The 67,674-nt window shown below is 53.4% G+C and overlaps 5 protein-coding genes across 7 annotated transcripts in view; 1 reads left to right on the forward strand and 4 right to left on the reverse strand.

Annotated features, from left to right (window-relative positions):
- Window positions 1–1,077: 1,077 nt before the first annotated feature.
- Window positions 1,078–6,051, reverse strand: NGRN (neugrin, neurite outgrowth associated). The gene is made up of 3 exons (XM_004577924.3): window positions 5,854–6,051; window positions 5,367–5,477; window positions 1,078–1,702 (listed from the first exon to the last, which is right to left on the reverse strand). The coding sequence occupies exons 1-3, from the start codon at window positions 6,015–6,017 to the stop codon at window positions 1,135–1,137; spliced, it is 843 nt and encodes a 280-aa protein (XP_004577981.2). The 5' UTR covers window positions 6,018–6,051; the 3' UTR covers window positions 1,078–1,134.
- A 171-nt stretch (window positions 6,052–6,222) lies between these two features.
- Window positions 6,223–39,310, reverse strand: TTLL13 (tubulin tyrosine ligase like 13). Of its 2 annotated transcripts, none has more exons than XM_058665579.1 (15): window positions 39,172–39,310; window positions 16,396–16,645; window positions 16,075–16,115; window positions 15,071–15,189; window positions 13,966–14,096; window positions 13,568–13,724; window positions 13,108–13,251; window positions 12,788–12,873; window positions 12,294–12,525; window positions 11,620–11,804; window positions 8,971–9,156; window positions 8,582–8,762; window positions 8,118–8,297; window positions 7,268–7,586; window positions 6,223–6,903 (listed from the first exon to the last, which is right to left on the reverse strand). In XM_058665579.1, exons 2-15 carry the CDS (start codon window positions 16,632–16,634, stop codon window positions 6,653–6,655), a joined length of 2,451 nt encoding a protein of 816 aa, XP_058521562.1. In that variant the 5' UTR covers window positions 16,635–16,645; window positions 39,172–39,310; the 3' UTR covers window positions 6,223–6,652. The 2 variants fall into 2 exon arrangements, with proteins under 2 accessions (XP_058521562.1, XP_012783194.2); XM_012927740.2 differs by lacking the exon at window positions 39,172–39,310 and adding an exon at window positions 16,980–17,357.
- GDPGP1 (GDP-D-glucose phosphorylase 1) lies at window positions 25,765–39,279 on the reverse strand. Of its 2 annotated transcripts, XM_058665580.1 has the most exons (3): window positions 39,172–39,279; window positions 28,032–28,182; window positions 25,765–27,100 (listed from the first exon to the last, which is right to left on the reverse strand). In XM_058665580.1, exon 3 carries the CDS (start codon window positions 27,089–27,091, stop codon window positions 25,931–25,933), a length of 1,161 nt encoding a protein of 386 aa, XP_058521563.1. In that variant the 5' UTR covers window positions 27,092–27,100; window positions 28,032–28,182; window positions 39,172–39,279; the 3' UTR covers window positions 25,765–25,930. The 2 variants fall into 2 exon arrangements, with proteins under 2 accessions (XP_058521563.1, XP_004577982.2); XM_004577925.2 differs by lacking the exon at window positions 28,032–28,182.
- A 425-nt stretch (window positions 39,311–39,735) lies between the features above and the next one.
- On the forward strand, window positions 39,736–42,854 carry CIB1 (calcium and integrin binding 1). The gene is made up of 7 exons (XM_004577926.4): window positions 39,736–39,904; window positions 40,015–40,049; window positions 40,826–40,934; window positions 41,818–41,968; window positions 42,068–42,186; window positions 42,264–42,352; window positions 42,601–42,854. The coding sequence occupies exons 1-7, from the start codon at window positions 39,854–39,856 to the stop codon at window positions 42,620–42,622; spliced, it is 576 nt and encodes a 191-aa protein (XP_004577983.1). The 5' UTR covers window positions 39,736–39,853; the 3' UTR covers window positions 42,623–42,854.
- Window positions 42,855–46,071: 3,217 nt separating this feature from the next.
- Window positions 46,072–67,674, reverse strand: part of SEMA4B (semaphorin 4B) — a 31,970-nt gene continuing 10,367 nt past the window's right edge. The window contains exons 2-15 of the mRNA XM_058665581.1: window positions 67,664–67,674; window positions 54,623–54,786; window positions 54,468–54,530; window positions 53,112–53,210; window positions 52,113–52,224; window positions 51,758–51,871; window positions 51,476–51,627; window positions 50,534–50,715; window positions 50,274–50,424; window positions 49,401–49,611; window positions 49,195–49,310; window positions 48,862–49,028; window positions 47,455–47,531; window positions 46,072–47,287 (exon numbers count right to left, since the gene is read on the reverse strand). The exon at window positions 67,664–67,674 is cut by the window's right edge and continues 255 nt beyond it. Coding sequence (XP_058521564.1) covers window positions 46,548–47,287; window positions 47,455–47,531; window positions 48,862–49,028; window positions 49,195–49,310; window positions 49,401–49,611; window positions 50,274–50,424; window positions 50,534–50,715; window positions 51,476–51,627; window positions 51,758–51,871; window positions 52,113–52,224; window positions 53,112–53,210; window positions 54,468–54,530; window positions 54,623–54,786; window positions 67,664–67,674 — 2,359 coding nt within the window. The 3' untranslated portion in view covers window positions 46,072–46,547. The remainder of the gene's footprint in view (window positions 47,288–47,454; window positions 47,532–48,861; window positions 49,029–49,194; window positions 49,311–49,400; window positions 49,612–50,273; window positions 50,425–50,533; window positions 50,716–51,475; window positions 51,628–51,757; window positions 51,872–52,112; window positions 52,225–53,111; window positions 53,211–54,467; window positions 54,531–54,622; window positions 54,787–67,663) is intronic.

Consider the following 67,674-nt stretch of genomic DNA (forward strand, 5'->3'; position numbering starts at 1 on the left):
TCTAGTGGGTAAAGCACCGCCTATTACGGCACGAACATCCCATGAAAGCACCAATTCCAATCCCAGTGGCTCCACTTCCAATCCAGCTCCCTACTAGTAGCCTGGGAAAGCTGCTGAAGATGGACCAAGTGCTTGGGCCCCTGCACCCACCCACCATGGGAGACCTGCAAGAAGCTCCTGGCTTCAGTCTGACCCAAGAAATCTTATATAAATTACTAAATTAGAAGGGTGTGCACTGTGGCATAAGGGGCTAAGTCACCACTTTTGATGTCAGCATCACACATGGAAGTGCAGTTTAAGTCCTGGCTTTTGCGTTTCTGATTCAGCTTCCTGCTATTGTGCCTGGAGGTTAACACATGATGAAGTACTTGTGCTCTGCCACTCACTTGGGAGGCACAGATGAAACTCTTGGCTGTGGCCTGGTCCAGCCCTGGCCATTGCAACTACTTCAGGTGCTCACATGTGGCCGGTTCAAGTCCTAGTTACTCAGTTTCTGACCCAGCTTCCTGCTGATGTGGCAGCAAGGTAGCAGATAATGATTCAAGTACTTGGGTTTCTGTTACTCATGTGGGAGACCCAAAAGGAGCTCTGGTCTCCTGGCTTCAGCCTGGCCCAGCCCCGCTTGGTAGTGGATAATCTTACTTTCAAAGAAATCTTAAACACCAAGTAGAATGCTCTACACAGCGCTCTGCTGGGGATCCCACATTCCATCTTGTTTAATTCTCCAAGGTTCACACACCACCATACCCTGGAGACCAGCACGCAACGGAGACTGCATTTTGCTTTATTTTTCTACACATGAGGAAATAACCAGTTTACTAGGCAATTCCAGAACTACTAGTGTTCACTGATCAAGAAGGAAATGTGGCCAGGAGGTAAACTATTCACTTCCCCTCGGATACATATTGCACAAGTATCACAGAAACATCCACGACATGCAACCTTGAGCCTGCACAGGGAGGGTGGCCGGGGCAATGCACAGGGGTCAGACTGGGAGCAGGGCTTTGGAAAAGCTCCAATCCACCCACACAGCATTCCTGGCACCTCCTTCACTCCAAGGCGGCCAATCCACATGCATTTCCAGACAGCCTTGTCCACCGTGTTCCATAGCTGTTTCCATGGGCTGGCCCCTGCTCAAACTCTGTACAGGAAGTTTCCATTGCTGTCATAGAACTCCTGCCCTCTCTGCACCACTTTGCTGCTAAAGTTCTCACTGTGAACCTCCCCTCCTTCCAGCTCTTCTGGCACCTTGCTGCTGGACAGCTGACTATCACGCATGGAGGACTTTGGGAGCTCTCTCTGCCGACCCAAGGCTGCAGCACCAGGCACCAAGCTCTCCTGCTGGTCCCGGTCGCTTTGACTCCGCCTCTTCTGTCTCCTCGGGGCACCTGTATCAGGCAGGTTTGCCTCTACCACCCTCAAAACTGTGCCCGGACCCTGACCTGTGGCTGAGGTTTCATCTCCTGGCACCAGGCTAGGGCTGGCCAAGAGTGACTTTACTGCGTCCGCAGGGCCCTGGAGCTGCAGTACCGACTGCACCAGCCTGGCTTTCTGAAGGACTTTCTGATCCTGCTTCAGCTTCTGCTCCAACGAGGGTACAAACTTGCTTTTTAAAACCCTTCGGATCACATCGGGGCTGACACCGAAGCCTTCAGCCAACCTGGGAACTGACCAGCACTCTGTAAATTCTTCATGTAAATACCTGTGGGGAAAAAAAAAAATAGGTGCTTAAGTTGCCAAGTCTCCTATCAGAACATCTACTGATAACACTGGTGATAAGCAAGAGGATGGTTCAGGAGCACTGGGGACGAACCCCCATCTGTGCCCATTATACAGCCATGTTCCATTCCTGTGTACCATCAGCAACATTGGCCCTCACCTAGTGGCGGTGGGAACACATCCCACTGCAGTCTAACACCTGTCATGGGTCCTGGGAAAGAAGGAGTGACCTTCCAGAGCACAAAAGAGAACAGTCACCCTGGGATGACTGTCAGACCAGGATGCAGTGAGAGCCCCAAAAGGGAAATACAGGGATGGGCAACCGAGTCACTCATCGCCTGGAGTGAGGGAAGTCCCTGCTCAAGCAAGCAGGGGCGGCCACTTGGCCTGTGGTGCATGGAGAACGCGTGCCTGGGAACAGGAGCCTGCTTCATGGGCCCCAGGTATATTAACCACCAGAACAGAGGGGATGGGCTAAACAGAAAGGCTGGAAAAGCTGTGGCTCCTGTCATCAGACAGCTGCCTGCAGGACCAGGAGGGGCTCCAGGCTCATAGATTCCTTTACCCTCCGCCTCAAGTCAGCCATGCTGATGAAAATGGAAAGCGGGTCAGACAGGCATCTTGAGATCCAGCAACTCTACTTCTGTGAGCAGCAGAGATGCGGGAAGACACACACACACAAAGATCTCTCATGCGGAACTGCAGGAATGAACCATCACAAACAACCCAGGAACCATCACAAACCCCAGGAAAACACACTCTGGGTGACCATGCATGGATGAGAAGGAACCCAGCAGTTTTCTAAAATGGAAACAAATGATCTACTGAAATCCAGGAAAAAGATTTCTCGTCTGTTCCTTTCTTATGATTCAGATGATGAAAATTAAAATTTAGATTCTCACTTGCTTGTATATGTGTATGGACACCTGAAACACTCAAAAACTGAAAAAAACAAAACTGTAGCCATAGGCTTGTGAGCCTTCGGGAACCAACATGAAGATAGGATGGAGAAAACGGGTTCCTGGCACATATTCTCCAGGTGTCTGAGAAAACACACCCTTGTTCCTTTAACCACATCCACACCTGTCTGGGTGACAATAATGTGGACATGATGGAGTGGCCCCAAAATGTTACCGTGGCAACACTGGAAGCATCTGCAGTGCAGCACGCTGCTGGCTTTGCTGTGAACCAAAAAGTTCAGGAGAAGACTCCTGCCACAAGAAGTTCAGTGTGTGCAGAAAGGTGAGACAGTCTTCCGAAATGTGGGAAGGAAAAGGATCACAGAGGAGGTGCAGGAGAAACCCACTTTGTCAGGACCCGTGGGTAGAAGCTGAGCTGCTGGGACCCATCCCCTCAGAATTCAGGCATACTAAGTGTACAGCAAAAATCTCTGCATTAAAAAAAAAAAAAAAAAAAAAAAAAAAAAACCTGTACCCACAGAAATTCAGTGGGACAAATAATCATCAATGTGTTGCAGACAACACATCACGGCCTGGTGCAGTAGCTTAATGACTAACGTCCTCGCCTTGCACGCGCCAGGATCCCATATGGGCGCCGGTTCTTATCCTGGCAACCTTGCTTCCCATCCAGCTCCCTGCTTGTGGCCCGGGAAAACAGTTGAGGATAGCCCAAAGTCTGCACCCGTGTGGGAGACCTGGAAGAGCTCCTGGCTTCGGATTGTCACAGTTCTGGCTGTTGTAGCCACCTGGGAAGTGAATCAACAGGCAGAAGCTCTTCCTGTCTCTTCTCTATATTTGGCTTTCCAATAAAAATAAATGTTTAAAAAACAAACAACACATCACAATTTTTTAAATTTAATCTTTAAAGATTTATTTGTTTGGGCCCGGCACAGTAGCCAAATGGCTAAAGTCCTTGCCTTGCACATGCCAGGATCATATATGAGCACTGGCTTGCATCCTGGCTGCCCTACTGCCCTTCCAGCTCCTGCTTGTCGCCTGGGAGGGCGGTTGAGGATGGACAAAAGCCATCCAAAAAATATTTGTTTTTCAAGATTTTATTTATTCTTATTGAAAAACCAGATTACAAAGAAGAGAGACAGAGAGGAAAAATCTTCCATCCACGGATTCTTTCCCCAAGTGGCAGCAATAGCTGGGGCTGTGCTGATCCGAAGCCAGGAGCAAGAGCCTCTTCCGGGTCTCCCATGCAAGTGCAGGATCCCAACTGCTTTCCCAGACCACAGGCAGGGAGCCGTATGAAAAGCGGAGAAGCCAGGATACGAACCGGGCCCATATGGGATCCCAGCAGATGCAAGGTGAGGATTTACCACTAGGCTAATGAACCAGGTCTAACACATTACAATTTTTTAAAAATATTTTTATTGGAAAGTCAGATATATAGGAGAGACAGAGAAGAAGATCTTCCGTCTGTTGATTCATTCCCCAAGTAGCCGCAATGGCCGGAGCTGCGTCCATCTGAAGCCAGGAGCCTCTTCCAGGTCTCCCAAGTGAGTACAGGGTCCCAAGGCATTGGGCCATCCTTGACTGCTTTCCCAGGCCACAAACAGGGAGCTGGATGGGAAACAGGGCCACTGGGATAGAACTAGCGCCCATATGGGATCCCAGCACGTGCAAGGGAAGGACCTTAGCCACTAGACCATCACACCAAGCCCCACATCACAATTTTAAAGTGACTCCTGTTTAGGGTTTTCCAAGATACAGAACCTTTCTTCAGAAAAATGCACAGAGGCACAGAACCAGAACTGGAAGCCCTAACTCTGGGCCATCATGTGGGTAAAGCTGCTGCCTGCAATGCCAGTATCCCATATGGGCGCTGCTTTGTGTCCCAGCTGCTCCACTTACCATCCTGCTCCCTGATAATGTGCCAGGAAAAGCAGAAGAGGATGGTCCAAGTGTATGGGTCCCTGCACCCACATGGGAGACCCTGGCACAGCTCCTGGCCTCAGCCTGGCCCAGCACCAGCCATTGCACCCTTTGGGGAGTGAGCCAGCAAAGAGAAGGACTCTTCCTTTCTTTTTTTCTATGCAACTCTTTCAAATAAAATCTTTTTAAAAAGTAAACAAAAAATGCAATTACCAAAAAACAGACAAAAAAAAGAGAGAAACAGTGTGATGACATAGCATTCAGAAATTAAATGTTGATGTCTTTGCAATCTGTGATTTTAGGATTTAAGCAAAAATTAACCAATTGCAACATATTAAACACTACTAAATTTGGATGCCAGGTTTATGGAAACCTAACCTACTACTCTTGTTCTATCAGAAGATTTCAATGATTTTAAGTGTGAGACAGACACTGGCTTGCAGGCCCTGCGTGGGCTCCGTTCACACCACGGGTTCCATGTCTGCTGCTGGGCTTTCGTCAGTGTCCTCCGACAACCAGCACCAAGCATGCAAAGTGAGGTTCCCAGCATCTTCCTGGGGGTGCTGCCTCCCATCTGGCCCAGCCATGGTCGTTGTGGGCATTTGGGGGAAGTGAAAGAGCAGCTGAAAGCTATCTCCCTGTCATTCTGCCTTTTAACTATGTGAAAATAAACACATTTTCCCCCAAAATTTATTTTGCAAAAATACAAAAATTTAAAAAAAAAACAACAAAAAAACGCTACCAGGTGTACTAGATCCTACTAACCTGCATCTGTTCTCACAATGTGGGCCCTCCCCCCAGTCTTACCGGATCTGATCCATGGCTTCCCATGTCAGGGTCCTGGGCGGGGCACCAGGTGCCTCCATCTGCCTCCGAAGTCTCTGGAACCGGATGGCCTTTTTCTGTCGTTTCAGGGTGCTGGGAGAGAAAACCAACGGCAGAAGCCATACGTGGAAGCCAGGTGGGGTTTTGCTTTTTGAAGAGCCTGCCTGGAGCCGAACTTAGCACAGCGGGCGTCCACAAGGACCGAGGGGAGCCGCGCTGTGCATCCCTGGAATGGAACACCTGCCCGCGAGCACGCCCAGTCTACACAAAAAAATGATGCGCTGAGTGACCAGGGAGGCCACCTGCGGTCCCCAGCAGGCCCAACAACCCCCACCCCTCCTCTGCGCTCTGACTCGGGGGGACAAGACACGGGGGACGGCTGCGGAGGCCCCGACGGGTCAGCGGCCTGGGATGTCGGGGCCGCCAGCGCCGGCTTCAGGCCGAGCGCCCGAGGACGAGGCGCTGGTACCTCTCCAGCTCCTGCAGCTCCCGTTCCTCAGGCTCCCAGTCGGAATCGGGGTCCGGCTCGCGGCCGACGGGGCCCGGGCCCGTCACCACCCGGGTCGCGAACCCGCAGCGAGACAGGGCCGCGAGTCCGCGCCGGCCCAGCAGGGTATTCAGCGCAGCCGCCATGTCGACGCGCCCTGAGCTTGTGCTGCTCCGGAAGCCAGCGGGCGGGTCCGGAAGCGGAGGGCCACGTCGCGCGTCGGGCGGGCGGGCTCTCGGGGTTGGAGGACTGGGTGGTACCTGCTTGTTTGCTCTCTGCGCTCTCTGGCGCTAACTGTACGGCGAGGGGAGGGAGAGGAGAGATTACCAAATGAGGTACAGGACGCGCCTGGAAAACGACATAAACTTTAATAAAAAGATTCAGCTGCCCAAAGCCGTCTCGCCTGCCCCAGACCTGATGGTTCCCAGCACCGCGGCGGGGAGGGCGTCCCCTCGGCCTTCTCCCGACGACCGCGGCCCGGTGCGCACTCGCCCCACGCCGCCCCCACGGTCCAGAGCCATCACCCAGCGAGGAAACAGCAAGCCAGGGGGCAGAGATGGAGCGCATGGCCGGCCGCGGCTCCTCTTATTCGCCCTTCCCGAAACCATCTTAGGGCGTTGATTTCGTTTCTTGGTGTCTTTGTGTCGGGAGCCTGACCCAGGGCTCTTCAGCTGAAGGCCGGTGGCAATGGTTCATTGCCTCTGGTCGGGGAGCCTCTCCTGCGGGTGTGCTTCCTCCAGGACAGGTTGACTTGATGGGTCGTCTCTCTCAGCCTGCTGTTTCACCAGTGCTGGCTGATGCGGAAGAGGGCGCTGGAACGCTGCTGCATCGGGGCAGAGGCGCGATAGAGGCTGAGCGTTGTGGTGGCCAAGGGTTCAGAGCTTAGCATGGAGGGCAAAGTGTGTCCAGTCCACGATTCGCATGCCAGTCTCTCCGGGTGCAAGAAGTAGCCTTGCTTGGGGGTTAAACTGGGTGGCACTGACCCAGCCAAGGCACGGTTTATGGCTTCTAGCCTTCTGCTGGCGTGGCCTTCTGTGTTGGAAACATGGATGGATCCCTCTGAGTGGGTACTGGAGGAACTGGGGTCACCTCTTTCCCACCTATTCCCCACACAAAAGGCAGGACGTCCCATGCCACCCACTGCCACCAGCTCTACCACATCACACGGGGATCCATAGTTGCGTTGTTTGCTTGTGGGTTACCCAGGGCTATAACCCTGCTCTCCCCTGCCCCCAACTCCCTTTGGGGCTGTGGTGCATAGAAAGGAGTTAGCGGAACAAGTCCCCACTGCATCCCCATCCTGGTCCATCAGTTCCTGCTGTAAGTGCCGGTATTATGTCTTGGGGGCATCCCATCTGGAGAGTCAGGAGGCTCGAAGCCACTTGTAGATACTTACTGCTGGTAAGTCGCATTCGGGTGCTGGAAACACAGTGCCTCCCGAGTTGCTTCATTGGCAGTGAGCAGGGGCTGATGCCTGCTGGGTCTGCTAGCCAGCTGAAGTTCTTGGACTGCAGGTGGTAGCGGGGCTGGTGTGGGATGGTGGTGTTCACATTCGACAGTGGCCCTAAGATCCTGGGGGTCAGTTCGTGGGGCCGAACTGGATGCAGGAGGTGAGGAGGGACCTGCTTTGCGATGGCTCCTGTCAGGAGCACCAGTGGGACCAGGTTCACAGTTTGCAGTTCCTGACCGCCTGGCCCGTCCTGGTGGGATCTAGGCTAGAGGAGAAGAGTGGCCATTTAACCACACCACACACATGCATGCATGGGCATGGGAGGTTGGGAGGAGTGCGTTGGCAGAGAAGGGGACCTGAAAGGTCTTGTCTAGGCCACAGCCATTCCACAGCCAAGAGGACACAACAGGTCTGCTACCAGCCCAGAGAACAGTGAACACAGCAAGACTGATGACCTAAGACTGTTTACTCATCTCCCGTTAGATCCAGGACACGGGCAGTACTCAGGAGAAAATTGACACAGCAGCCACTGAGGTGGGGAGGTGACAGGTGGCCTTACTATGTGTCAGTCTTGAGTCTGAGGTGACAGACACAAATATAAAGAGCAAATCTCTGGTAATTGGCAGGGTCAGAAACTGCATTTTGGTGGTTGTCAACGCCAAAGAAGAGGGCTCTCCCGGGCTCCACGGACAGATAAACGTCATATCAACCTGCTTTGGTGTGACTATCACCACATGCTCTCCCAACAGCCCTGGTGCTTGAGCTGGGAGGGTGGAGGCTCGGCAGGGACCCTCACCCGGTACTCATGCAGCCTTCTCTGGCTCTGGTGGCTGGAGTGCAGCATGCGGGTGAGCTGCTGGACCACACCCATGCTCCGGATAAGGGTCTCCCTTTGCATAAGGGCCTTCATGCGCTCTAACTCCTCCTCTTCCACAATTTCTTGGGGTTGCATAGTGTCCAGGTATACAGGAACCAGCTATGAGGGACACAAGTGTGAACTGCAGGTTCTCCAAGAATGCATCACAGACCCATAGCTGGGGGAGTCACTGGGCATTCGCACGCTCACACACACACACACCTGCCACACAGGCTGCCTTTGCTGTTCATTCTCCCACCTCCAGTTCCAAAAGGTCAGATGCCATTACTGATTAGGCACTCCTCTCCCATGTGCGAGGGGAGGTAGGGACAGCAGAGTCCCATCCCTAGTAGTGCCCACCCTTTGGCCTGCAGGAAGGGAACAAGCCACCAAAGCCCTGACACCTCTTTCTCCTGGATCCGTTTCCTGTAAGCCAGATGGGTGGCAAGGCCCCGAGGGCCCGGCTTGGCTCGGCTCTTCTCCCCAGCGGATTCCCCTTGGTTCTGCTCCCTGCTTTCCTTTCGCCTTCTAGTGCCCAAGGGGTCATGCTGTTCCTGTTTAAGGCGGATCTCTTCCAGCTGCTGCCTGATAAGACAGGGCGGCTTCAGACATGGGAGAGAGCGTGCTAGGGGCCAAGGGAAGACCAGGGGTCAGGCAGCGGAGGGGTTGGGGAAGAAGTTAGAATCTGTGCTGGACACTCAGCAGCCAGGGTCATCAAGCTTCTCTCTCACTGCTGTGGGCTTGAGGGCTCCCTGCCTACTCCAGGTATAGAGGAGCACACAGGGCAATGTACCTGGCACACTCCTCCCTGGCCTTGGAGGCGGCTGTCTCCTGGAAGAGGGAACCATTGTGCTTGAAGAAGGGTGCATACTTCTCTGTGTCAGGCCCAGGGTAGATCCTCCGGTACCCCCCGAGGTGAGAGTCCTCGTATTGCTGCTGGTCCAGCATGACAGAATGGGATGACTCGACGTGTTCTCGCCTATAGAGATCAAGTGCAGAGGAGGCTGCAGGAGCCTCCCCCTCGGACCATGAGAGCAAGGCTTCTGGGCCAGGCCAGAGCCTGCCCCACTGCATGTGTGATTTGTCAGGTTTCTGGTTAACGGGTCTCACAGGGGCCATTGTCATGTGAACACTGGCTAGGGTCTGGGTACCCTGCCTCTGATCCAGCTTCCTGACTCTGTGCCTGGGAAAGCAGCAGCAGACAGCCTCAGTGCCTCAGCTCCTGCCTCTCTACTTGGGAGTCCCAGATGGAGCTCCTGGCTCCAATCTGGCCCAGCTGCAGCCAACTGTAGCTATCCGGGGCAGTGAACCAGAGAATAGAAGGTCTCCCTCTATCTGTGTGCGTGCGTGTGTTTGTAACTCTGACATACAAATAAATAAAATCTTTTATTTATGTGGGGGAAGGCAGATGTATTGAAAGAAGGAGATACAGAGAGAAAGATCTTCCATCTGTTGATTCACTCCCCAAGTGGCCGCAACAGCTTGTGCTGAGCCAACCTGAAGCCAGGAGCTTCTTCCAGGTCTCCCATGCAGGAGCAGGGTCCCAAGGTTTTGGGCTGTCCCCGACTGCTTTCCCAGGCCATAGGCAGGGAGCTGGATGGAAGTGGAGCAACTGGAGCACGAATCATACGGGATCCAGGTGGATACAACAAGATGACTTTTTTTTTTAAGGAGTAATACATATTTACTACAGAAAACTGTAGTAAATATTTACAGTAGTAAATATTTACAGAAAACTGTAGTAAATATGCAACTGTAGTAAATATTGCAACCTCCTGTGACTTTACCGCATATGGTGCATTGTCCGTGAGCACAGCATCTAGGGCTGGACCTCCTGTGTTGAAATCCTGGCTTTGCCTCTCACTAGCAACATGCCCACTATCACTCTTGCTCTCCTTCAGAAATGCAGCCACATGGCAGTACTTTGAAACGGCTGCCTCATGTACAATTATCCCTGTGTTTGTTTAGTCCACTAGTTCCCAACCACTTGTCCTCCTTGAAAGATGCGGTCCATAATATGCAGAGGTGAGGCAGACAAGACAGTCCAATCTCATGAGGGTACACAGAGAATCAACAGTGGTCCTTGAGCTCCATTCATCACACACACCTGCCAGGCCCAGAAACCCTCAGGGGGAACATGGGCAGGGCAGTGCCAGGAAGTTCTAGGAATCACCATGAATCTATTCCAGTTCATTTGTATGTGTCACTCACAAGGTCTGACTTTTGTATTGGAAACATGATCATGTTTATGAGCCAATTATGAAAGTGAAACAACCATGGGTGACCAATGATGACTTATACAATTCCCCTATTGTTTAACAACTAAACTTGTTTTCTAGATCTCATTAGTAAAGTTTCCCAGGAGACAGTTTGTAGAGGAACTTTGTTTAAAAAAAAATTCATAGGGCCCGGCGCGATAGCGTAGTGGTTAAAGTCCTCGCCTTGCACGTCAGGGATCCCATATGGTCATCAGTTCTAATCCCGGCGGCCCTGCTTCCCATCCAGCTCCCTGCTTGTGGCCTGGGAAAGCAGTCAAGGATATCCCAAAGCCTTGGGACCCTGCACCCATGTGGGAGACCGGGAAGAGCTCCTGACTCCTGGCTTCGGATTGGCTCAGCTCCAGCCATTGCGGTCACTTGGGGAGTGAACCATGCGACGGAAGATCTTCCTCTCTGTCTCTCCTCCTCTGTATATCCGCCTTTCAATAAAAATACATAAATCTTAAAAAAAATTCATAAAATCACAGTTCTTCACATGCTAATATGAGAATAACTCAAATACATGGCTAAGCAGAGGGCACACTGTGTGAAAGTCAAGTCACTTATGCCACCTGAATACCCAGACACATGAGCGTCTCAGTTCTCGGGAGCACTGATCATTTTCCAGGAGCAAAACTGGGCAGCTGGGAGAAGAGGAGGCAAAAGAATATCACCTTCCTTTTTTTCTTCCCCCTTGTTTCTCTACTTGTATTTTATTTGAGAGGCAAAGAGAGTGAAGCTCTCATCAGCAGATTCACTCCCTAGATGCCTGTCCTGAAGCCTAGAGCCGTGGAACCCCATCCCCGTCTCCCACGGGGGGAGGAGGGGATGAGGACCCAGGAGAGCCGACAGCGCTGCTTGCCAAGGTTGACATTTGCAGGCAGCTGGAGTCAGGAGTGCGGCCAGCTGGCAAACCCAGGTACTCTGCTATGGGTTGTGAGCATCTTAGCCACCAGGTCAAGTGCCTGCTCCTGGCTCTATTTTCTGCTTATGATATACGCTGTATGATTTTCTTTGCTAAAATTGGTCTAATTAGACCCCACACCATTGCATTCTCTTTCTCTTTAACTTTGGTTCTTTCCCCTCAGTTGTGTCTTTGTTGTTGTTTACACTCCCTAGGCTTACACTCTAGGGAGAGTACACACAGGGGACACACAAGGAGACAGTGCAGACAGCTGGCACACCTGGGTTCCCGTGGCAGCGGGTGGCACTGGAACAGCCGCTCCTTAACCCGCCGCTTGTCCTCCTCGATCACTTTCTTCTTGTCGCAGCCCCGGAGGTTGACAAGCGTCATGGCGTCACAGAGCAGTGCGTCCTTCACCTCGCGGTCCAGGCGAGAGTCCGTGGTGAAGCTGGGAGAGTGGTTGACCTGCCAGGTGGGGGCGCTCATCACCCACCTGCTCCAGAGACCAGGCCTGGGGAGCCATTTTTCTGCCAAGGGCTGTTTGCTGGTGCCTACCAAATGATTGGCTTGAAAATTAGCTTGCTTGAGGCTCTAAGAGTCCCACCTGTGGTTGCCTTGGCAGGGGCAGACCCGGTCACTTCGTGGCCCTTCACAGTCCATGGGTGGAATATTTCCTACCCCTGTCTAGACTGCTTGAGCAGCTGGGACTCTCTTTCCAGGCCCTTCCCTCCACGGCCTCAGCCAAGGAGCCTGACGGCAATCCCTCCAGTTGGCAAAAGCAACTGGACACTGTGGCTATGGTCCAGCTGTGGTCCAGCCAGAGGCCACATCTCACACCCACCCTACCCCCTTGGAGGGGCTCCCACATCCCCCATTCTCTATCCTCTCCCCGGTGTTCTCCGCAAGGCCCTGCCTCAGGGCCTCGGTTCTGGCCACACTCGGGAGAAGCCGCACCTCCAGCAGCCAGGGCTTCAGCTTGTGGTCCAGCAAGATGTCAAAACCCAGGATCTCAAAGCAGGCACATGTACCTCCGCTCAGGTACTGGGGGAAACAGGTGCGGTAGTTGTGGCGCAGGACCGAGTGGGCTGAGATGACGGTTTTGATGATGATGTCCTCGATGTCCCCCCACAGTTCGCGAGGCTCGTAGCTGTGCTCCCGCAGCCAGGTGTTGAGTGTCGACAGCTTCCTGTGGGGCCCAGTGCTCAGAGGCAGGCTACCCTCCAGGCCACAGCAGGCAGCAGCCTCTCTGGCATCGGCCCACAGTATGAGCCTGGCCCCCAGGCTGCTGACGGCTGCTAGAGTTAAATCCAAGGCCGGGGGCTGGGAGCTGCACTTAAGAGCTCAGGCACAGGGCAGGGGTCTGTGAAGGCAGAGTTTCCTGGAGCTGCTTCTGAGGGGCTGAGGAGGCAGGGAGGAAACAAAAAACAAAAAAGGTAGCGGGGAAGTACCTCTTACTGCCCATAGCATCATCCCGCACAAAATTCTCATTGTGTTTGTTGATGGCATAGTTGGTCAGGTGCATACAGACGTCTTCCTGTGAGGGACAGCCCTCCTGGCTCAGCCCTGGGCCCCATGGCTGTCTTTTTGCCACCCACCCCCACCTCACTCCCCACACAGGACCACTGTCCCCACCTCACCCCACCCTGCCAGGACTGTCCTCATTGCCTTGCTTTCTCCCTCTCCCAGTCTCTCTCTCTCTCATGCTTTCCTGGAATTCAAGCGCTGGTGGCAGTAGGGGAGAGAGGGGGTTGCTGCTTGGTCCCCTTACCAGATTGTTGGAGCTAGGCTCCATGTAGGGCATGGTGGCAAAGCGGGCCAGACCCTCCTCGTACATGAAGATGCGGAGGGGGTCGCATGATGTGATCAGGACGTAGACACGCATGTCAAACTTGAAACCGTCAATCAGGAAGGGCTGAGAGGAGGCACAGCCAGGGGACCGGACCGTGATTCCACAGTGGGCCTCCATCTGGCTTTAGGGGTTTCACACACCTAACCACTCATTCTCAACCAGGCTGGGCAGGGTCCATCTTGTTCTCAGGCAGCCAATAAGGGAATGGGCACAGACTAGGTAGAAGCTGGCACAAGACCACCTAGCTAAGTGAAAGAGCAGAGAGTCAAACCCAGACCTGCTTCGGTGGAGCCTAAAAAACACACTTCCTCCAGGGGTTTAGAGAGATGAGGAGGTGCCCCAGGGCTGGGAGTGGGCTGGGAGTGGGGCCTGTGGTCACCTTGGAAATGTACTGCTGACAGATCATATGTTCCCCCGGCTTGATGTCCCGAGGATTCCGAGTGATGAAGATGCCGCGTCCCTGGCAGCCACTGTCAGGCTTGCAGATGTAAGTGCGAGTTTTTCGCTGGCGACCATAGGACTGGAAGTCCCCATAGCTACGGGTAGGCAGGGGCTGCTCAGATCGTCATAGTGCAGCCCCCCTGTCCCCAGACAGGGCGGGGGCTCTGTGGCACCTTCCCGCTAGCTAGTCCAAGCTCAGCCCGGAGCCCCTGGGTTCCCACTCATGTTTCTTTTGACCAGCTGCCATGTCCTCATTGCCCACTGCCTTTCTGCTAAAGCCCAGGGGACGGAGGTAGGGAGAACTCAGATGCCAGCGGGGAGCCAGGCTCCACTCACTCGGCGGGGAGGCACCAGGTGCGGGGGAAGATGCAATACTCGGTAGGGTAGAGCTTTTGCATGCGGTTGAGGTTCCGTGCCAGCAGGTCTTTGCGGCAGATTTCCGTCATGCCAGGGAAGTGGTTGATTTTCTGAAACAGGCGCAGGTGTTTTTATTACCCTAGCTCCCCACTGCTGCCCCCAGAGCCCCAGGACTAAGCACTGTGCTCAGTTCCCTAACACAAGGGCAATGGGGGAGAACTGCAAGACTCCGGCAGCTCACAGAGAACAGACTTCTCAGCCTGTTCGACACATCCACACCAAAGTCAGGAAATGAGGGGCAGATGTGGACCTTGGGGCTACCGTCTGACTTCCCTCAGGACACCAGGACCAGTCCCTTATGCGTGAGGAAGCAGGCCAGCCCGAGGTCTGGAAGATGACATTTCTCAAAGGACAGTGGGGAAGGGAAGCCTGGGAACCAGCTGCAGACCCACATCCTCGGCGCCAAGCAGACATGGCATTGCCAGGGCACCTACTGGAAGACCTGCGGTCCCAGCCCTGTGCAATAACCCTGTGTGGCATCACAGTGGCACTTGGGTCATGACAGACCATGGATCTGGGAGGGGCCTTGCCTGAATTGAAGTCACCCCGGGACATTTCACTGCCTTAGTTCAGGTGAACCCACGGGGGCCTCCACTGCAGAACTCAGCACCTCATTCAGCTGCATGGGGACTTCTCTGTCGTCACTGAGGCAGCCACATGCCTCTGGTGGACCCCTAGCCTATCTTCCCCTACATCCTGGCAGCCAGACAGAGACCCACCTGGACCCCAGGGAAATTGCTTAGGTGGCCGGCCCATCCACTGGCCCCACCTGTTGTTAGCTTGGATGCTGCCCCTTCCCGCCCCCTTGTCTGCCCCTCAAGTTGGGCTCATTACCCGCCCCAGATGCCACAGGAGGTACACAGCAGACACTGCCTTCTGACATCAGGAGACCCTGGGTGTGTCTCTTCTGCCTACACATGGGGGCGTGGCCACAGAGAGACTGCCCTGGGTGTGGGGTGGGAGTGGCACAGAAGCCACTCTGGATCTCAGACCAGGACCAGGACCAGGAGCAGGACGTGGGTACCTGAAACCTCTTCATTTCCATGACTCGCTCGAGTGACACGGAACAGTCTGTCCAGTACACAGTCCACTCTTCCTCATCTCCCACCTCCTTCAGGCCACATGTCTGGGCTGCCCGTCGCACTGCAGAGACACAGAGGTCGGGGTACTGGCAATGGCAACACGCGGGATGTGTCAGGGATGGAGGGTAGGGCTGATGACCCCAGCTGGGGTCAGTGTTGTGGCTTAGCTACCAAGCGGCAGCCCCCATATCAGACTAGCAGGGTCCTCCCAGAACACCCACGGAGGAAAGTAGAGATAACCTCTGCTCCTGTCAGGCCTGGGGCTGGCCTGAGAACTGACCCCAAGTGGGGGGACCCTGCTGACACTTTCCACTCAGGTGGCTTCTGGCACAGATGCCAGTGGGAAAAGGAAGGGAGGCAGGAAGACTGCAGACATAACTACTGTGTGATGTGTGTGTTTATGACTGAAGTCCCTTCAAACTTCCTTAAAGGGGTCAGCATTGAGGCACAAAGGGTGACCCTGACATTCTATTTGAGTGCTGGTTCCAGGTACGAGTCCTGGCTTCTCCAGTTCTGATCCTGGAAGTGGCCCAGGAAAGCAGCAGAGGATGGCCAAGTGCTTGGGTCCCTGTGTTCATGTGGGAGACCCAGATGGTTTTCCAGGTCCTGCCCTCAACCTGGTCCAGCTCTGGTGATTATGATCATCTGCAGAGTGAATCAGTGGATAGAAGCGCGCGCGCTCTCTCTCTCTCTCTCTCTCTCTCTCTAGTTCCCTTAAAAATGATTTTAACCTTTTCTCTCCTGGAAAAGGGAGCAGTGGTGGCCATTGGCTTCCCTCATTACTAACTACGGAGGTACCCAACTTATTGCCAGTAGTAACTTGGAACAGTCAATTCCTCATTGCCGAAGGCAGAGCCTGGGGTACCTGGGAAGACCCAGAGGATGGAACCTGGTGGGGGTTCGGGCAGCACCTTGCAGTGGTGGGAGCCATGGGCTGGGTGCTTACCACTCTCGTATTTGCAGCCAGACAGATTGATAGCCAGGGGTCTGCAGTGGAGGAAGGGGACTAAATCAGGCAGACGGAGAGATGGACAGAACCCTTGGCTGGATTCAACGTACAGCCCACAGAGACTAGGGTTGTGGAGACAGGCTGATGGGTCGTGATGAAGCCAGCCCAAGAGCAGTTCTGCATTTTGCTTCCATTGCAACCAGTGTTTTTCCCGTTTTAAAGGCTCATAGGAGGCCTTGGACCCCAGCCCGCCCACTGAAGGGAGGCCAGGGCTGGCTCTCGGGAGCTGGATGGGTGAGGGGTCCAGGGACTCATTACCTGCGTTTCCGCCTTCTCCTCCTCCTCCCAGCTTCAAAGTCGTTAGGGGTTATGATTTTCTTGGCTACAATGGATAAGGGAATTCTATTCTCCAGTGCCTTATAGTTTTCTTTCAGGAGCACCTGTGGGGGAGGGTGGGGAGGGATGGGGGCTTCCACTTTGATGCATTCCTCCTCCGAGTCCTCTTCCTCAGCATAGTCTTCCTCGGATTCACTGGTCTTACAGGTGCTTGGCTCCATTCTGCTAGACTCTGGAGGAGGAGGGGCGAATGCATCATCCTAGGGGAGGGGAGTTCAGTGGGGTCCACCCCAGAGACTTTCATGAGTTCCCCAAGGGAAGGTCACTTTGACCCTTTGGAACAATTCCATCCCAGCTGGAGGAGGGGGAGCCATCCTAGGACACACTAGGTCACAGGATGGGTCACATGATTGAGGGGCATGCAAATGTGGATGGAGATGGCTTTCCCCTTTCTAAGTGGGAAGGGGCCCTGGCCAACCTTGGCTTTAAGATAGAACTGAAGACCCCAGTTCTCCTAGGCCAGCCCTCTCCCTCTCCCAAGACTTGGTTTCTCTGTTTTTACACACTGGGGCAGGGGCTGGATGGTGGAGACCCCTTGGGCTCTGAGGGCAGCGGGGAAAGCCCAGGGACGACGCTGCCCTCTCCAGCTCCCCAGGAGAGCCGAGGAGCTGCTGGGTCCACCCCTAGCAGTCTGGGTCTGGCCTCCAAGGGTCGCTCATGTCCACCCTCCGGCCGCTCCAGCTCTTCCGGAGTGCTGCCCGGAGTCCGGGACCGCCTAGCCTATTCCGCAGAACCGGCTGGCTCCTCCGATCGCGAGGGAGAGCCCGCTCCCCCTCAGGGGTCACGCGTAGCTCTGAGATCCCGGTGGCGGCGGCGGCCGCCTGTCCTTCAGCACCACAGCAGCCGCCGCCGCCACCGTCGCCATGGTCACGAGGGCGGCCCCCACGGGAGAAGCGTTGTGGGGGCGGGGCCTCCCGTCAGGTGCATCGCGCGCCACGCGGGTCTCCCGCATACCACCGACCACCCCATGCCACCCCACGCCACCCCTTCACGGGTCGGCACAGGCTGCATCAAGGTGGGCCGACCTGGCACAGCTCACTAAGGAGTGAAAAGCCTTCTGCCACGTCAGTCACTCCTTTTACCGCTGCTTCCTCCCTCCCCAAGTTTTTTTCCTCCGTTGCCACGTGGCTGTCAGATCCACAGGACACTAGACAAGAAGTGGGGCGGGAGTGAGGGAAGCTTGGCGCAGCAGCTGCGATGTAATCCCACACTCACGTGCCTGGGTTCAAGTGGTTGCCCCACACCACTTCTGGCTTCCTATGATGACTCAAGTACCTTTATCACAGACTGAGTCTGTCCCAGCACCAGCGGTTGTTGGGAATTTGGGGGGTGATTCAGTGACTGGAAGATTGGTTCTCTTTCTCCCTTTCAAATAAGTAATGTGTTTTCTAAAAGATTTATTTATTATTTTAATTGCGAAGTCATATATATATAGACAGAGAGGAGGAGAGTCAGAAAGGAAGATCTTCTGTCCGATAATTCACTCCCCAAGTGACTGAAATCGCCGGTACTGAGCCAATCCAAAGCCAGGAGCTAGGAGCTCTTCCGGATCTCCCAAGCAGGTACAGGGTCCCAAGTTGCTGTCCTCGACTGCTTTCCCAGGCCACAAGCAGGGAGCTGGATGGGAAGCAGGGCTGCCAGGATTAGAACCAGTACCTATATGGAATCCTGGCATGTTCAAACAGAGAACTTTGGCCATTAGGCCACCGTCCCGGGTCCAGTAATGTATTTTTTAAATTTATTTATTTTTATTGAAAAGGCAGTTATGCAAAGAGGAGAGACAGAGAGGAAGATCTTCCTTCCGATGTTTCATTCCCCAAGCGGCAGCAATGGCTGGAGCTGAGCTAATCTGAAGCCAGGAGCCTCTTCCAGGTCTCCCACATGGGTGCAGGGTCCCAAGGCTTTGGGCCGTCCTCGACTGCTTTCCCAGGCCACAAACAGGGAGCTGGATGGGAAGCAGGGCTGCTGGGGTTAGAACTGGCGCCCATATAGGATGCTGGCACATGCAAGGTGAGGACTTCAACCACTACGCTATTGTGCCGGGCCCAGTAATGTATTTTCTTTTAAAAGGTTTATTTTTATTGAAAAGTCAGATTTACAGAGAGATGGAGAGACAGAGAGAATGATCTTCTATCTGCTGGTGCATTCCCCAAGTGGCCGCAATGGCCAGGACTAAGCCAATCTGGAGCTAAGAATCAGGAAGTTCTTCCAGGTCTCCCACGTGGGTGCAGGGTCCCAAGCATTCAGCCATCCTCTACTGCTTTTCAGGCCACAGGCAGGGAGCTGGAAGGGAAGCTGAGCAGCCAGGACACAGACCAGCACCCATATGGGATCCTGGTGTATCCAAGGTGATGATTTAGCCACTGAGTCATTGCTCTGGGCCCAAGTAATGTATTAAAAAAAAAAAAATGCTCCTTCTTGAAATGCTTTAGTGTGCTGTGATTTCCAGGCTGTTTTTCCCACTGTGTCAACACAAACATACTCTGTGTCCCAGCTTTGCCTCAGGAGGAAGCAGAGTAGTCAGTCTCATCAGTACTGCCGACTGAGGCAGAAACCAAGCTCCTTTCATCTCCCGCTTGAACCGACTGGGAGAAAGGAGTGACCTCCAAGCAGGCCAAGCCAGAAGGCCTTCTCTGCCACAGACAGAAGTGCCTGGGCTGGAGGAGCATCAGCACGCCTCCCTCCCCACCTCCCATCAAAGCACGTTCAGATCCTGACAGGGGACTGGATTGCGGCCATGCTCAAAGCACAGGGTTCCAGTATGATAGGCACCCATACCAAAATTTGGAAAAGGCTTCATTCAGTCCACATTCTTCTTTTTACACTTTACCTTAGCCAAAAGGCTGAGAAACAAAAGGCTGAGAAACGATCACATGCTTCTTTTTAAAATTTTGTTTTGGGCCCGGAGGCGTGGCCTAGCAGCTAAAGTCCTAGCCTTGAACACGCCAGGATCCCATATGGGCACTGGTTCTAATCCCAGCAGCTCCACTTCCCATCCAGCTCCCTGCTTGTGGCCTGGGAAAACAGTTGAGGACAGTCCAAAACTTTGTGCCCCTGCACCCGTGTGGGAGATCTGGAAGAAGTTCCTGGCTCCTGGCTCCAGTTCGGCATAGCAGCAGCTGTTGCGCTCACTTGGGGAGTGAATCATCGGATGGAAGATCTTCCTCTCTGTCTCTCCTCTCTGTATATCTGACTTAGTAATAAAAATAAATAAATCTTTAAAAAAAAAAAAAAACAGAACCGGTGCCCATATGGAATCCCAGTGCATTCAAGGCGAGGACTTTAGCCGCTAGGCCACCACCACGGGTCCAAAGGATGCCTTTTATTGATATTATATAAATATGCTTTTAATTATTATTTGTTTATGGGGTTGTAAAGCCTGTAATTGTAGGGGGATTTAATATTTGAAACTTTTGTCTTGAATCTTCATTTTTTTTCCCTTGTGACATATTTTTCCCATTAAGTGATAGATAAGTTGTAGAAATAGAAATGTAGTAAGAATACATCACTGATTAGCAGGTAATCGCATGTGCCTCGGCCTTGGAGTCCTGGCTGTCACCCAATGGCTACTACTGAAGAATCAATAATGACTTGCTTTGGGCTCGGCAGCGTGGCCTAGTGGCTAAGGTCCTTGCCTTGATCCCATATGGCTGCTGGTTCTAATCCCGGCAGCTCCACTTCCTCTCTATCTCTCCTCCTCTCAGTATATCTGACTTTGTAATAAAAATAAAATAAATCTAAAAAAAAAAATAAAGACTTGCTTTGAAGAAAATGAATATAGTACTTTGCAGAATTATCTTTAAGAGCATCTGCCTAGGGCCCCTCGTAATAGTGTAGCGGCTAAAGTCCTCGCCTTGAAAGCCCTGGGATCCCATATGGGCGCCAGTTCTAATTCCGGCAGCTCCACTTCCCATCCAGCTCCCTGCTTGTGGCCTGGAAAAGCAGTTGAGGACGGCCCAAAGCTTTGGGACCTTGCGCCCACGTTGGAAACCTGGAAGAAGCTCCTGGCTCCTAGCTTCGGATTGGCTCAGTTCCAGCTGTTGTAGTCGCTTGGGGAGTGAACCATGGGACTGGGACGGAAGATCTTCCTCTCTGTCTCTCCTCCTCTCTGTATATCTGCCTTTCCAATAAAAATTTTAAAAAATTAAAAAAAAAATAGGGAGGTCCGGCGCCGTGGCCTAGTGGCTAAAGTCCTCACCTTGAACACCCCGGGATACCATATGGGTGCCGGTTCTAAGCCCGGCAGCTCCACTTCCCATCCAGCTCCCTGCTTGTGGCCTGGGAAAGCAGTCGAGGACGGCCCAAAGCTTTGGGACCCTGCACCTGCGTGGGAGACCCGGAAGAGGTTCCAGGTTCCCGGCATCGGATTGGCGCGCACCGGCTCGTTGCGGCTCACTTGGGGAGTGAATCATCGGACAGAAGATCTTTCTCTCTCTCTCCTCCTCTCTGTATATCTGACTTTGTAATAAAAATAAATCTTTAAAAATAAAAAATAAAAAATAAATAGGGCCTGGCGCCATGGCCTAGTGGCTAAAGTCCTTGCCTTGAAAGCACCGGGATCCCATGTGGGTGCTGGTTCTAATCCCCGTTAGCTCCACATCCCATCTGGCTCCCTGCTTGTGGCCTGGGAGAGCAGTTGAGGACGGCCCAAAGTCTTGGGACACTGCACCTGCGTGGGAGACCCAGAGGAGATTCCTGATTCCCGGCTTTGGATCAGCACCGCACTGGCCGTTGCAGTGAATCATCGGACAGAGGATCTTCCCCTCTGTCTCTCCTCCTCTCTGTATATCTGACTGTAATAAAAAAAATGAATAAATCTTTTTTTTTTTTTTAGAACAAAATGCTACTTTAATTCCCTTCAGTATTTACAACAGTGTACAGGACAGTATCCTATGATTTTGAGGAAACCAAGTATCCACGTTCTGATGGAAGGAATTTGTTTTTAGAATCTTAATTTCTGTACCTAAGACCTCAATGACACCAATGAAAACACCCTGTGTAGCAAAGCCTCAGTTTGAAAACTTACAGTGTCAGTTCCAGGTCCCAGTTTCCCCAGCCCATTCCTTAAAACAATAAGCATTTTAATCCAAATTTCAGCTCAAAAGTTTTACCAATAAAATAATTATCTTAGTTACAACTACTTAGGACCATTTCGTAGTCTTAAGAAACAAATACAGAAAAATTGGAAGTTGCTTAGAAAGGCACTGACATTAGCAAAAGCATTGTTACAGTTTTTCACCTTGTGTGGATGAGCCAGCTATCACTGGGCCTCGATGGCTCAGCTGTCAGTGTTGGCTGCTGCTTCAGCCCCATCTCCCGTGCCTGCAACATACTGCTAAAAATGAATAAATCTTAAAAAAAAAAAAAAAGAGCACCTGCTTAACCATGAAGTAAAACAATAGAAACAATCAAATGTCTGTGTATGCCTGATTGCTCTTGAAGTAAAAATAGAACAATTAAATGTTTGTGCAGAGGCTTGTGACGTGTCTTAGTAAACAGAAAAGGCAGTTTCTTGAGCTGTTAACTGAAGGCATCAAGTGGTCCTGTCCGTGTCTTTTCGCTGATGCCGCACGTCCTACCTGAGCTCCAAACTCGGCTGCAGCTGGCCTCCGGCACTTGGGAAACACCAAAAAGAAAATTTGGAAGCCAGCAGTTTTGTTGCAACCTAATCCTCCACTCTGACACCAGCATCCCATACTGGCATTGATTTCTCTCCAGCTGCTGCACTTCCCATTTACCTCTCTTGTTGCGGCCTGGGAAAGCAGTGGAAGATGGCCCAAGCCTTTGGGATCCTATACCGGAAGCTCCTGACTCCTGGCTTTTGATCAGCTCAGCTCCAGTCATTGTGGCCATTTGGGAAATGAACCAGAGGATGAAAGACCTTCTCTTTATTTCTCTTTCTGTCTCTGCAAAACGTATCTTTTTTTTTTTTTAAAGATTTATTTTTATTACAAAGTCAGATATACAGAGAGGAGGAGAGACAGAGAGGAAGATCTTCCGTCCGATGATTCACTCCCCAAGTGAGCCGCAACGGGCCGGTGCTGCGCCGATCCGAAGCCGGGAACCTGGAACCTCTTCCGGGTCTCCCACGTGGGTGCAGTGTCCCAATGCATTGGGCCGTCCTCGACTGCTTTCCCAGGCCACAAGCAGGGAGCTGGATGGGAAGTGGAGCTGCCGGGCTTAGAACCGGCGCCCATATGGGATCCCGGGGCGTTCAAGGTGAGGACTTTAGCTGCTAGGCCATGGCGCCGGGCCCAAAAACGTATCTTTTTTTTATTTTTTAAAGATTTATTCATTTTATTACAGCCAGATATACAGAGAGGAGGAGAGACAGAGAGGAAGATCTTCCGTCCGATAACCCACTCCCCAAGTGAGCCGCAATGGGCCAATGCGCACCGATCCGAAGCCGGGAACCTGGAACCTCTTCCAGGTCTCCCAAGTGGGTGCAGTGTCTCAATGCATTGCGCCGTCCTCAACTGCTTTCCCAGGCCACAAGCAGGGAGCTGGATGGGAAGTGGAGCTGCCGGGACTAGAACCGGCGCCCATATGGGATCCTGGGGCGTTCAAGGTGAGGACTTTAGCCACTAGGCCATGCCGCCGGGCCCCCAAAACGTATCTTTTACATAAAAAATGTTTACAAATCAAACCCCCCCCATCTCTCTCTTTTGTTTTAATAGAAATATGCATTTGGGCTGGGGAAGACTTTCCTTTGAACATCAATCCTAGAGAGAAACAGGGAAAATCCTAAGTTTTTATCTTTGATGCATAATCCACTTTGCTGTAAGGGTCATCTACATTCTCTTCTGAGAGGGACTAATGTAGATGATTGGAAATTTGCAGCTACTAAAGCTTGCCAAGAAAGGCATTCTATGTGTTGCAGTATGCCAAAATCAAGAGGGTGTAAAAAAAAAATTGCTGACATTTGGGCCTGGCACGGTGCTTTATTGGCTAAAGTCCTTGCCTAGCACATGCCAGGATCCCATATGGCCACTGGTTCTAATCCTGGCAGCCCCGATTTCCATCCAAGCTCCCTGCTTGTGGCCTGGGAAAGCAGTGGCCTTGGGAGCCTGCACCCGCATGGGAGACCCAGCAGAGCTCCTGGCTTCGGACTGGCTCAGCTCCAGCCGTTGTGGTCAGTTGGGGAGTGAACCATGGGACGGAAGATCTTCCTCTCTGTCTCTCCTCCTCTCTATATACCCACCTTTCAATAAAAATAAATAAGTCTTTAAAAAAAAAGAAATAAAGAAAAAGAGAGCCTCTACCCCATAATTTACTCCCCAGATAGCCATAGCTCAGCTGGTCAGAAACTAGGAGCCCAGAATTCCATCTGCATCTCTCACATAGGTGGCAGAGATCCAAGGACTTGGGCCATCTTTCACTGCTTTTCAAGATGCATTGGCCAGCAGCTGGAGAGCAAGTGGAACAGCTAGGATTAAACTGACACCCACATGGGATAGCAGCATTATAGGCAGAGGTTTAATGCGCTTTGCCACAACAGGCCTCTCAAACTGGTTTCTTGTAGCTTTAACATTTTACTGTCTTGTGGAATGCTGACCCTCTCCAAGTACATTATTGCAAAGGCAGTTTTTCCTGAAGCACTTCTGAAAAGTAAGCTCCAGCTGTCAAAGGTTCCAATGCCCCTGCCTGGACTAACAGTGATGTATGGGCCCAACCAGTCCAGAGGGAACCTATCAGCATTCACATTACCTTAGAATGAAATATTCTGGGCCTGGTGTGGTAGCCCAGTGGCTAAAGTCCTCACCTTGCACGTGCCGGGATCCTATATGGGTGCCAGTTCTAATCCAACTCTTAGAAAAGCAGTAGAGGACGGCCCAAAGCCTTGGGACCCTGCATCCCTGTGGGAGACCAGGAAGAAGCTCCGAACTCCTGGCTTGTGGCTGATTGGGGAGTTAATCAATGGACAGAAGATCTTTTTCTCTGTCTCTCCTCCTCTCTGTACATCTGAATTTGCAATAAAAATAAAATAAAACTTAAAAAAAAGAAGAAATCTTCTTTCCCCTGCTAGGCCACACCCCACTTCCTGTTTGGACTTGAGTGTAAAAGCCCTAGGTGCAACTTCCCTGGCCTTGAGTCTGTGCTCGACCAGTGAACCTTGCCCGGGAGTGCTCCCAATAAAGCCCGCTTTGAGCTTAACCTTCGTTCTGCGTGGATTTTTCTAAACCAGAACTTGGATTAGACATTACAAACACAAAACACAAAAGGAGGGGACCAGTGTTGTGGTATAGTGGTTTAAGCCACCACCTATGATGCTAGCATCACAAACGGGTGCCTGTTCAAGCCCTGGCTGCTCCACTTCCAACCCAGCTCCTTGCTAATCTGCTGGGAAAAGCAGGGGCAGATTGCTCAAGTGCTTGGGTCCCTGTGGCTCATTTGGGAGACTCAAATGAAACTCCTGACTTGCTTAGTCCTGGCCATTGCAGCTACTTGGGGAAGGAGTCAGGAAATAAAAATCTGTTTCTCTGACTCTTTCAAATAAATAAATATACCGTCACACAATTTTTAAGATTTATTTTTACTTGAATGACAGTGTTACAAAGAGAGAGGGAGAGATACAGAGGCTTTCCATCTGTTAGCTCATTTTCCAAATGGCCAAAACTGCCAGAGCTGAGCTGATCCAAAGCCAGAAGCCCCAGTGTGGGTTCAGAGGCCCAAGGAGTTGGGTCCCCCACTGCTGCCCCCCTTTCCTTCCTCTGGGAGTGTCAATAAGCAGCTGAATCAGAAGAGGAGCAACCAGGACTAGAATAAGCACTGCAGGCAGAGGCTCCACTCACTCAGCCACAGTGCCAGTCCATTTTAAACAAATTATTTTTAAAAAAACCAGTGGTGGGCTAACAGGTGAGAAGCGGAGTGGGACCAGAGAAAGAGCATCTCCCTGCAGCAGACTCATGCTACATTTGATCTTAGCCAAAAGGCCGAGATGTGATGCAGCAGACATAGATTGTCCTGATGTCCCAGGAGAAGCCCAAAGGCCGTGAGAGGCGTGTGTGACGTGAACACACTCCCTGTCCAAGAGAAGATGTGAGAAGAGGCAGGTGTGGGAGACCCACATCCCTGGCTTGAGTCCTGGCTGTGCTACTGATTATGTCCCCCTGGGAGGCAGCTGGTGGAGACCCAGATGGAACTCCTGGGACCTGGCTTTGGCTTGGCCCCACCCTGGATGGTTCAGACATTTAGGGAGTGAGCGAATGAATTAAAAGATCTGTTTCTGTCTCTCTGCTTCTCACTTAGGTACATTTATAAAAGAGCAGTAAGAAAGAAGTACATGCATGACTGGCTCATCCATTACATTTATTCCAAGGCTTCTCTCCTTAACTCAGTTCTTTGCCCATCTCTCAGGCTGAGGCAGGTGAGAAGAGAAGCAATGACCAAATGACCATGAGGCATAGTCTGGTGGAAAGCGGCTCATATTGGTTAGAAAATAAACGCTGTGGAAGGATCACCGTTCCTGCTGTGCCACCAGGGCCACCAGGGCTGCTTGTACTTCCTGTGCCTGGGCTGGCAGCAACAGAGAGTCCTGAATGAGGCTCACGGCCCCCATCTCAGTCAGGCTGTTGAAGTCCACAGCTGTTTTGACAGGCAGGTGCCCGGCCAGCTCACAAAGAGCAACGTTGAAAGCCTCTCCTTCTTTGATCCCAAAGCTGGACTTCCGGGGCCAGAGAATTACTCGGATCCCTGTGAGGGCTGGTGAGGGTGATGCCTTCCCAGGTGGAGCACCCCTGGTCACAAACAAGTTATGTGCAATCTCATGGTCGATCAGATAGTCAGTGGCCCGACACACTCGGCTGATCAGGCCTTCCAGGTCAGGGCCTGACCCACTGGTGTAGAAGAGGAAGCCTGGAGCTGGGAGGGCCTGCAGCAGGTGCAGCAGGCCCACAGGGTCCAAGGGTATGCTCGGTGCCACTTCCACGGGCAGTCTGTGGGCCAGGTAGTAGCCATGGAGGTGGAGGTGGTTGACGGAGGCCAGGCCACCCAGGCTGTTGAAGCCAACCCGGAAGCCCGGGTGTGCGCTCAGCAGCACGGCCTCCACGCCTGCGCGCAGTGCCCCAGGCAGCAGGCGCTGAGGGAGTTCCTGGGTGGGCTCAGGCACCAGTAGCACATGGCCCCATTCCAGGGGGCTGACATTAATCATCACAAGGATGTCTTCTTGCTGGGAAGCATCGGGGGTGGGGGGCTCCCGGCGCAAACGGAAGAGGACCTCTCCTGGCTGGATCTTGGTGAAGTTGAACTGTTCAGGGTCAAACGCCTGCCTCACGCTCTGGATGTTCTGAGGTTGCCGCCGCTGTATTCCTCGCTCCATGTTCAGCTGGGCCACGAGACCCAGGGTGCCAGGGAGGGTCTGGGTCTGCAGCTCCCCCAGGCGGTAGCGGAAGAGTCCAAGCTCAGCCCGCTGGCTCCAGGCTGACTGCAGGGCAGAGTCGAAGCGAGATGGCACCCATGGGAGTGGGACGCTTGCTGCTGCCCTGGCGGGCCACTGAATCCCCTCCACCAGCAGTTCCTGCTGCCCGTAGACAAAGTCGGGGACACCTCGCCCCTCCCAGTCCTCCCTGTTTGGAGGCAGCAGATAGGAAATGGCCTCAGAATCAGGTGCCACGGCCATGGAGCTGACCTGGAACAATCACAGGAGAGAAAACAGAACAGTGACCCAATTCCAGGGAATCTGGAATTTGAAACAACTCTTACTGTTTGTTACTCCTTTGGTAACTATTTAGCACACCCAGCAACCACTCATAGCTTCATCACTTACAGATGAACAGATGCTTTAAGCCAATTTTTTTTTAAAGATTTATTCAGTTTATTACAAAGTCAGATATACACAGAGGAGGAGAGACAGAGAGGAAGATCTTCCGTCCGATAACCCACTCCCCAAGTGAGCCGCAATGGCCGGTGCGCGCCAATCCGAAGCCGGGAACCTGGAACCTCTTCCAGGTCTCCCACGCAGGTGCAGTGTCTCAATGCATTAGGCCATCCTCAACTGCTTTCCCAGGCCACAAGCAGGGAGCTGGATGGGAAGTGGAGCTGCCGGGACTAGAACCGGCGCCCATACGGGATCCCGGGGCTTTCAAGGTGAGGACTTTAGCCGCTAGGCCATGCCGCCGGGTGCGCTTTAAGCCAATTTAAAACTTTACCTTGTGGGGGAGCTCAGATGGAATTCGGGGTTCCTGGTTTTGGCTTGGCCAAGCCCTGGCTGATGAGGGCATCTGAGAATGAACCAACGGATGGAAAACTCTGTCACTCCGCCTTACAAACAAGTCGTAGAGGTGTGTGTACAAATATATACATATACATAGAATACACACATGTGTATTTATATACACATTTATGGAGGAACAATTTATATATGAATATATATATATTCATATATATTCTCCTAATGCAGGAAAAAGCTATATCCCTTATTTTTTCATTTCCAAACTAGGAAAAAAAAATCATGATTTACTTTTTTCTAGTTTGCAAATATAGATGGATTTTGATTATTTATTTTTATTTTTGAAATTTATTTTTATTGCAAAGTCAGATATACAGAGAAGAGGAGAGACAAAGAGGAAGACCTTCCATTCGATGATTCACTCCCCAAGTGACCACAACGGCCAATGCTGTGCTGATCCGAAGCCAGGAACCAGGAATTTCCTCCAGGTCTCCCACGCAAGTGCAGGGTCCCAAGGTTTTGGGCTGTCCTCACCTGGGATCCTGGTGCATGTAAGGCGAGGACTTTAGACACTAGGCCATGGCACCAGGCCCTATTTTTATTTATTTATTTGATTTTTAAAAGATTCATTTACTTTTATTGGAAAGTCAGATATACAGAGAGGAGGTGAGACAGAGAAGAAGATTCTCCATCCGCTGATTCACTTCCCAAGTGGTTGGAACATCTGGAGCTGAGCTGATCTGAAGCCAGGAGCCAGGAGGTTCTTCTGGGTCTCCCATGCTGGTACAGGGTCACAAAGTTTTGGGCTGTCCTCAACTGCTTTCCCAGGTCACAAGCAGGGAGCTGGATGGGAAGTGGGGCCACCGGGATTAGAACAGGCACCTATAAGGGATCCCAGCACATTTAAGGCGAGGACTTTAGCCACTAGACCACGGTGCCAGGCCCCATGCTGTTTGTTTTATCCTACTGTACACAGTGCTATGCTGGACACCCATTTTTGCAGGTATCTTATTTCCCTTTAAAATAAAATCCAGGGCAGGTGTTGTGGAGCAGTGTGTTAAGCCAAGGCCTGGGACACCTGTGTTTCCATATTGGAGTTTTGCATCCCCGTTCCTCCGATTCTGATCCAACTGCGTGCTTAGGTGCCTAGGAGACAGGTGACAGTGGCTTGAGCAGTTGGCTCACTGCCACCCATGGAAGACCCTGATAAAGCTTCTGGGTCCTAGAGCCCTGGCTGCAGCTGTTTCGGTGGAGGAACCTGGCAGTGATCCAGCAGGCGCTTCACCTTTAGGTGGGCTGTTGGGACACAAATGGTTAACACTGCACCTGGTAAAACTGGATACAAGCAGAAAGAGGCTGAGGATGACACCATCACATTGGGCTGTCTGAATACTTTGTGCGGGCCTAGACACTTTGACACTGATAAACAAAGAGGGAAGACAGAAAATGTACATCACCTACTGCACCCCAGGGAGCATTCAGCCTAGTAGTTAAGACGCCTGCCTTGTGTGGCAGTTATTCCGACTCCAGGAACTGGGCTCCTGCACCCACACTGGAGGCCTGGATGAATTCCTGGTTCCTGGCTCTGGCCCAGACAATATAGGCATTGCGGAGGCTAACCAGCAGAGGAGGGCTCTGTCTCTCACATGACTTAATTAACTTTTTTTTTTTTTAACAAAAAAGTCAACCTAGGGGACTGTGTTGTTATACAGCGAGTAAAGCTGCCACCTGCAGCACTGGCATTCCAAGACCTGGGAAAGCAGATGGCTCAGGTGTGTGAGCCCCCACTGCCCATGTGGGAAGCTCAAAGAAGCTCCTGGTTTCAGGCCTGGCCCAGGCCCAACCGTGGCAGCTGTGTGGGGAGCAAACCAAAAGATGGAAGAACTTTGTCTCTTCCTATAATTCCTTCAAAAAACAAAAAACCCTTCTATTTTAAACAAGCCAAGCCAAGCTTAGTGGATATAACATTTCAGTTTTTTAAAAAATAACTTTCTGGAGGCAGGACTCGCAAGACGGCCGACATAGGAGGAAGACTGTGAGGGAGCTCACAGACAGAGAGGGCTAGAACGCGACAAAAGCGTAAGTGGAGCAGCATAGAACTACAGGGAGAAGAACGTGAAGTTCCCTGGACAGTGTGGAGCCAAAAAAATCCACACAACTCGGAAGAGCAACCAGGGAAAAACAAAACAAAGGGCAGGGAAGACGACTTTCTGCTCCTGACCTACTGAGTCACCTTTGAGTGCAGACGCTGAAAGCCGCAGTCGACCCGCAGACGCTGTGGCCGTGAGGACCTGCGGTGATTGGGACCCGCTGGCATCTGCTCACCCTGGTCACCAGGACCCGCCAGGACCTGCGCCCGCTGCGGACACCAGGACCCTGAGTCATCAGGAAGCGCCAGCAGCCGCCCACCCTGGTCACCAAGCCCCGCCGGGACCTGCACCAGCCGCAGCCTCCAGGTTCCATCCGCCTGAACCCGCCGGGACCTGCAACGGACGCAGTAGCCGGGAGACGCACCCGCGGCGAGGGTTCCCACTAGAGGAAGAGGCAGACTGCAAGAACCTGAGGTTTGAGTGAGTTGGATGGGGACAGTGGTGGGTTGGAGGCTCCGGGAGTTGGCCCCCCAGGGGCATGCACAGAGCCTGAACACCCTTGGTGCTCGTCTCCCCGCCCCTCCCCTCCAGACTCCAGCGTCTAGGGACACCGGGAGAGTGCCTTGAAACTGCCAAAACTGTGTCTGGGAGGTGAGGCACAGTGGTCCTGTGCGCTGAGGAGAAAGGCAAAAGGCACACTGAATACTCCCCCGCGCCTTTGTGGTCTGGCACTCAGCTGGGCGGTGCTATCCCACAGGAACCCAAGCACGCCTCTGGGCTGGGCAGTCCCGTGCTAGCGCTGGGGCGGTCGGTCCCCTGCAAGCGCTGGGGTGGGCGGGCCTGCATAGGAGGCGCTTCCAGAGAGCACCTGAAACACCCGACGCCCTATAGTCCCGTGCTTGGGAGACGCACCAGGAGAGCACTGCGGACCCGCGTGCAGGAGGCGTTCCCAGAGAGCACCTGGAACCTCCATGCCCTGCAGTCCCTGGCACTGGGGACACACCGAGAAAGCACCTAGAATCCTCCGAGCCCTGTGATCCCGCGCACAGGGGGCGCGCACAGAGAGTGCCTTCACTCCCCCATGCCCTGTGGTAGCATACCTGTAGGGGACGAGCTGAGAGTGCGCTTGGAATCCGCTAGGCCCTGGAAGTGGCGCCCTGAGGTCCAGTGTTCTGGAGACGCACCAAAAGTGCCTTGAAAATTCCCACACCCTGCTACTCCATGCCTGCAGACTCCGATATCTACAGGATAGTGCTTGGAGACCCCTCAGCACACTGGTGCCTAGGTCTCTCACAAAAGAAACACTAACACAATGGGAAGAAATACCAGAAAAGGTAATGATCCAGATGAGAGTGCCAACACCCTACCAATAAAGGATCAAAAGCCAATGTCTATTTCGGAGATGCGAGATGAAGACATAGAAGATCTACCAGACAAGGAATTCAAAAAAATAATGTTAAAATATGTCAGAGACAATGAGAAGAATTGGGAGGACTTCAAGGAATTCAAGAACCACATAGCCTCAGAAATACAACAAATGAAAAGTAAAATCCTTGACTTAGAGCACAAAATTGAGAGCCTAACCAACAGAACAAATACAGCAGAAGAGAGGATCTCTGAAACGGAAGACACACAAAACGAACATACCCAGTTCATTAAACAGCTGGAGACAAGTCTGAACAAAGCCAATAAGACCATACAAGAAATGAAAGACAACCTCAGAAAATCAAATATTAGGATTATTGGCCTTCCTGAAAGAGCGGAAAAAGAGTCAGGAATGCAAATGGTGCTCGACGAAATTATACAGGAAAACTTCCAAAACACTTGGAACATGAACCCAGCCCAAATCCAGGACGGTCAGAGGACTCCCAGCAGATATGACCCAAAGCGATCTTCACCCAGACATATGGTGCTCAAGTTCCACTCCAACGAAGACAAAGAAAGAATCCTAAGACAAGTATGAAGCAGAGAAAAGATCACATACCGGGGAAAACCAATCAGGATCACTGCTGACTTCTCTGAAGAGACTTTACAAGCAAGAAGAGAATGGACAAAGATCTTCCAAATCCTGAATCAGAACAACTGTCAACCAAGAATATTGTACCCAGCAAAGATCTCATTCGTATTTGAGAACGAAATCAAATACTATCACAGCAAAGAGAAATTAGAAGAATATGCCAGCACAAAACCAGCTCTACAAAATCTCCTTAGAAATGCACTAAATCCAGAAAAAAAGGAGGTGAATCATAAGCAAAGATGGCAAACAGGAAGGTCTCCCCACTAAAGTCCACACAAGGAAGGGCAATTACACAGATATCAACACCCACAAAAACAAGTATGGCAGGGCAAAATCACAACCTCTCAATTTTAACTCTTAACACAAATGGCCTGAACTCACCAATCAAAAGGCATAGATTAACAGAATGGATTATCAAACAGCACCCAACTATCTGTTGCCTACAAGAGACACATCTAACCAGAAGAGATTCAAAGAAGCTGAAAGTGAAAGGTTGGAAACAGATATTTCATGCCAATGGACGAGAAAAAAAAAGCTGGGGTAGCTGTCTTAATTTCAGATGATGTGGACTTCAATCTGACACATATCAAAAAGGACAGGGAAGGACATTATATATTGGTGAAGGGACTGATCCATCAGGAAGTAATTACCATTGTGAACATATATGCACCAAATTCAAACGCACCTAGCAACGTGAAGCAATTACTCACGGACTTAAGGGGAGACATAGATATACACACAATAATAGTGGGTGATCTTAACACCCCACTAACAACAATAGACAGATCAACAAAACAAAAACTCAACAAAGAAACAACAGAGCTCATACAAACAATAGAACAACTGGACATGATAGATATTTATAGAATTTTTTACCCTAAGGCCACAGATTATACATTTTTTTCAGCAGTGCATGGCACCTTCTCCAGGATCGACCACATGATAGGACACAAAGCAAACCTAAATAACTTCAAAAAGATAGGAATCATACCATGTACCCTCTCAGACCACCACAAAATGAAGCTGGAAATCAGCAATTCAAAATGCCCCAGGAAATACAGAAACTCTTGGAGGCTGAACAATATGCTATTAAACGAACAATGGATCAGAGAAGAAATTAAAGATGAGATCAAAAAATTTATGGAAACCAATGAAAACTCTGACACAACATTCCAAAATTTGTGGGACACTGCCAAAGCAGTGCTACGGGGTAAACTCATCGCAATTGGAGCTCATGTCAAGGCCCAAGAGAGGCGCCAAATACAGGAACTAAACACACACCTCCAGGAATTGGAAAAACAACAGCAGAAGAGCCCCACACACAATAGGAAACAAGAAATCATCAAAACAAGGGAGGAAATCAACCAGATAGAAATAAAAAAAAAACCATACACAAAATCAATGAATCAAAAAGCTGGTTTTTTGAGAAGATAAACAAGATAGACAACCCACTGGCCCGACTGACAAAGAAAAAACAAGAGAAGGCAAGAATTAACAGCATCAAAGATGCAAAAGGCAACATAACAACAGACACCACATCCATTAAGGCCATAATTAGAAATTACTACAAAGCACTGTACTCCAACAAATCAGAAGATCACCAAGAAATGGAAAAGTTCTTAGACTTCTACCACCTGCCAAAACTTAGCCCAGAGGCAACAAACGACCTGAACAAACCCATAACTGAAGTAGAGATTGAATCAGTGATTAAAGACCTCCCAACAAAGAAAAGCCCAGGCACAGACGGCTTCACTACAGAATTCTACAAAACATTCCGAACAGAACTGACCCCAATCCTCTACAAACTCTTCAAAACAATAGAAAAAGAGGCAACCCTTCCAAACTCATTCTATGAAGCCAACATTACCTTAATCCCAAAACCAGACAGAGAACTAACAGAGAAGGAAAACTAAAGACCTAACTCTTTGATGAACATTGATGCTAAGATTCTCAACAAAATCCTAGCCAACAGAATTCAAAAACACATCAGACAGATCATTCATCCAGATCAAGTAGGATTCATCCCTGGAATGCAGGGATGGTTCAACATTCGGAAATCCATAAATGTGATACACCACATCCAAAAACTGAAAAACAAGAATCACATGATAGTATCAATAGATGCAGAAAAAGCTTTAGACAAAATCCAACACCACTTCCTACTAAAAACCCTAACCAAGGTAGGCATAGATGGAAAAATCCACAACATAATTAAAGCCATATATGAAAAACCCAAAGCCAGCATCATACTGAATGGAGAAAAGCTGGAACCCTTCCCACTGAGATCTGGAACAAGACAGGGATGTCCACTTTCTCCACTACTATTCAACATAGTCCTAGAGGTACTCGCTGAGGCCATAAGACAAGAAAAAGAAATCAGAGGAATCCAAATGGGAAACGAAGAAGTCAAACTCTCACTATATGCAGATGATATGATTCTTTATGTAGAAGAGCCAAGAGACTCAATACAGAGACTGCTAGAACTTGTACGAGAGTTTGGTAGAGTGGCAGGGTACAAAATTAATGAACAAAAATCAACAGCCATAGTGTATGCGAACAGCCCCAAGATGGAAAAAGACTTAACCAGCAAGATACCATTCAAAATAACAGAGAAAAGTATGAAATATCTGGGAATAAATCTAACCAAAAATGTAGGAGACTTATTTGAAGAAAACTACAAACTACTTAAAAAAGAAATTGGACAAGACCTCAAAAGATGGAGTAACATCCCATTCTCCTGGATAGGTAAAATCAATATCATTAAAATGTCTATACTGCCAAAAGCAATATATACATTCAACGCAATCCCAATCAAATTGCCCAAAACATTCTTCATGGGACTGGAAACAATGATCCAAAGGTTCATCTGGAAGCACAAAAAACCACGGATAGCTAGAACCATCCTGAAGAACAGGAAGTTAGCAGGGGGAATCACAGTTCCGGACCTCTGGACATACTATAGGGCAGTGGTTATCAAAACAGCGTGGTACTGGCACAAAGATAGAGAGGAAGATCAATGGAGCAGAATAGAAACACCAGAAGGAAACCCACACAGATACAGCCAAATAATCTTTGACAAAAAGACAAACGACAATCCAGGCAAATGGGAAGGTCTGTTCAATAAATGCTGTTGGGACAACTGGTTAATAGCCTGCAGAAACAAAAAAATAGATCCACATCTCTCACCATACACTAAGATCAGATCTAAATGGATAACAGATCTAAACCTATATCCAGAAACCTTCAAACTTTTGGAAGAAAATGTTGGAAACACACTGGAACACTTAGGGGTAGGCCCTCACTTCCTAAAAAAGACTCCAAATGCAGTAGAAATCAAGACCAAAATAAACAATTGGGACCTCATCAAACTAAGAAGCTTCTGTACAGCTAGAGAAACAATCAACAAAGTAAAAAAGCAACCCACAGAATGGGAGAAGATCTTCGCACACGACATAGGTGATAGAGGGCTGATCTCCAGAATATACAAAGAGCTACAAAACAACCAAAATGTCAAAACAAACAAGCCACTCAAGAAATGGGCATGGGAAATGGGCAAACACTTCACAAAGGAACAAACCCAAATGGCAAATAAACAGATGAAAAAATGCTCAAGTTCCCTGGCAATAAGGGAAATCCAAATTAAAACATCAATGAGGTACCACCTAACGCCAGTAAGACTGGCCCACATCAATAAAAGCACCAACAACACTTGTTGGCGAGGTTGCGGGGAAAAGGGATCCCTACTCCACTGCTGGTGGGGCTGCAGGCTGGTACAGCCTCTATGGAAATCAGTATGGAGAATATTCAAACAACTCAAATTCAACATACCGTATGATCCAGCAATAGCACTCCTAGGAATAAATCCAGAACACTTGTTTTATGAGAAACCAACATGCACTCCTATGCTCATAGCAGCACAATCAGTAATTGCAAAAACATGGAAGCAACCAAAATGCCCATCAACAGAGGATTGGATAAGAAAGCTATGGTTCATCTACTCCATGGAATACTACTCAGCTATTAAAAAAAACAAAATGCAGTTCTTTGTGGCCAAATGGGCCAAACTGGAAACCATAATGCTAAGGGAAATGAGCCAATCCCAAAAGGTTAAATACCACATGTTTGCCTTAATTTAAGATGATATGATGTTATGTATAACATGTTATGAATGTTATATGTTGTGTATAAACTAAAATTGAAGTGTAGGTGAGGTGGTCACAGAAGGTGGCTGGGAACTCGCATTTACTTTTAACATATTGGTTACTCATTACTATGTCAATTAATTCCATAATGATGTAAATTTTTGCTGATGATATGTTGGAGCTTTCAATTGACTGGGATGATACTCTGCTGGCTCTGTCTTCAGACCAGAGAGGGTATACCTAAGAAGCCGTTGAACTTGACTGGACAATAAGATGCTGGACTCTATGTTTGGTATATGCTTGCAATGGGGGAATCTCAACTGAACTTGAGCTGTGGTTATGCAACAAGGTGGAGGAATCCACCATGGTGGGAGGGTTTGGGGAGGGGTAGGGAGAACCCAAGTACCTATGTAACTGTGTCACATAATACAATGTAATTAATGAAGTAAAATAATAAATAATTAAAAGAAAAAAAATAACTTTCTGTAAAAAAAAAAAAGCCCTATTTTCTTGAAAGAGAGAGAGAGAGAGATCTTCCATATCCTGGTTCACTCCCCAAATGGCTGCAATGGCCAAAGCTGAGCTGATCTGACACCAGGAGCTAGGAGCATCTTCGGGGTCCTACACGGGTGCAGGGGTCAAAGCACTTGGACCGTCCTCTGCTGCTTTCCCAGGCTATAAGCAGGGAGCTGGATGGGGGCTAGAGCAGCCGGGACCCGATGTGGTGCCCCTATGGGATGTTGGCACCATAAGCAGCAGCCATGCTCACTACACCCCAATGGCAGTCCCAGGGTTTAGTTTTGTAAAACGAAAGTCTTGGAGGATGAAACAATAGAAATATATCTAACAGACTCACTGCAAGTACACTTACAGAAGGTTAATACAGTAAAAAAAATTATATATATAATTTTTAAACCACAATAAATTTTTGTTTGTTACCAAGTCAAGCAACGAGGTGGGCTGGATGTCAGGAACAAAGGATGCTGGTAGCACTTCAAGGGAGGAAAGTGGGAACAGGCTAACCAGGGGAGGCAATTTTGGCGCCAGTGTCATAGTGCAGGGGCTTAAGTGACCACTTGCAATGCTGTCACTCCATTACTTGTATCTGTAGCTGGTTTGAGTTCTGGCCACTGCATTTATTTTTTAAAGATTTATTTATTTTTATTGCAAAATCAAATATATATATAGAGAGGAGGAGATACAGAGAGAAATATCTTCTGTCTGATGATTCACTCCCAAGTAATGGCCAGTGCTGCACTGATCTGAAGCCAGAAGCCAGGAGCGCTTCTGGGTCTCCCATACGGATGCAGGGTCCCAAAGCTTTGGGCCATCCTTTGCTTTCCCAGGCTACAATCAGGGAGCTGGAAGGGAAGCAGGGCTGCCGGATTAGAACTGGCGCTCATATGGGATCCCAGAATGTTCAAGGCGAGGACTTTAGCTGCTAGGCCATTGCGCCGGGAACATGTTAGGAATATGAAACACTTCATAACGACAAATCAGTGGGGACTGCATGACAGGATTACACATTTAGGAAACAGGAAAAACACCTTTGCAGGAAAACCCAGAAAGGGACTCCTGAGATCATGTCTGCCTTGTGTGGGGCACAGGCTGGGTGACCCTCCCACAAGTCTGGGGGTGGCTCACCATCCCAGCTGCTGTGGGAAGCCACTCCGTGACCTTGGGTCTATAGAAATGAAGCCACGTTCCTGACATGGCCCGGGAGCTGTCTGGGTCACCTGTGCCTGGTGTCTTACCTCACCCCCACTCCGCTCCTTACTCTTATTAACCCTACTTCTGCACCCCAAATATCAATCTTCCAGATGAAAGTCCTCTCTCTGTCTCTCTTAAACAAAAATTTAAAATCAAATTAGAGCTCAGGGAGATGGCTCAATCCTCACCTTGCAAGCGCCCATATGGGTGCTGGTTTGTATGTTACCTGCTCCACTTCCCATCCAGCTCCCTGCTTGTGGCCTGGAGAAGCAATAGCAGACAGCCCAAAGCCGTGGGACCCTGCACCTGCATAGGAGATCTGCAAGAAGCTCCTGATTCCAGATCAGTTCAGCACTGGCCCTTGAGGTCACCTGGGGAGTGAACCAAGAGATGGACGAGTTCTCTCCCCATTTCTCCTTCTCTCTAAATCTGATCTGCCTTTCCAATAAAAAAAAAAAGGCCCTAAATCTTAATATAGATATTAAGATTTGATATATATATCAAATTAAAACGTACCAGCAAGGCAGGGAACAGGCAGGTGTTTGGCCTTGTGCTACATCAGGACACCTGAGTTAATACCCAGCTTCCTGCTAATGCAGTCCCTGGGCCATGCTGGTCAGTTCAAGTAACTGGGTCCAAGACAGCCACAGCAAGGAGATCTGAGTTCCTGATTCTCAGCCCAGCCTTGGCCAGCCAAGTCCCCGGCTCTCTGCTCTCAAGTGTGTATGTATGTGATATATATATGTGTGTGTGTGTGTGTGTGTGTGTGTGTATGTGTATATATATATATACATGTATATATATACACACACACACAATTAGCCAGGAGACTCGGATTCCAGCTGTTGTCCAGCACAAACCCAGGTTCCACACTTCCACTTCGGAAAGACATGGCTCACTGTGCAGGGAAGCCCCCAGCTTCCCTCAGTGCCCCTTCTCCCATCCACCCCTCTGGCACGGGACACACAGCAAGGGCTTCTTGCTCGATGTCTGCCCTTTTAATCACAGAAGACCAACTCTGCCTTGAACATTCAGAAGCTACCAGGAGAGACAGAAGACCAGATGAGGACAAAGCTTGTCTGGCTGTGGTGTTGGGATAACTACAGCTACGGGCACCCCCAGTGGTAGACCGCTGACTCTAAGGTCACCGCCACCAGATCACCTTACTGCGGATTGCTGGGAGAACCACTGTCACGCAGTGCACAGCCACTGCACAACGGACACTCCTCAGGCCCCGGGGCCACGGCTCTCACAGATCCTTAGAGCTCACAGGACACAGACTGCACACTAACCCATTCACCATCAGGGTCCCTGGGGTCCTACTCCACCCGTGTAAGAGTACCCTCATCTGGGAGGCAGGGGGTGGGAGAGGCTATGGTGGAATACAAAAAGGCCAAGAGTAGGGGGGGAGAGAGAGAGAGACAGAACAGAAAATCCAGCTACATGGGTTTGTGACCATCAATGGCCAGATGCTCAGGTTCAGAGTTCATAAAAATTAGCATGTAGAATGGACTGGAAGGTTCAGGAATTAACCAGTTTCCCTTCCTGCTCCCATCCGCTCCGCAGCCTCACCTCTTGCACAGCTTGTGCAGGTTCATTCATTCATTCCTGCACGCCTCTGACAAGTAAGACTTCTCCCAGAGTCCACCACGGGCCAGGCGTTGTCCTAGGGCTTGGGCGCTGATGAGAGCGACAGGACAAGAGCAAACAGGTCAGCCTGGGGTCCGACCACCCGGAGCAGCCCGGCTGAGGGCGGGCAGGGAAAACCCTCGCGAGACAGACCCGCAGCGGACGTCCTTCTCGCTACTCAGCTGCTCGGGTCTCCGGGACCCCTCAGCTCCGGCCAGACTCTGCCGAGGGCTGCTGCTCCGGGGCTGCTCCCTCCCGGCACCAGCCGCGGGCCAGGATGGCGCCCCGCGTGACCCGGCCCGCAGCCATTGCCGGGGCCGCGTCGCGCTCGACGCATGCGCACTCCGCGAGCCCACTCGGCCGCCCCGCCCACCGGAGGCGGGGCCGTGAGGCCTGGGCTCCGCCCCAGCTTGCCCGGCCCCGCCCCGGGCCCCGCCTCCGGGAGCCGCCGGGAGCGCTCGGCGCCGCTGAAAAGCGTCAGGGCGCTTTAAGGAGGGGCGGGCCCGGCGCCGCAGCCCCAGGCGGTTGCCGCGGGGACGGGGCGGGGACGCGGCCCGGGGGCGGAAGTGAGAAAGTTGCCGGCGTCCCGCGGAGAGTCAGCGGAGCAGTTGCGCGCGACGCGGCGATGGGGGGCTCGGGCAGCCGCTTGTCCAAGGAGTTGCTGGCCGAATACCAGGTGCGCGGGGCGCCGTTCCCCCACCCCCCCCGGGGAGCTCGCGTGCGGGGCCGGCCTGCAGCCGGGCGGGGGCGGCGGCCCGCTGACCGTGACCGTGATTTGCCTTCCAGGACTTGACGTTCCTGACCAAGCAGGAGATCCTCCTGTAAGTGCCCACCTCCCGACTGTCGTTCCCAGGGGACGGCCTCCCGGACGGGGCAGTGGGCCCGTGGTTCGTCCGAGGGGCAGCCGCGGCGCCGGTGTCCGTCCTGGCCTCCTCCTCCTCCTCCTCCACTCCGTGTCCAGCCTGGCCTCCTCCTTCTACGCCGCCCCTCGCACCTTTGTCTCCCGCGGAACCACCTCGCAGGCCCCAGGAGGAGCTGGGCGCCCTTTGACCCCGGCACCCCGGCTTCCGCGTCGCCGAGTTGGGGCCCCTGTCCGGCAGGGGCTGTCCTGGGAGCAGCCCTACAGAGCCTGGCTCCCTCTCTTCCCAGCAGCTGCACCTGCTGGATGCATTAGCCGTTAACGCTTGTGAGCCCAGTGGCCACCCGCAGCCCCTGGAGGGGCGACACGCCCAAGACCAGGCGCTAGGACTGGAGGCAGCTGTCTCAGGCAGGAGGCTTCCTTTAGATCCTGTGTTGGGAGAGAACAGACTGGGGTTTCGCTCCTTTCTTCTTCAGGGTCAGATTCTGGCTTCCCCTCCCCACTCAACGAAGTTTCCAGCCCTCCCGGTCCCTGTCTTCTGCCCAGCACAGTGTCTGGCCCGCAGTAACCGCCTCAGCCAATGCCCACTGCATTGGGGTGCTGGGGACGCGGCTCTGCCCGGCTCACCCTTACTGTGTGATGTGGGCCGGCTTCTGAGCCTGTTGACAGTGGGCGGCAGCGAGGCAGCAGGCAGGGAAGAGGCGTGAGAGCACCCACCTGTGTGCCCCTTGTTTCTAGAGCTCACCGGCGGTTCTGTGAGCTGCTCCCGCAGGAACAGCGGAGTGTGGAGGAGTCGCTGCGGGTGCGAGTGCCCTTTGAGCAGATCCTCAGCCTTCCCGAGCTCAAGGTGCGTGTCCCCCACCCCTTCCTGAGGCTCACCAGCCTGGACATCAGGGGGTTGTTGACCCCCATTCTGCTCGCTCTTTCTGTTTAGGTCTAACTTGCACGGAGTGGGGCTGAGGGAGGCTTTACCCCAGTGACCCAGCAGAATGATCTAGAATGGTGCTTCTCCCATGGGGAAGTCTAGAACACCCTCTTGGAGTTTGAATAAAATGGTAGACTTGGAGGACAAGCTGAGCAGGCCTGCTGTGAAAGTGTGTACATGTGAGGACCTGACCCGGGGCCCATCACCCAGTAGTTCAGCAAACTATCTGTGTTTGAACATAACTTGCCTGGTGGATGGAATAAGTGGAGTCAGCTTGCCTTAGAAAAGCAAATACTGCAGGTTCTAGGAAGCTTCAACAGTCCGTCAGAGGAGCAGCAAATGGGACATGGGTCCCTGGAGGGAGGGAACGAGGTGGAAGAGCAGTGGAGGGGGGATGTTAGATGCTGCAGTCAGTGCTGGTGGTGTGTGGTGCAAGACAGGGACCCCAAGTTTCCTAATTGCTGCAAGAGTCTACAAGTTCCTAGGATGCAGACGTGATTAATGTTTCTATCAGCTACCTTGATTTGATCTGACGAGTATCAGGCACTTAAAAGTTGATGTCCCCAGGCAAAAGCAAAGCTAACCTCTGATCTCCGTTGCTCAACTCGCTGCTGCCTTCCTCCTCTGCCTCCATTTATGTCATCAATGAGCCACCCTTGGGTTAACTGGGGAGCCATCCCTGTGCCGTGCACGGCCTTGCTGGGCCCCCACAGTGCTCCATGCTGGCTGCCACATTGTGGGTGCTGTGGTCTACTCCTTGCCCTGCTCCCTCTGTCTCACTGTGTCCGTGGCTCTGTCCCCCTAGGCCAACCCCTTCAAGGAGAGAATCTGTAGGGTCTTCTCCACATCTCCAGCCAGGGATAGCCTGAGCTTTGAGGACTTTCTGGACCTGCTCAGCGTGTTCAGTGACACAGCAACCCCAGACATCAAATCCCATTATGCCTTCCGCATCTTCGGTAGGGACCCCGCAGGCTCCCGTGGTGGGGCAGTGGGGGAAATCCTTGGGTGCCTGCTGACCACCGCCTCCTGGGGGCTCTCCTGGCTCTGCGTCACAGACTTTGATGATGACGGAACCTTGGACAGGGAAGACCTGAGTCGCCTGGTGAACTGCCTCACGGGTGAGGGTGAGGACACGCGCCTCAGTGCCTCCGAGATGAAGCAGCTGATCGACAACGTGAGGCCCGGCTGGTGGGTCAGGGTGGGTTGGGCTAGGATCCAGGGCTGCCCCACCTGAAGCTCTCCCCATCCCAGATCCTGGAGGAATCCGATATTGATCGGGACGGGACCATCAACCTGTCCGAGTTCCAGCATGTCATCTCGCGTTCACCGGACTTTGCCAGGTCTGGCCGGCCCCACCTCAGGCTCCCCGCAGGCAGCAGCTGGGGCCAAGGCATTGTCATGAGAGGTGGAACATGGGAGAGGAGGGCCTTACTTGTTGGAAAGGTCTCAGGAAAGGACACCAGTGGGGCTACTGCCCTTTCTGAAGGCAGCAGTTTGTGAGGGCTGGAGAGGGTGGGTAAACTTGAACTTGCTCGCTACCCTCCCTTTGCAGCAGGAACCTAACCACCGACCCCTCCCTCTTGTTCAGCTCCTTCAAGATTGTCCTGTGACAGCAGCCCAAGCACCCGGCACCCTGTCCAAGCACTCTTCTGTGGTGGAGCTGCAGCCCCAGGGACACCTGTGGTTCCAGGGCCGGCCACGCTGGCCCAGCTGGAGCTGGCACTATGCAGTCTGGGCCCAAGCAGGGGAGTGCCCTCCTTGTCAGGGCCCTTCCCCTTCTCACTGCCATTGTCGATCGCTGTTTGTTTCTACTAATCAGTAATAAAGGTTTAGAGGTTTTGATCCCTGTGTGCAACACTAAGAACATAAGGCAAGGAGCCTTCAGTCAAACTAGGAATCAGGGACCTTTTAGAAGGGGCAGTGGGCCCCAGCTGTAGGTAAGAGCCCAGGTTGCCTTGTGCCTAGGCAAATATTACACTGCTGGGAGAAAAGCAGCTAATAGCTGGCTGGCATCCTAGGCCTGGTTCATGCCAGCTCTGGTACTATTTTCAGTGGGCCAGCGAACTTTGCATGCCACTGTGTGGTAGCTGCTTGCCTAAGACATACCACCCACATCCCTTAGGGGGAACTGCAGATTGCCTAGGAAGGGGGCCTAGGGAAATGTTGGGAGTGGGGGCTGCCACGGACATCTTTGACAAGTGAAGGACGACTTTGGGGACTTCCATAGACCAGGCCACTCTAGGTAGGTAAGGGAGCTGAGACCGATTTAAATAGGGGGAACTAGAGGTTGTATCTGCGACAAGCAGATACCTGTCCACCTGAGACACCTGAGCTGGGCTAAGTAGTATTGTCTGCCACCTGCTGGCTGGAGCTGGTGAGCACGCCTGGTTGGACTAGACAGTACCTGCCTATGAATGTTGGCAGAGGGTGGGCCACGTCACGCTGGGCCGTAGTACCTGCTGGCATATGTGTGAGCCAGGTCTCAGGGCAAGCCAGGCTGAAGTAAGTTGCAGCACCTGCTGGTGAATGCCGAGGCTGGGTGTGGGTCACCTCAAACTGGACTGTAGCACCCACCAGCGGATACAAGACCTGGGGCTGGGAGTGGTCTGGATAGGGAGACTTCAGGATTCCTCTGTTAGGCTGAAACTCCCATTGCTGAACAAAAGCAAGGGCTGGGGGGTAGGCCAGACTGGACAAGGGGGCAGTGCTTACTGGCACATGGTGTGGGCCAGGTTGGACTGGGGTGAGCTGCAGTACCCATGGGTGTGCATGAGAGCTGGAAGGGAAGTGGGTTGGTCAAGGCTAGACCACAGCACATGTCAGCATATACAAAAACAGGCTGGGGGAGAGCCTGGTGGGAGTTACTGGGATCACCCCGAATAGGCCATGGCATCAGCTAGTATGTTAAGCTATAGCATCTGTGTGAGCATTGTTTGCTGCAGGTGGTGGACCAAACCTGACCCTACACTAGCTGGTATATGTAGGAGTCAAGTTTGAGGTCACTCCAGGTGAGTGTTCTTCTGGGGACTCCCCAGCTGGAATGCTGGACTCAAACCCCAGCCAGAGGGAAAATCACAGAATGTAATTGGTCCAATTTTGGAGTGCATGTTTGGAAGTGGGCCTCCTCAGTTGCTGATTGTGCGGCGAACAGCGTGTTCAGCTACACACCAGGAACATGACAGTCAACTCATCTAGGCCAGCAGAGGATGTCAAGTGCCATGCCAAAGGATGGCAAGCAGAACAGATTGGACTATTTTGCTAGAAAAGCTTTGTAGCAAGCGTGTGGATGCACTCAAGGTCAACCATTAGACCTTGGAAAGATTTCTCAATGCTGGTGCAACAAAACCAGTGTCGTTTCAGGGCTGTCAAAACCACTCAAGAGGGCCTGGCAGCGTGGCCTAGTGGCTAAAGTCCTTGCCTTGAACATGCCCTGGGATCCCATCTGGGCGCCAGTTCTTATCCCAGCAGCTCCACTTCCCATCCAGCTTCCTGCTTGTGGCCTGGGAAAGCAGTCAAGGACGCCCAGTGCTTTGGGACCCTGCACCCATGTGGGAGACCTGGAGAAAGTTCCTGGCTTTGGATCGGCACAGCACCAGCTGTTGCGCTCACTTGGGGAGTGATTCATGGGACGAAGATCTTCCTCTCTCTCCTTCTCTCTGTATATCTGACTTTGTAATAAAAACAAATAAATCTTAAAAAAAAAAAACACTCGAGAAATACCTTCGGAACACTCCACACATTGGGGTCTTTAGCGTGTCATCAAATTACTGTTCCCCATCACCATGTGCTGATGTAGTTTAACAGCAAGGAGCAGCCCCCTTCTCCCCCCCCCCCCAGTAGATCAGAATAAAAAGAACTGAAACATTTGTTCCACCCACCTTCCTCTCCATACCTAGACCCTTCCCACCCTAATTGGAAGCCCACCTGGGTATGCATCCCTCAACTATGTAAACAATATTAAAAATAAAATGTGGGCCCAGTGAGCTAGCCCAGTAGCTAAAGTCCTCACCTTGCACACACTGGGATCCCAAATGGACGCCGCTTCCCATCCAGCTCCCTGCTTGTGGCCTGGGAAAGCAGTTGAGGGCGGGCCAAAGCCTTGAGACCCTGCATCTACGTGGGAGACCTGAAGAAGCTTCTGGCTTCAGATTAGCTCAGCTCTGGCCATTGGTGGCCACTTGCATAGTGAATCGGGATGTAAGACCCCCTCTGTTTCTCGTCCTCTGTATATCTGACTTTCCAATTCAAAAAAAAAAATCTTAAGAAAAATTAAAAGGGGCAGTGGGAAGTCTAGCTGGACCCCAGCTCTCAGCCCCATGGGAAGAGTGTTGAGTTCAAGGAAATAACACAGGAATGGGGCTATGATAGTGGTTTTGGGGGCAGAGGACACAGGCATGAACCCCAGTGTTTTAAGCCACTGCATCTCATAGCGGAGTGCTGGCTCAAGTCCCAGCTCCTCTGCTTCACTTGAGCTTTCTGTTAAGGCAGTGGGGAGCCCTTGGGCCAGCACCCCAACCATGAACACCATGGTCTCCCTTGGTTGGCTCTGAACCACTGCTGCCCTGAGAGCTCAGAATTGGACTAGCTTTGGAAAGCACCAGGCTTACAAGGAGAAAGGGCTTAGATTCAACAATTCAGGTTTTACTAAAAAAGAAAAAAAGTAAAGTGCATCTTAATTTAAAAAAATATAAAACCCACGTGAATTCAGGCTCCCCATGTTTGGCTGGGCAGTGTCATATCCCTTGAAGTGGAGGGCAGGTTGAGGGGCAGTGGCGAGGGAGAAGGGTGAGCAGGAGACAGGGAGGTGCCCGGCCTGGGTCTGAAGGAGTGGGGAAGAGGGCCACAGGGAGGTGCCAGACCTGAGTCTCAAGAAGGACCAGGCACATGGTAGGAGGAGAGACAGATGAGTTCCCCAGCAAGGAGGCAGGCAGTTTGCTCCCTGGGATGCACCCACAGGAAATGCTGTAGGTCCCCCACCTTCCCAGGCACAGGCTGCCCTCTCACGTAGCTGCAGCCTGATACAGGCTGGAAAGGTCCAAAAGTGGGGCCGGCAGGGGCAGGGGGGCAGAGCTGTGGTTCTGGTCCAGGCCTCTGCTTCCTGAGGTGAGATGCTGGTGGCCAGGAACGCGTCCTCGGCCGGCTGGTGGAGCCAGCCCTGGAGCTGTGGTGGCACAGCAAGTTGGGGCAGCAGGCTAAGGCGAAGGGTCACCAGCTCGGTCCCCAACAGTCATTTTGAACAGTTCCTGCTGCCTCTGGAAGGCTGGGAAGCAGCCCAGCTGTGGGCATGGCTGTCCGTGTCTCTCCCTGATTTCACATTTTCGATTCTGTTTAAACAAAGGGCTCAGTTCACACGGAGTGCTGTTCTGCCACCTGGGCAGATCCCCTCTGCGGCCAGAAACCTTGGCACGCCTCTCTGTGTGGCAGGGCCAGCAGCCAGCTTGCTCCAATGCTCCAAGTGCTGGGCATGTGGGCCCAGGCGTGCTGCAGGGTCAGGTCGCCCCCAAAGCCAGGGGGACTTCCTCCAGAAGTCAGCTGTCACACCACGGAGTCCCGGATCTCTGAGCCCAGGCGGACCCGCGGACGGGGACACACGGGCGACACCTCCACGAAGCTGTCCTGAAAGCTGAGTGGCCTCTTCTCAGACTCCGTGAAGACCCGGGGCCCCGAGAAGCTGTCAGATAGGGCCTGGTAGCCGCGGTGGTCCTGGGGCAGGCTGGGTGGGCCAACACCGTTGAGTGGCCGTGTTTCAGGGGGCAAGGCCCCGGTGTGGGCTTTGGGGTGGACACTGGCACACTCGCCCTGCTTCAGGAAGGCCTTCATTCCATCTCGGTGCCGGTAGAGGAAGAGGAGGATGAGGAGGATCACTACCAGCACAAAGAGCACGCACATCACCAGGAACTCATTCCAGTAGGACTTGTTGGTACCCCAGCTGGCCTTGCCAGCCGCGGGGGCACTCACACGGGACGTGTTGATGACCACAGGCACGCTGCCACTCTGTTCCGTGTGCTCGCCAGCTTCGTCTTCCACCTTTGGGCAGTAGCTGGCCACCAGCTGCTGGAAGCCCCGTTCCACTGACCAGCACTCAAAGTGCCCCACTGCCTGCCGGCTGCCCACCAGCAGCAGATCCCCTGTGGCCAGCACGCGGCAGGAGGCTGAAGAGTTGACGGGGACACCATCGTGCAGCCAAAGTCGCGTAGCCAGGTTGGAGAGGAGTGGACAGGCCAAGGTGCTGACCGTGTTGGGCTGGAACTGGACACTCTCACAGGGCTTCTTGCCTGCAGGCACAAGAGGCTCAGGGTAGGGCAGGCAGGTGCCCAGGGCAGCCCCACACCAGCCCACCTGCAACTCCGGGAACCCTGGACTGGTTGAGGACTCACAGGAAGGGCTCTGCCACCCTAGCGGATGGCCCAGCTTCTTGTCCACCCTCCAGGGGACATCTCACCTGCTTTTGGTGAAGAGCGGGGCATGGCTGTGTTGCAGACCTTGGCGTTGGCCCCCTCTACATCCTGGATCCAGGACCTGAGATCAAGAGAATCTTGGATAACCCAGGGAGCCCCAGAAGCCTGCACACCCTCACATTCAACATGAGGGACCCCAGCGTCACTGGGTCCGAGTCAGCCTCCTCTGCTGGCATGCTGCCAACGAAAGATCTCCCTAACACAGAGCCCTCCTCATCACAGAAGTGGCAGATTCCTTGGCCAGCTCTCCCAGGATGCACACAATGGTCTCTTCCTTAGCAACAGCCACTATGAGCGCCATTAGGACACAGTGGGGTACACAGTTTGCCCAGTAAGCAGAGCGCCCAGGCCCAGTATTTGGCTCTGGCTCCTGAGTTCTACCAGTGTGAACCCAGAGAGGTGGTGAGGGCATCCCGACAAGAGGCCAGCATGGAAGTCAGGGCCCTGGGATCCAACCCCAACCACTGAGGCCATCACAGGGCATGACAGTTCTGTCTGACATAAATAAAATCTAAGCAATTGTATATATTTATATTGATAAATTTATTCCTAAAATAGAAACTAACTTTTAGATACATGGAAAAAGAGAGCAGCTCAACTGAACGTCAATATAAAACTTATGCATGACTGACCATCTAGTGATGGTGACAGCGCAGATACGCACACAGACGAATTTGTGTGTAAAAGCAAGGAGACCGCAAATAGCAAAGATTCCATTCTTAGCTAAAATACACGGACTTGCATTTACTTCACATGTGTATAGAAGAACCAATGTCATCACGTGTTCCAGGTGGTGGAAGCATTCACTGTGGTTTGTGTTCACCCTATTCGCTTTTTGAGATTTGTGGTTTGGTTTTGTTTTTTAATTTGAAAGGCAGAGTTATAAAAACAGAGGGATCTTCTATCAGCTGATTCACCCTCAAAATGACCACATGGGCTGGCCAGGCCAGGCAAAGTCAGAAGCCAGGACCTTCACCTGAGTCTCCCACATGCTGCCAGGGCCATCCCCTGCTACTTTCTCAGGCATGTTAGCAAAGTTGGATCACAAGTAGAGTGGCCAGGACTCAAACCAGTGCCTATCTGAGATGCCAGCATGGCAGGCAGCAGCTTTACTCGCTCTGCTGCAGTGCTGGCCCTTGCCCCATTTTCTACATGAGCATTTTCTAACCCACATGGGTTTGCTCATGGGCTGTTCCACTGCTCTCGCTGTTATGGAGACATATCCCCAGGCCTCTCAGCTGTGAGAGTCATTTGCCCACAGCACAGGTGGGTGAGGTGGGCCTGTTGCCTAAACACAGCATGTCCGTAAAGTAGGCAGGGAGCTGAGGGCAGGTGCCCTGGGATACCGGCTGATGGACAGAGGGGCAAGAGGGGAACCTGGGGGCTCTCACCTGGAGTCCAGTTCTGGCTTGTAGAGACTGATGGGGTTACAGCTGGAGCCGTTCCAGGCGCAGTAGGGGTCCCGGGCGAGGAGGCAGTCCCCACAGCTCTGGTAGAGGCTGCAGTTGGCCACGGGCACCTGGACCACGCCTGAGTACGAAGCCGCGTACAACAGTCCCTGTGTGGCCACAGGCCAAGGTGAGAGGTTGGCACAAGCTCTGGAGCCAGTACCCAGGCCACATCCCAGGGGCCTCCACAGTCTTCCTGCACCCCATACCATAGCTTGGATTCCTTCTTTCTACCCTGCTGGGGTCAGGGGAACATGAGGCTCCCATTGAACTCACCCCATGCGTGTCCAGGAGCAGGGTCTGCACAGGCTGTCCTGGCTCAAAGACCTGTAGCTCCTCAATGACATGCACCTGTGCACCCACTCGCACTGCCTTGTGCAGCCGCCCATCACCTGCACCAAGAACAAGCATCAGACCCAGAGCAGTTGCCACTGCTTGTGACCTCCCTGCTCTTCCCATGCCACCACGCAATTGGCACTCACTGGTTCCCAGGAAGAGGACGTCGTAGGTACGGTTCAGGCCAGACACATGGTGGATGGCCACCCGCTGGTAGCGGGCCTCAGGCTGCAGCAGCAGCAGTTGGCTGCGCACCTTCCCATCCATCAGAAAATGGTCCTTGAGGAAGTTGAGCACACGGTCTGGGAGCTGCAGGGATGAGTTGATGTTCCTCTCGCGGGCACTGTTGGTGATACACTGCAGGGGAAGGTGGCAGCATGAGCCAGCAGGTGGGATGGGACCAGTGTGCTCTGTGGACTGCATGGGGAAGTGTCCCAGCAGCCACAGCACACGTCTTGCCATCGTGGAATGGGGGATGGCAGTGGCAGCAGTGATCTAAAGGGCTGAAGACAAGGGTGCCCACCCAGGGGCACTTTCACACACACAATGGTCTGTCAAACTGGGAACCCCTCTTTCCTGGCCCCTCACATCCCTCCACCAGCCCACCTGGGGCAGTGGGCATGGAGCCCCAGCCAGCTGCTACACCTGCTCAAGTGTCTGTTCGAAACTGAGGACACTGAGTGACCCTACCCCAGTGTGGCCTGGAGCTGATGCCACTCCCACTGATCCAATCCCAAGGGTGGCAAGCTCTCTCCAGGGGCCCCAGAAGTTATGCTGGCCAGCCACCCTGACACCCTCTCTCCTGTTCCCTCTGGCTGCTGCCTGTGACCCCTTCCCAAAGACACCACCAGTACCCACGCATGTCCTAAGGTCTGTTGCAGGCGAGCCTGCTAGGCTGGGATAGGTGAAAGCAGTGGTCACCTCACTAAATGAACAGCCCCTCCTTGGGAGACGGGGCGATCTAGGGAACAAACCCAGGACTCCAGTAGCAGCCCCAGTGTGCGGAGCCAGGCACGTACCGCTCCAGGCCGGGGCGAAGGCACGGAGTGAGTCACGGTGTACCACTGTTGGGTATCCCGATTCACCTCCTTGTAGAGGCCATTGAAGGCATTCTGCACGTCCTCCATGGTGAAGACACACACGGCAGAGCCCTCCGTGGTGCCTCTGTGCCTGTGAAAGCAGCAGCTGATGAACCCTGGAATTCTTGGGGTAAGCCTGTGCTCAGCACCCTGTCCCTTCCCACTCCCAGATGCTCCAGTGGGGGAGGAGGGGACTTTACCACTGGGAAGTGAAGACCCCATAGAAGACGGTCTGGGGCCAATCATCGGGGCTGAGGCTCAGAGTGAACACATCCTGCAGCACGTTGAATGGGAAGCCGTCGTCGGGCCGTGAGCACAGCAGCTGTGCCTTCAGGAAGGACGTCCAGCGCTGCTGCAGCACCCGCTCGCCACCCTCGTCGCCCTGCAGTAGGGAGGGCGAGCCATGGCCATGGGTTGCAGCCCCAACAGAACCACCCCATTGACTCGCCCTGGCTATGGCTCATGCAGGACACTATCACGAATGAGAGACAAATGAAGCCAGCCAAAGCCTGGATACAGGCAGGCAGCATGCTTTGACAACAAGGACCCCAGAGAAACCAGGAGCAGGGGCCTGGAACTACTGAGCAAGTTGGGGAACCAGGGCACTCCATTAGGTGAGTGGTGTCTCTCATACACACTGACATGCCCAGGACAGCACCACTGCTGTGGCCCAGGGTTACCACACCAACAGCTTGCATGCTACCCATCTTCCACTTGCTGATTCACTCATGCCCCAAATAGTTCCTGGACCAGAAACCCCAAATTCCATCCAGGTATCCCATGTGAATGGCAGGGGCCCAAGCTCTTAAGCCATCACTGGCTGCCTCTGAGATCTGCATTAGCAGGGGCTGGAACTGGAAGCGAAGCTGGAACTCTGAACAGCCATGCCGTAAGTTGGCCACCCGGAATCTCATAAGCCATGGTGCTGCATCCCTCTTTATGTAGTAGGTGACTTGTGTATAGTTTTGGTTTCTTTTCACATTTTAAAGAAGACAATAGCAGCAGTATCAGTTTAGAGCACAGAGGAAGCCCACGAGCCCAGCTGCCTCCCATGGCACAGGTATAGGCAACCTAGCAGCTCAGGGCACAGGTGCAAACTACCCAGCATCCTAGGGAGGCCCCCAGGGGCCCAGCCCCCTCACCTTGCAGACTCGGGCGATGCGGGACACTATGGTATTCTCGATGAACTCGAACTTCTGGCCAGTCTCACTGAAGAAGAAGTAGATCTTGTCGTCGTCGCCTTGCAGGCTGCCCAGGCTCTCGGGGATATAGGCTGAGGACACAAAGGCTGGGTCTGCAGAGGAATAGGGCATGGGCAGAGTGAGGCCCTGCAGGGGACAGTGCCCCTTACCCGGGGCCCTGTGGGTGCCCCTGCCTGGTTCCCTCCGAGTCCCTGGGCTGGGTGGGGTACAGAAGCAGGTCACCTTGCAGCCAGTTGAGGGAGCTCTCCGTCTTTGTGGGGCGCTGGCTCTGGCTCCGGGAGATGGCTGGGTCATTCCCCTGGAAGCTGCTGACTGTTCCGGTGTAGAGCTCGCCGTCTGCCAAGAAAACATTCCCGTGGGAAAGGCACCCCCAGAGCAGCCCCTTCCCCTGGCACACAGCAGCTCTGGCACTGCCTGGGCATAGACACAAGCAGGAACTTGGAAAGGCCAAAGCCAAGGGTGGCCCTCGAGGGTGCTGGCCCCTGGTGGTAACCATGGCATGAACTCATCAGTGTGGGCCTGAGGACCCCTGCCAAGAGCCAGCTGACCCTGTACACCTGCTGCGCGTGATACTCACCAACCACCAGGGCTGTGGACTTGAAGTTGGGGTCGAAGGGACAGCGGCCCTTGCCATCTTCCAGGAGGACACTTCCTGCCTGGTCCTGTGCCAGAGTGAAATTCTCCAAGTTCTGCAAAGGCGACAGGGTTGGGGGGCTAAGTGCATGCTGGGGAGTGGAGGGAAGTGCCAGCGCAGCAGCTCTGGGCAGGCACCAGAGGTTGTCCTGTGCCAGGTCCCTGGCCCTGCCCCGCTGTCTCCTGGTCCTGGTGGTCAGAGGCTGCACCCTCCCATGCCCGGTCAGGAATGGACAAGGCTCAGAAAGCGATGTGAACCAGGAGAGTGACAGGATTCAAACTTGGGGTGTCTGGCTCCAAAGCTGGTGCTCCATCCATGGCTTCATGCTGTAAGGAAGGGCATGGTTGGGAGTGACGCCAGGAGCTGGGTCCACATGCCCCTCACCCCTGACCTGTGTGCCTGGTTCAAAAGCACTCTAGAGTAGGGGAAGTACTATGGCTCAACATGCTAAGCTGCCACTTGGTGTGCCCATATTCCATAGTGCAGGGCCTGGTTCAAGCCCTGACTATTCCACTTTCAGTTCTAGGAGGCAGTGCACAATGATTTAAGGCTTGGGCCTTGTCACCCACATGGAGGACTAGAGGCGGTTCCTGGTTCCTGACTCAGGCCTGGTGGGCATTAAACTACGAGGCTGAAGATTTCTCTCTGCCTTTCAAGTAGATAAAAATAAACTTTTTTTTTGTAATCACACTGTACTCCATAAAAATAAACAAGTATGATGTCAACTAAAAACTTGAAAAAGAAAAAACAAAACAAAACAAAATTGAGGGCAAGAAGCTAGAAGTGAGATGTGACAGGAAGTTGGGAGTCAGATGGGGTCCACGTGCCTGAGTGACCATAAGCATTCCCCCATGCCTTCCGGCTGCCTCCAAGGATCCCCAAGGCCCTCCCATCCCCCCACCCCCTGCAGCTCCCTGGGGCGGGGTGGGTCTGAGTACTCACAATGTAGGTACACACAGGGCTGAAAGCAGCTGTGCCACAGGTGAACAAGTGGCTGCTGTTGAGTGGCAGGAGGATCTTGATGTAGTTTTGGCAGTCACGCTGTAGGGAAGGGCGGGCAAGGTGAGGCGCTTGGGTTCAGGTTCCAGCCCCGGCATACCACCAGGGGGTACTGCCAAGCCCTCCCTGCCAGCTCTGGGCCAGAGAGGAACTGAACATCCAGGAGAAAGCAGAGAGCATGCTCAGTAGGGCTGGGGGCTTGGCCTGAGCCGGCTCTGGCAGGTCGGCCTCCTGTGGGGGTGGATGGGCATAGGTTCCCACTGCACTGGCTGACATCCTCCACTAACACCCAGGGCAGGCTGTGCCGCCCATCCTCCAGCCCATCCCACCCAGGCCTCCCCAGCAGGGAGGGCGGTGTCCCACCATTTCCCACTTGCAACCTTTCAATCACACCAAGGACTGAGCTCCCAGCTCTGTGGTCCACCCCACGACCCTGCTCCTCTCTTGCATGTGGAAACCCCGGTGACAACACCTCCCAAACGCAGCTGCTCCCCACCGACACTGCCCTGGATGGCATGGTCCCCACAGCCTCTTGCCCTTCTCTGGCCAGCCTGACCCTGACCCAGATAAAGCCACACCAGCCTCTCCACTCAGCCCCACATGGGTTCCCCCATGTCTCTACACCAAGGCCTGAGTGTCACTCCTTTTCCTTCACCTCCTCTAAATTGTGGCTCTAATGTCCCTTCGGTAACTACACATAACCTGGCCATCTTATGTGTCTCTGTTATAATAAATGTTTTTCCTTTCCTGTAAGTGTCTCTGGCGCATATGTGTACATGAGTACAGACTAGATGCCCAGTAGGTGAGAGGTGGAGGCAGCCAGAACTAGAACCTGTGCGTGACCATGAGCCCAGCCCATTTCTGCCTTCACCTGGACTGCCTTCAGCTGGCTATACTGGGCACCAGGAGGCCTCTGGGAATGGTGGGAGGCGGGAGGGTTAATCCATGAGACATGGATTGGAGCAGGCCCCCTGCAGCCATGCGCTGGCCTCAACCAGACCTGCACCACCTTCAGCCCACCCACTCCCTGCTCAGGCTGGAAGCTGACACCATGTGTCAGGTGCCTCTTAGCTCTCAGAATCCTCCGAGCAAACCCAGGGGCCCAGCAGGGATCAGACACATGAACCTTCCTGCCCAAGGTCATGGGGCAAGTAAACCCTGAGCTGAAACCCACAGCAGGTGGGGCCAGCTCAGCAGCCCACACCCTTGCATCACACCTGGTTGAGGCTACACCCACCTGTTGCCAAGGCCTCCACCCCGTCCCTTCTGCAAGCCCAGCTGCTCCAGGACCCGGCTTACCTGGGGGTCCTTGCCTTTGAAGCTGCACTGCTGTTTCCTGTCTGCATCCGCCTTCCACAGCAGCTGGGGACAGACGGGGAAGTCAGGGGGCAAGGGGATGGATGAGGAACGGGGCCTCTCCCCTCTCCCGTGGGCGTCTTCCCTATTCCTCTCACCTGCTGGTACTCTCCACCAGGAAGGAAGCTGAGGCCACTACTGAGGGCGAAGAGGGCCTCTCGGGCGCCCACGTACAGCGTCTTCCCATCCTGGCTCAGCAGAAGGGCCGTGTAGTTGGAAATGTTCTCAGCTTCAAACCGCAGGACTGGCCGCTTCTCAGAGCCTAGGGAGGGGAGGACGGACATTACCTGGGCAGACCCTCTCACACCAACCTCCAGGTTGGACTGACTTAAGACAAGGCAGGTCAGCAGCAGGGCAAGAGGACGGGTTCAAGGAGGTGCCATCCTCCTGCACTGGAACATTCCTCAAGAGACAAATGCAGATGCAAATGGGGAGAGCAGCATCACTCGGAGTCACGTGCGATTGCTAACAACTGCCATCCAACCACAGGGAGCTGGGTGAGAGTAAGCAACAAGGCCGCTTTCCTGGGGATGCTACGGGGCAGCCCAAGATTACATCAGCAAGTCCAGGGACACGCGAGGACCAAGCTGTGTGGGAAGGGCACAGTTCCTACAGGAAGCTTGCAATCAGCATGAAGCCATGGGTGTTGAGCACATGATATGACACAGAAAGGAAAATACTCGCAGCTCTCCCCTGTGTGTCATGAGACGTGGGCAGAAGGCAAGGCTGCACAGCCCGCTCTGACCACACAGCGGTCACCTCCAGGGGCTGGGCACTCACAGCACAGACAAGCGCAACACACAGCAGCGGGCGGGGCTGTCATTATGGGAGCGGGGAGACTGTGACCTCGTCGGAGGGCAAAAGTGAATGGATGGCAGTGTCCCGGCTTATGATTGCGGAATCCTGCCAAGGTCACCGCCCACGGAAGTCATGGAGGGGGACCAGAGGGACACATGGAACACCAACCAACCAAGTGTTTTGTTTTTCACAACCAACCCTTTAATACTTAATTTATGTATATATACAGATATATACATGTGTATATATATATATATAAACATGCATATATGTTTAAAATTTTAATTACCTCTTGTTATTGAAAAGTATGAATAAAAAAATAAACTGAGGCTGGCAATCTGGCATTATGGGTTAATCCTCCACTTGTAGTACTGGTATTCCATATGGGCACCAGTTCGAGTTCCTGCTGTTCCACTTCTGATCCAGCTGCATGCTAATGACCCAGGAAGGCAGTGGAGAATGCCTTCAAGACCTTGAGTCCTGCACTCAGGTGGGAAAGCTGGAGGAAACTCCCGAGTTCTGACTTTGGACCAGTCCAGGTAGTGAACCAGTGGATGAAGATCTATCTCTCCGATCTACCACCTCTGTAACTGTCTTTCAAATAAATAAAACTTTAAAAAGATATGAATGGTTTACTACTAAAGTAAAAACAAAGGCTTGAAAATTATAGGGAAAAACACAAACACAGGAAAAAGAAATTCAGGAGAGTGCACAGTGAAGCAGAGAGCCAGGGCTGAGGACAGGGCCATATGCAGCATAACTGTCCTGCTTCCCATGGCCATGGGTCTGGATGCTGTGACAAGCAGAGTGTGTTCCTGAGCAATGTGAAAGACACAGCAAGGAGAAAAGTTAAAAGGAGAGCAAAACATTCACCTGTCTACCAGGGTCCCATTCATGCCTTGAGTGACTAATGCATTTGGAAAGCAATGAACTCGAGAATTCTAAGCATCTGAGAAAAGCCCAAAGCAGTCCCTGAGCAGTCCCACATCCATCCTGGGGACCAGTGGGCACAGTCGCGCAAACACAGCCTCACTGGCGGAGGAAGCGGAGGGGCAGCATGCCAGCCAAGCAGCTGTGGAGGTAGCATCAGGTGCACTCACACAGCAGGTGTCCAACGTACCCTCAGCCTTGTTCCACAGGGAGAAAGTAGTGAGACAATGAATGTTAGAGTCAGGAGCGGAGAGCAACACAGAGCCGGAGATGACGCCTAGATCAGTAAGGCAGGAGACGGGCACACAGACAGCTCGCAGGGGCTGTGCTCACTTCCAACCCTCCCAGTGGCCAAAGAGAAAAGGAAAACGGCGCTCCGCTGTCCAAGGGCAGGACGCTGACCAGGCTTCCTGGGCAGCTGGTGCTGCGGGAAGAGGCTAGGAAACCACCTGCCAAGACACGAGATGGATGATGTTTTGCACCAACAGGATGACATAGGACCGAGGCCTCTCTCTTTAGAGACCACCCCCCACCCTTACACTTCTAAGGGGAGATGGCCACGCAAGTGGCCATTACAGGAGTTTGTGGGAAATATATGGACTCTCGGGCTGGGAGTTTTGTCACATGATGTACTCAGAGCTAGAAATGAGAATGCAGAGAGCAGTATTACAACATAGCAGGCACAGCTGTTGCCTACAATGTTGCGACTCCATGGTCAAAGTCCTGGCTGCTCCACTTCCCATCCAGCTCCTTGCTTATGGCCTGGGAGAGCTGCAGAGGGTGGTCCAAAACCTTGTGACCCAGCACTCATGTGGGAGATCTGGAAAAAGCTCCTGGTTCCTGGCTCCTGGCTGTGACCTGGCTGTTTGCAGCTGTTTGGGGAGTGACCAGTGGATAAGAATCTTCTCTGTCTCTCCCTCTATAACTCTGACTTCCAAATCAATAAATGTTGGAAAAAAAAAAGGGCTGTATTGAAGGTGTGGAGGAAGCCACACCTTGTTGGAGGCCAGACTGTGCTCCCAAAGCAGTAAGGTGCAAACAACTTGCTCCAAGGTGGCAGCACCCAGTAGGCATCTGCCTCGGGCTCCATTCCCTTACCACCGCCCATCAGTGCTGTACCCCAGGGCCCAAGGCAAGCTCCCAGCACAAGGGTCCTTCCCTATTCCTCTGACCCGTGGCAGCCTGGGCACCCAGGCACAGTGCTTGTTCTCTATGCTGGGAGCTGACGAGTCCTGGGGACTGGCCAGCAGCTTGACCTCAAGGTCCACTCCTCGATGGTGCCCTCAGGAGGCCCTTTGCCCCTGGTGGCTGTGATCTGTAGGTGATTGCTGAGCTCAACGTGCACACAGGGCCAGGTGCTTGGCCCAGTGATCAAGGGGACACCCACACCCTCCACCAGAGTGCTTGGCTTAAGTTGTGGTTCTGCTTCCCTGCTCCAGTTCCCTGCCTGTGAGCACCCTCGCAGGCAGCAGGGGTGACTCAGCAGCTCTGTGGAAGACCTGCAAGGAGCTCTTGGATCCAGACTCCTGCCTGGTCCACTCACAAATTGTGGGCGCCTAGACAAAGAAATAAGAAAGAGACTGGCCATCTCTCAGAGAACGTAACTTACACAGAAAGCAGCTAGGTGGTAACAGTCCAGGAGGCCACCTTCCCAAATCCCACCTCCTAGACTTCTGCAAAGCACAGAAGGGGTGAGGCAGGTCATCTGGAGGGGTAATCACTGACCCAGGGCCAGCCCCCCTGACAATCTGGACTGCTCCTCTCCCCAGGCATGGGGGTCTGAGCTAGGCAGTCCTCAGCCACACGGAGTGGAGGTATCAGGCAGGCCCCACTGTGGACACACCATGAGGACACCAGCAAAGGCGAGTTCACAGGGTCTCCAAGATGGATGGAGTCCAGGGCCAGATAGTGCCCGGGTCCCTGGTCTTCTCACATCCCTCCACCTTTTCTGGAAGCCTGAGAGGGCTCCCTTGGGCCAGTGCTTTTCCACCCTAGCAGGAGGGGGCGTTTCATCTTGGCGGGTGCACAGGGCCCGCCCTTGGCCTCTGCCCAGTCAGTCAGAGAGATAAGCCCAAGGCCCAGGTGGCAGCTCAACCCTGCTGAGGCCCTGGGGAGGGCGTGGAAGCTTGGCCTGGGCCCGCAGCCAGCAGAGCTGGGCACTAGCTGTGTGCCATAGAACACACCACTTAACCTCTTGAAGCCTCACTTTCCTTATCTGTAAAATGGGGCCAATAATAGCGTTTGGCCTCACCTGGTTGTTATGAGAAGAAATGAGATTATGCACGTAAACAATAATATACATAATAACCTGCAGTTACAGGGTGCTTGCTTCCAAACAGCCCTGCACACGTCCTCCCCACGTGGGCATGGGGGCTGGCTCGTGACCAACACTTGGGCACCTCAGAAACAAAATCCCAAAGCCCTGCAGGAAAATCCAGCTAGGCAACAGGCGCTGGAGGGGCAGGGCCACCTGGAGAGCCAGCCCCTTTCTTTGGCCCAGCAAGCTGGACCCAGCTGGGATGTGGAGACATGCGCTATGGGCAGGCATGGGGCATAGGTGTTGCTCTGTACCGAGTGGTGGTGTGAGTTGTGTTGTCGCCCCAGCACCCGGGTGCCTGGAATCACCTCCAGGAGGGCACACTGTCAGGGCCTGCCTGTGCCCATGTCCGTGTCTGTGTACACTGCTGCACAGGGCCTGCCCGTGCCTGTGCTGCACTCCCAGACACTCCCTGGCAGGGGCGCTTTGGGGAAAGAGGCCCTCCGGCTCTCCACGGGTCACGGCTGCGACCTAAGCTCCAGCCAGCACACCCTGCTCGGCTCCCGGGGCCACACCCTCTCCAAGGAGACAGGAAGGGAGCTGGAGGTGGGGGTGATGTCAGCTCCCCACCCCAGAGGTGTGGGGTTCTGGCAGGAAGTGCTGTGCGAAGGACTCAGCCCCCAGCCCCACGCTGAGCTCCCTTTTCTGACTCAGCCGGAAGCTGGTAGCTGCAGGGTGAGACGGGAACAAGGCTCAGCAAGGCCCACCCTGGGTCAACCCACCCCGGGTCGGCCGGCCAGCCAGCCAGCCGGAGAGCAGCAAGAGTGCCATGACTCAGGGCCGCACCCCGGTACATGCTCCCCTGTGGGCACTGACCTGTTCCTCACACCCTGCCCTCCACAGGCCCCGGCAGGGCTGGGCCAGAAAACAGCAGGTTCCCTGTGGAGTGAGGACAGGGAACCGGTTGGCACTTCCACCCCAGCACATCATGCAGAGTCATAGGACCTTGGACCTGCCGGAAGCGGCTGGGACACAAATGCTGACGGGGCAGCCTGGCCGTTCTTCCTGCCCACACCAAGGCCAGGGCAGAACCCTGACCCATCAAGGGTGTCCTCTGGCCAGCGCAGGGCTGCAGTCCTGGATGGGAGACTGGGGGACACAGATAGGCAAGCAGGGCAGCCACCCCTTGCCAGGGCTGGGCCAGCAGGCCCAGAGCTCTGGCCAGAAGGCCCAGGCCACTCAGCCTTACACGGGAGACACACCATGGCCAGCCTGTTGCCACCTCAGGAGTCCAGCTATTTATTCCACAGACCCCAGGGACTGGTGACTCCTAGAGTCCCTTCTCCTGCAGCCTCTATCCAGGGCCTGCCCCCTCACCTACAGCACAAGCAACACTGACTCCCTAGCCTGATCTCCTCAGGGGCCACATCCTGTATCAGCAACTCCATACTGCGGAAGTACGTTTTCCTCCCACATCCACTCTGGAACAAGTCCTGAGGTGAGCAGCTGTGCAAGCCATCTGCCCCACTCACCCAGTCCTGGATGCCCACCGCCTGGCCCTCAGACATCTGTGTCCAGCAGTCTCCAGTCACTCACTGCACACCCTCTCCTGCAGAGCCCTTCTGTCAGCTGTGGCATCGCAACCCTCATAGCCTCCTCACAGGAACTCTTCCTCCTCCTCTTCCCTGGGATTGCACCCACCCAGCCAAGGGGAGTGGCAGACTCAGGGTCTGACCCCTGGGTCCATGTCACCAGCCCCTCCCTGGGGCCTTTCTTGGCTCTGGCACACAACCCATGTCCCAAGCCCTTGGAGACCTAGGTGCTGGCAGCCCCAGATCTCCACAACCCAGAACAGCTCTTTCTAAGCCCCTCAGTGGTACCTCCCACTACATCCTGAGCAGTTCTCCTCCAAGGTCTCTGTGGTGCCACCTGCCCAGGCATCACACTGCCCCTAGGTCCCCACTTACTCTCAGCCCCTGCTCATTGGCCTCTGCAGTGGCCTTCAGAGTTGGGCCCTCTCTGGTCCCACTAGCACCATAAAAGACCCTCAGTACCCAACACCCCATCCCTGCACCTCAGGTTCTACTGCCTACTCCAATCTGGGCTAAGGCAGTCCCATGGCCCGCAACACCCTTCCTCTCAGCCTTTGAGACTCACTCAGTCCTACCTCCCTTGGGAAGCCTTCATGAATCCCCGACTGGGCCAGGGCCCTTGGCTGCAACCTTGCAGGGCCCTGGGGATGCAGTGCAGTGCCCACTGCGGGTTTATCATGCCTGCTTCCTCTGTCAAGGTCAGATACCTTGATGATCAGGACAGGGTCTTAAGTCAGACTCACATTATATATCTCCATCACCTGGCCAGGTGAGTGTCCGGCTTCAGTAAAGAACAAAAGGGAGATCCCAAAGCAGGGTGCTCTGTCCCAGAAAGGCCCGGAGTCAAACGCGATGGCCTGGGGTGGGGTTGTGGCTAAGCCTCTGCTTGGGACACCAGCACCCCGTGCTGGAGCTCCAGTCCTGGCTGCTTCATGTCTCACCCAGCTTTCTACTAATGTGTGTGCACCCTGGCTGGTGGCAGATCCATGGCTCAAGGGCTTGGGCCTCTGTCACTCACCTGGGTGCCACCCACGTGGGAGACCTGGATGGAGGTCTGGGCTCCTAGCTTTGGGCTGGCCCAACCCTGATGTAGGTATTCAGGCAGTAAACCAGCAGATGGCAAATTTCTCTTCCTCTGTCACTCTGCCTTTCTGCCCACTCCCTTCCCCAAGCAGGGGAGCTCAGCCCTGGAATCCCACGGAACCATAGATGCAAGTGTGACAGTGGCAGGGGCTTCTGGAGAAATGAGGCAAGCCCCCATGAGTTAGGTACCCTGACCTCACCACTGACCACTGCGTGGTCCTGGCCCTGCCACCGGCCCTCCCTGAGAGGCCAGGTGGCTTTGCTAGGAAGACCACAGGAGGGGAACAGCTGGGACACCAATGCCCAGCCATCTTCCTTGACTTCCTCCCCACACGCTTGGAACACAACATGCCATCCCAGGCCAACAGCCAGCAGCCGACTGCACTGCCCAGCCAACAGCTACTCTATGGGGTGAGGCCCAGCCATGCCAGGTGTCCAGGAAAGCTGGACACCTAGATTTTCACATGAAATTTCTGAACTTCTCAAGAGCAGCAGCTCACTCAGACACAAACTGCCTCCCACAGGTGGACTCTGGCCCCCCTGCCCACAGCTACTTCAGGCAGTCCCAGTGGAGGTCATATCCTGGGCACCTCAGCCACACGCTCTGCTAGGTCTGCACAGTGAGCTCAAGGGGTTTCATTAGCAGAGGGGAACACCTCATTCATCAACTCTCCAAAGGCTGAGCTGGGTCACCATGTCACCGTGCCACCATTCATGGATGACAGGATAGGCAGGTGTCTTTTGTGGCAAGGAAGAAATTCCTGAGTTAGAGGCCCCCCCCGCCTGAGGCTGGATTCCAACTTCTGGCTCCAGGGCCCTGACAATGCATGTGAGCTCCCTTGGCTGTCCATTCCCTAACTGCAGTATGCCTCCATACCACAAACGGTGACTGGCATGTGGCAGGCATGGTGTGATACCTCAATGGTTGGATCCACACCCTGTAAGCTCCAGGGAAAGCAGTCAAGGATGGCCCAAAGCCTTGCGATCCTGTACCCACATGAGAGACCTGGAAGAAGTTCTTGGCTCCTAGCTTTAGACCATCTCAGCTCCAGCCACTTCGGGAATGAGCCAGCAGATGGAGGATTTTTGTCTCTCCTTTTTTCTTTAAGTCTGATCTGACTTTACAATGAAAATAAGTAAATTTTAAAACAAAGAGAAAGAAAAGACAGAAACAGAGATTTCCCATGTACTGGTTCACTCCCCAGATGTTTACCAGTCATGGCTGGGTCAGGCACCTAGAACTCAAATTTGGGTCTCCCACGTGGGTGGGTGAGTGGTGGAGGGCCAAGCACTTGAGCTGCCACCTAGAGTACAAGTATGAGCTATAAGAAAGAGGGAATCCACAAGGCTAGGATTTGAGCCCAAGCACTGCTATACAGAATGGAAGCATCCTTAATGCCTAGGGGTGGGCAAGAACGGGTAACTCACTGAACTATGTCCCTCATCTGGGCTCCAGTGATGGGGACTCGGTCTCCCATCCTCACTGAAGACCCTTCACCATGGATCTCCCACCTTGGGGAAGCCTGCTAAGCCAGCAGAGGGGCTTCCTGGGCCAGCTCCTGAGTGCTGAACAGGCAGCTCCACGGAGAACGGGACAGGCCCAGGCTTGGGTGCGGATCCCAATTGGGTGCGGACACAATTTGGCCTGTAACAGAGAACAGCTGCAAAGCTTGCTGCCTACTGGGCTCCATGTACCATCCCCTCATGTCCTGTGCCACTAAGGACTAGAGGGCCAGCTCCTGCCCTGTGGCAGAGATGGTATGGTCACTTCAGAGCAGTGGCTAGACAGTGACCAAGGGATCCGTCAGAACTGGTAGCAGAGGACAGACGGGTGGCCTTAGGCATGCTGGGAGATGGAGGGGGTGCCTATAGCCACCTCACTCCCTATTCATAGCTGGAAAAGAGCTGGGGAATGCAGCCTATCGAAGCAGGTGGTCCACAAAGCTGACCACAGAGCCGTACTGTCTGTTGTCCTTCTCCCCTCTGACCTCCAGGGATGGCCACATCAGAGGCTCCTCCCACCTGCAGCCAGCCATAGAGGGGAGGAGCGAGGCCTAGGCCCTTCCAGGGAGAAGGGGGCAGTGACCAGGCCTGGCATGATAGCATAGCAGTTAAAGTCCTTGCCCTGAATGTGCCCCGGGATCCCATATGGGTGCTGGTTCTAGTTCCGGTGGCCCCGCTTCCCATCCAGCTTCCTGCCTGTGGCCTGGTAAAGCAGTTGAGGACAGCCCAATGCCTTGGGACCCTGCACCCGCGTGGGAGACTTGGAAGAATTTCCTGGTTTTTTGGGCCCGGCGGCGTGGCCTAGTGGCTAAAGTCCTCGCCTTGAACACACCGGGATCCCATATGGGCGCCGGTTCTGGTCCCGGCAGCTCCAGTTCCCATCCAGCTCTCTGCTGTGGCCTGGGAAAGCGGTCGAGGACGGCCCAAGGCTTTGGGACCCTGCACCCGAGACCCGGAAGAGGTTCCTGGTTCCCGGCATCGGATCGGCGCACACCGGCCCGTTGCGGCTCACTTGGGGAGTGAATCACCGGACGGAGGATCTTCCTCTCTGTCTCTCCTCCTCTCTGTATATCTGACTTTGTGGTGAAGTGAATGAATCTTTAAAAAAAAAAAAAAAAAAAATGGAAGAATTTCCTGGTTTTGTACTGGCTCAGTTCCAGGAGTTGTAGCCGCTTGGGGAGTGAACCATTGGACAGAAGATCTTCCTCTCTGTCTCTCCTCCTCTCTCTGTATATCTGCCTTTCCAATAAAAATAAACAAATCTTAAAAAAAAAGAAGCTATATTAAAAAAAAGAGAGAGAGAGGAAGAAGGGGGCAGTGACCGACAGTGTAAGAGGCTTGTCTCCACCAGCCCCGTGTCACTCTGGATGAAATGTGCTGGAAGGGCCACACAGGCCTACAGCTGGACAAACTCAGAGCCCTCCAGGGCTTACACATAGACCCTCCACACCAGCTGAACGTGGACTCGAGCAGAGGGCACAAGGAAGGGGGCTGCGGGCCAAGCCCAGGCAGAGGGGCTGGGCTAGGAGCATCTGACACCCTGGGGCCTTGCCTGGCCCTCCCTGCCACGGCACAGGGTACAACGTGAGGTCTACACTGCCCTACACCTCATGCATGGTGCAGCCCCAACTGGCAGAAGCTGCATCCAGCCAGCGCTCAGCTCAGACCTCGGACACCAAGGGGGTGCATGCAGGTGGGTGGGGAGTCTGGGGCACAGCGGAGAAGTGTCTGACCCCATGCCACACACTCCATAAACGTCACTTCCTGTGGTGCTCCCAGGACGAGGGCAGATAGGTCCTGCCCTCTGCTCAGCCACACCAACATGACAAGATGCTTACGACAGGCCAGCTTGCGCAGCTAGGCCCCAACAACTACAGCTAGTGCTCTTTCTGCTGGGCCCTGGGGTAAGACGTGGGCCTATAAGGCACAGCTGAAGACAAGGGCTCAAGCTGAGTGAGTGGGGCCACGCCAAGGAGCCAGGGCCTCGTCCAGCGGCCAGCACACCCAGAGGCCCTTCGGGGCAGCCTTGACCTTAGGCCTGCTCGAAGGTCAGAGGCCAAACAGTCGATCCTTGCCAAATGCCCTGTTCTCCGCTCAGTGAGGTTCTGTTGGCTGCACTTGGCAGGCCAGTCTGTTCCATGGACCCTGTGTGTGCGGCTTCCCAGCCAGCCAGCCAGCCACTTCAGGGGCAGGGGGAAATCAGTGACTCGTTTTAACTGCCCAAATAAGCGGTGCTGGGGAGGCTTTGGGGAGTCAAGGGGCAGGTTTGTGTTGTTTCTCCCCACATGACCTAGCTGGGCAGCCCTAGAACCCCCCACCCCTCGCTGGCCCCACACCAGCAAGGCCACTGTCTCTCACTGTGCCTCACCACTCCCTCCACCCCATCCTGCTCTGGCAATTTCCAGCACACCAAAGTAGCCAAGCTCTCTGTGCCTGGTTGAGACATTCCTTCTAGAGACTTCCAGCTGACCCTGGGGCCCAAGCACTCCCGCCACTGGATGAGACCACGGACCCAGCAGCAACACAAAGCAAACTGGGTGGTCCTCTTCAAGAAACCTTCCTTTCCTTTATTTATTAAAGAATCACTTATTGATCTGAAAGGCAGAATGACAGTGGGAAAGACAGAGAAATATCCATTGGCACACTCTCCATATGGCTGCAGCACCCTGGGGTTGGGCCAGCAAGGAGCCAGGAACTAGAAACCCCAGGGGAATCTCACGTGGGTGGCAGGAAACCAAGCACTTAGGCCATCATTTGCTGCCTCCCAGGCGCATTAGCAGGGAGCTGTACAGGAAGTAGAGCAGCTAGGCCTGGAACTAGCACTCCCATATAGGTTGCAGGTGTGTAGGTCCCCTGAGCAGCAGCACAACCAGACACAGCTCATTGTCCTAAGGTATCTGGGTCCTCATGGCTTGGGTGGGAATTCAGGAGGGGAAGGGAGGGCAGGTGGCAGGTGGCAGGAAAGGGAAGTGCAGGTTTTAGTTTCAGGCTGATGGCCCTGAGAGGCATGTGTGGAACCGCCCCAATGCCAGCAACATCTAACGAGCCCCCAGGGGGGAGACAGGAAACCATGCAGGGGGAACTGCCTGTGCAGTCACCAGGGCATTCCCCTCGGGGACTCCTTGTTGGCAAGGGTCAGCATGTAGATGGGGGAGGGGTGCAGTACCGGGAGGGGAAGTTCCATCGAGCAGGGCCTGCCAACACTAAATCCTCCCAGGGCTTGGAGGGAGGAACGGAAAAGGGGCCCTGCAGGCAGACTCGGCCTAAGAGAGAGGGGTGGTCTGCTCTGATGCACAGCTTGGAGAGCGGGACATGGGCACCCAGGCACCTTACACAGTTCACAAAATGCATGCCCATTCCTGGCAGCTGTGACCTGTGCAGGCGTGCTGGTGTGTGACAGAGCCCCTGCGCAGGCACGAGTTCATAGACGTGGCCAGGTCTGGGACCTGCACGAGTCACAGCAACTCAGATATCCTGGCTGCTCTTAGGAGTTCTTTCTTTTTTTTTTTTTTTTTCCTTTTTCTGCTCTTAGGATTTCTACCCCCACAGTTTCCCAAGTCTGCCTGCCCAATACCCTCCGGGTCCAGCCCCATGGCACAGACCATGCCCAGGAGCTGGCCCACAGCTATAAGGGAGACTCATGGCAGTATTTGATCCTCTCCTACTGCTTCTTCCCCCAAAGCTGAGGGGCCAAGGGGGTGGGGTGCAATAGATCGGCAGCAGCAAAGTGGCAGGCCAGGGCCGAGCACAGCACCACACCACCTCCCTACCTCACCACCTGCTTTGAGCAGCTGCAGAGAAGGCTCTGACCTTGGTGCCTAACCAAGGTGACAGCTGACACTTTCCAAGCATGGGGGAAGGACTTATCTAACCCTAACCCTCACAGTGCTAAAGCAGGCACTGTTGTTGCTATTATCATTATCACCATCATCACCCCTGCCTTACAGATGAGGAAACAAAGGCTCAAGGAGGCCAAGCTGCCCGCTCGGGGTCACACGCTTACTAAGTGGCTGAAGCTGGATTTGAACCCAGGGCACGTGCAGTGTGTCAAATAGGGGTTGCAACAGTCCCTCGGGCCACCACGGCCCTGCCTTAACTGCAGTGCTGATTCCATTGCTTCCCTGTGCGAAGAGCACACTCGCAGGAGTGGGGATGCTCTAAGTAGCGGAAGCCCGATTCCCAACGCTCTGCTGGAACTCACTCAACGTGGCCCCAACAAGCTGCACAGCTGGGACACCCATATGCTTTATGTCTGTGCCATACTCCAAGGCTCCCTGAAGCTTCAGTGCAGCCTTGCAAGGCACCTGCACTTGTGCTCACATTGCAAGGGAGGCAAACACCAGCAGGGAGCAAGCAGATGGCACTTCCTTGCCCCCCGACCCCCAGCAGCAATGGGCTTGGGACCCCAAGACCACCAATCCCAAAACTACAGGTCCAGAGGGACTGGAGAAGCCACTGCACCGTGGGGCACAGCCAGAGGGAGGAACAGAGAGCTGGAGGAGGTAGCCGCACAAGAAGGCACTGGGAACCTCTTGGGGGAAGAGGGGACTGCACCCTGGGCCCAGAGCTGCCGCCATGCCCTGACAGCCTTGGGTTCCCTCCAGATCTGCCCGGATAGTTACTGAGAGTAGCTGAACCCCTATGTTCACAACCCCTAGGGTGGAATGGGGCACAATGCAACCAGCTCTGGTCAGCATCAAAGACAAATGGACAGCAGAGGCTCACCCACCCCGCAGAAACCGCACATTCCCAAGGGATGGAGAGGAGGCGACAGAATTGGTGACGCCCCCTCCTCTACCGGAAAGAAAACAGAAGAAAGGGGCCCGGAGCTCCTTCTCACACTCCCGCCCTCTGGCCTCGCTTTGAATCAGGGAGGGACCCTAAGCCTCCAGTGGGTCTCCATCAGCCTTTGTCACGGCCCCGTCGCACGCGGCACCCCTCGGCCCGCCCGGCCCCCCGCAGGTCCCAGCACTCACCCAGCGGCAGG

The sequence above is a fragment of the Ochotona princeps genome, chromosome 6, assembly GCF_030435755.1.
Source record: "Ochotona princeps isolate mOchPri1 chromosome 6, mOchPri1.hap1, whole genome shotgun sequence".
Taxonomy (NCBI): domain Eukaryota; kingdom Metazoa; phylum Chordata; class Mammalia; order Lagomorpha; family Ochotonidae; genus Ochotona; species Ochotona princeps.

What these genes read in the sequence shown, in the direction of transcription:
- NGRN (XM_004577924.3), bottom strand. Translation starts at nt 6,017, where the DNA reads ATGGCGGCTGCGCTGAATACCCTGCTGGGCCGGCGCGGACTCGCGGCC. An exon ending in GAGCTGCAGGAGCTGGAGAG is followed by an intron (nt 5,478 to 5,853) that starts GTACCAGCGCCT and finishes TTTCTCTCCCAG; the next exon opens with CACCCTGAAACGACAGAAAA. An exon ending in GAAGCCATGGATCAGATCCG is followed by an intron (nt 1,703 to 5,366) that starts GTAAGACTGGGG and finishes TTTTCCCCACAG; the next exon opens with GTATTTACATGAAGAATTTA.
- TTLL13 (XM_058665579.1), bottom strand. Translation starts at nt 16,634, where the DNA reads ATGGAGCCAAGCACCTGTAAGACCAGTGAATCCGAGGAAGACTATGCT. An exon ending in AGGAGAAGGCGGAAACGCAG is followed by an intron (nt 16,116 to 16,395) that starts GTAATGAGTCCC and finishes CCTCCACTGCAG; the next exon opens with ACCCCTGGCTATCAATCTGT. An exon ending in GCCAGGGAGGAGTGTGCCAG is followed by an intron (nt 8,763 to 8,970) that starts GTACATTGCCCT and finishes CTGTCTTATCAG; the next exon opens with GCAGCAGCTGGAAGAGATCC.
- GDPGP1 (XM_004577925.2), bottom strand. Translation starts at nt 39,201, where the DNA reads ATGAATGAACCTGCACAAGCTGTGCAAGAG. An exon ending in CTGCACAAGCTGTGCAAGAG is followed by an intron (nt 27,101 to 39,171) that starts GTGAGGCTGCGG and finishes TGATTGTTCCAG; the next exon opens with GTCAGCTCCATGGCCGTGGC.
- CIB1 (XM_004577926.4), top strand. Translation starts at nt 39,854, where the DNA reads ATGGGGGGCTCGGGCAGCCGCTTGTCCAAGGAGTTGCTGGCCGAATAC. An exon ending in AGTTGCTGGCCGAATACCAG is followed by an intron (nt 39,905 to 40,014) that starts GTGCGCGGGGCG and finishes TTTGCCTTCCAG; the next exon opens with GACTTGACGTTCCTGACCAA. An exon ending in TGAAGCAGCTGATCGACAAC is followed by an intron (nt 42,187 to 42,263) that starts GTGAGGCCCGGC and finishes TCCCCATCCCAG; the next exon opens with ATCCTGGAGGAATCCGATAT.